Source organism: Panthera uncia (genome assembly GCF_023721935.1).
Source record: "Panthera uncia isolate 11264 chromosome B3 unlocalized genomic scaffold, Puncia_PCG_1.0 HiC_scaffold_1, whole genome shotgun sequence".
NCBI lineage: Eukaryota > Metazoa > Chordata > Mammalia > Carnivora > Felidae > Panthera > Panthera uncia.
The window spans coordinates 27,156,017-27,226,481 of NW_026057582.1; the positions used below are offsets into that span (position 1 = coordinate 27,156,017).

The window sequence follows — 70,465 nt, forward strand, 5'->3', positions numbered from 1 at the left end:
CTGAGTGATCTTGGGGAGATCAGGGAGGGGGACAACTCGGCAAGCAGAACCCTGGGGCAGAGAGAGGGAAAGGGGCACCCCTGTACCTGTTCTAACCCAAAGGAGCCATCTGTTGTTTTCCCTCTAGAAAACAAGCTGGTTGGTCTTTAAAAAATTTTGTTTCTCATGTTCATTTATTTACTTTGAGAGACAGAGTGAAAGAGTGCAAGCACAAACGAGGGGCAGAGAGAGAGAGGGAGAGAGAGAGAATCCCGAGCAGGCTCTGTGCTGTCAGCGCAGAGCTGGACTCCGGGCTCGATCTCGCGACTGTGAGATCATGACCTGAACCGAAATCAAGAGTTGGATGTTCAACCGACTGAGCCTGAGCCACCCCTGTGCCCCATAATTTTTGTTTGTTAATAAACTTAATTTTTTTTGCAATAATTTTAGATTTATAGAAAAATGGTGACGATAGCACAGAGAGTTCCCATAAACCCGTCACCAGGTTCCCCGATGATTCACATCTGCCATTTGTACATGTACCTTTGCTACAGCTGATGACCCAGGTGCCATGCCCCCAGGTCCCCAGGACAGCCGGGGAGGAGAGGGCCCTACAGCTCTGGTGGGAGCAGAAGGAAGACTCCAAGGCTCCTGGTGATCTGGGGGTTCAGGAGACAGAGGAAGCTGGATGGACCAGGCCCCAGAGGTCCGTCTGACCTCCTGCCACCAGCCAGACTCCTCATCTATCCCTGCCAGGCTCTTCCTGGCACATGCAGCCCTCTGTGGGTAGCCTGTTGGGCCTGGGAAGCCTGGAAAAAAGTCTTTCTTCCAGGTGCTGGGTTGCAGGATCCTTGGGGAAAAGTCCCTCCCAGGATCGCAGTCGGCACTGAGCAGGATTTCCCTTCGTTCAGCCCCTGGCTGTCCAAGACCTTCCTTTCCTGGTCCTTGCTTTCTCTCCGCAGTGTCCCCACCTCTCCCTTCACTGATTGCCTGTGGGTTTGTCTACGGGTCCCTCTGCAGAAAGCAGCATGCCTCTTCCCAAGGCAAACCCCTGGGGCGGTTGTCATCTCCCAAATCTCTGAGCATCCCAGTTGTCCCCCGGATCTAACCGAGTGGGGGCGGGGGGCAGCTGCCAAGGTTGGCCCCTGGGCTTAAGAAGACTATGTGGGTGTGCCCCCTCTCCCCCGCTTCCCCTGTGCTCGTGTGGCACCTGTGCCAGTTTCCTTGCTGCTTCCTCACAACACTATGACATTGGAGGGACAGACGTTATCAGTCCCAGGAGAGAGGCACAGAGGTCAACACCTTGACTCAAGTCCCACAGATATGCTTTCATGGCCCCCTATCTCATGCCTCCAAGGCCTTAGAACCTTGGCAGTTCTGTGTTTGACTTTTATTACTGTGATTCCTTGAATTCTATCTCTCTTTCCCTCCAAATAAGACTGCTCTGGCCGCCACCATATCCCTACTGCCTTGCCCCACTGCCTGGTACTCAGGAGATTCTCAATAAATGTTTTTAAATGATTGAATAAATGGATGAGTTAGAGGGAGAACATTCATCCGTGCGTTCAACGATAGATTGTCAGGCCCTTTGATGGTTCCTGGGGTTAAAAGATGAACAGGTTATAATCCCCACCCTTGAAGAAATCAGTCTTGTGAGGAAGATAGACTTGAAAACAAAACATTACACGAAATTACACACGATACCGTAATGGAGGGATGTCTAGGCGTGTTCAAGTGCTAGGAAAGAACTCTCCTATAAACTCTCCCTGGAGGATCAGAAAGGCTCTGGGGAGGAGGGGGCTTGTAGGGTAAGTGGCAGTGCCTCTCCTGGAATGGTGGGGGCAGGCAGGGTGGAGGAAGGGCATTCCTAGGCCAAGGGGCCACAGTGAGCCCTACAGGGACCTTTCTCAGAAAGGGCCCAGGGGAGCCTGTGCAGGAAGGACTTGAAGCCAGGCTCTTGGATCTTTCCCTTCACCACATCGCAGTTGGAGATTTCCCACATGTGCCCTCAAGGATCGGGGTCCGGGAGGATTATACCCACTCCCAAGACAGGGTGCGGGGACTACTGGCTCCCTGTCATTCTCCTTTGACGACGACCTGCCAGGAAAATCTCTTCTGGGAGGGAGTTCCACATCTGAGGCAATTTGAAACAGTCTTATGAGATTTCTGGAGCCGAAAGCTCAAAGAGAAGCTATCCGGCCGGCTCCCTCCTCTCTCGCAGCTTGCAATTCCAGCCAGCACATCGTGGAGCCACCGGGTCGCAGCTGTCTGCAGGCAATTTCATGCAGTCCCTTCCCACGTTTACTTCCTGTCTCTTTAACAGGATTTAGCTCAGGTTTGTTTGACTTTTACTTCCAGAGACCGCTGCCTTTCCCACATGTTGCCATTGTGTTTGGGTTGTAGGCAAGATCTTAAGAGTGCACACATGTACACAAAAGGAGGGAGTCGGTACTCTGGTGGGGGTGGGGGGCAAGGCGGGATTGGGATATTTCAGGGGTGTCTGCAGTGGAGGAGGGTCCCAAATCACGGTGACAAGTGCCACTGAAAGGTGGCGTCCGCTCAGTGGAGAAAGGCAGGCCACGGTGCCAGTGCGGCTGGAGTACTTTCAAAAGAGGAATCTGGTAATTTTGATTTAAAAATGCCTTCATGGATTTACTTTTTATGCTACCCATACGTACACCATCCTCACCCATGGAGGATTCCTGGATCCCTCCTCCCCTGACGTTTTTACATCAATTTTATTCTTACTTGTGTCTTTACAGAAAATGGCACAGAAATCACAGGTTTGGAATAGCTAGAAGTTATTACAGTTCCGTATTTCGAACACCTCAATATCAAGTTTCTTTCTTCCCACTCTATGTACAGTATTTACACAGCAGGGGCTACAGTCTAACACTTCAAACCAACTGGGGACAAAGACAAGAAGAAGAAGAGGGGGGGAGTTCCATGAACGGGTAAGGAAGAAATCAACTGTTGATACGGAATTAAAACCCCAACTCACTGTCTCAGACCTTCCTCTTGCAAGGTATTCCCTGCCAGGGTGGGTGGCATGGCAGAGGGAAATGTCAGGGGGGTGAGGGAGACCTGCGTCTGGCCCGGGGGCAGCTGCAGGGAGGCCACCCGTACGGACAGTTCCTCTCATCCGCATACAGGAAGAAGCACCCTGTCACCTATTCCTACACGGTCACTATGTCCCTCCTATTCTAGCGGGCAGACAACACGCATACACTGGGCATGGTTTGAGTTGAACACCGGCTCCTGCTTTGCTCTCCTTTGAGCCCTTTCTCTCTCTCACCCTTCTGGTGACCACTCCTTGATGCCTATAATAGCCCCAGGCCCTCTCCAAGCTTGGCCTCCTGAGGATGGTCTGGATCAAGTGGAGTCGAGATCTGTGGCTTCTTATGGGTTCATTTTACAGCTGGATTGGGGTGCTCCAAGGCAGGACACATGCGAACCGATAAATTGCAAGAAGCTCTAGAAGGGTGTCTTGCATGGCAAGTCAGGGTCACAGGCATCACGCCAGGGGGGTCAGGATGCTTCAGAATGCAGGCCCCAGGGCTCCGGGTAAGAGTTCGGCCTCCCCAACAGTGCCATGACCACAGCATTTGTGACGTGTACCCCCTGGCTGCAGGGCCCAGGCCCAGGACTCTACAGATATTGTACATGGCCCCGTGCGGTGCTGGGACCCATGCTGGGGGGAACGGTGGGGCGGGCTGGGTGTGGAGAGGGCCGTCAGGTTCCTAAGGGTGACCATGGAGGGCATGAGACAGAGGGTGGCCGAGGGGCTCAGGCTGAGACCTTCCAAGTTTAACCTGGACCGTGGGCAGAGGTTGTAGCTGGGCCTGCAGGGCAGCACATCCACACCGCAGAGGCCCAGGCCCAGGCCCTCAGGAAGGAATAGGCTGGCGAGCGCAGTTTTACTGAAGACTGGGGGGCTCAGGACGTTGGTGCCAGAGTGCGGGTCCTCAATCCCCGTCACCGCTGTGGCAGGCAACGAGTCTGCAGCAGTGGGCTTTGGGCCCGGCCAGAGCAGAATCTATAGCGGGTGTAGAGCTGGGAAGGGGAGGCTCTTGCAAGCGAGAGAACAGAGAGTAAGGGGTGGATTTGGACAGGGAGAGTCGCCAAGGGATTGAGTGAAAGCGGCTTGAAGGGGTGGTTTGGGACAGCAAGAAGGCTTCTGAGGCAGGGCTGTTGGGGTGAAGGGGAGGATGCTGGAGAGGTCAAGACCAGATAGGGGGTGTCTCCGCGTGGCCCAAAGCCTCGGCCAGAACTGAGTTGTGCCTGAAGTCACCCCGGGGGTCATGGAGGGCCTGTGGGGCCGGGGGAGGGGGGCAGAGGCCAGGCCCGGGCCCTGCCTCAGAGAACACCTCCTGACACCACAGGCCCCGAAGAGAGCAGAGTCCTGGGGCTCCGGTAGCTGCGTGCCCTTGACCTAAGCCATGTCCTCAAGCTGTGGTGGACTCAGCTTCTCCGCTGGCCTGTCTTCTTCCATGGCGTCCTCCTCCTCTGGCTCCTCGGTATTCCGGGCCAGGCTGTCGGGCCCAGACACAGTCCCCAGCACTTTGGTGCTGTGCTCCTGAGCTCTGGCTCGGAGCGCCGCAATGCTGTTCTCCCTCAGTTCCTCCTGGGACATGGCCGCTGGAGGGTCGGGGCCCCGCTCCTCCGGCTCCATCTTGTCGAGTTTGGGCAGGGCCTGGCGCTCCACCTCGGGCTTCCTCCCCGACTCCGCTGCGGCCTCCAGCGACTTTTTGTGCATCCCTAAAAAGAATTGTTGGTATTCGGGTTTAGAAAAGCGCCTGGGAAAGCCATCTTGAACTGAAAACGGCAAAGATAGAGAGAGGCCAGAATTAAGGACGAGCAGAAAGCCTTACTTCACACACCACAGTCACGCGAGTCCCAGGGGCCGGGGCTGGGGCAGCAGGAGGGAGGCCAGGGGATGGGGCTACAGACCAGCAGCCGGGCACCAGGCCTGCAGAGGGCTTCTTCAAGTCAGGTTCCCTGGCACCTGAGCACTGGGCAGCCTATTCTGTCCCTTCCTAAGCATAGCACTTGCCCCCCCCCCATCTCTCCCTCCCAGGATTCCAGATCTTAGAACCCCACGATAGGCTGGTGCTGCTTACCAGACATAGGCCTTGAGGGCAGGTGGGGGAAGATGGCAGGAGAGATTTAAGGGGGAAGAAGTCCTTTGGGAAAAACCAGAATGGTGGCCACAGGGACCTAGGGGTCCCCTGAACCCTCTAGAGGGGCGGTTTCACTCACCACAAGCCCACCTTTGGCCAAGGGGGAAGGAAGGTACAGACCCTGGGGCGACAGCCACACCCTTATCAGAAGACAAAAGAACCCAAGTTCCGGGGCCTGGCAGGGATGAGAGTCCTAGCCACCCAACAGGGGGGCACAAGGGATAGACACCGAGCCCTGGGCCCAACCTGCCCTCTGAGCCTCCTAAGGATGACGAGGAGGCCTGTTTTGGAGTGCCTGTGTCCTGCTAGGCTGTTGTGGCCAGGTCTCCCTGCTCCTAGGTTCTGTCCCCTCCTCCAGGGAGCCCGCTCTCCTCACCACAGGGGCAGGGCCCCAAGGAGGGTGCGGGCTCTTACCCAGCAGCCACGGGGCACAGGAGTCCATGATGCCATCCTTGGCAGACTTGAGGATAGACTCTGGCAGGGGGATGGAGTGCCGCACCATGGCCCCATAGAGCCCGTACTCCGCCATGACACTGCTCCGGCCCCAGCACTTCTCCCGTTTCCTCCACTTGGCTCTGCGGTTCTGGAACCAGACCTGCAAGTGAGGATGAACAGGTCAGGGGCGTGTTCTGAGAGAGGCCAGTCCCTTACCTCAGTGTGCCCACTGGGAAGGTCCCCACCCCTTTGCTGGCAGCTGCATCCCCTTGTGACGGCTGGTCTCTCCAGCAGGGTGTCCTTACTTAAGCTCACCCGCCCCATGGTGCCCCTGGGGTTCCTCCAGGCTCCGAGTGCCCAGAATGAGGACACCCAGTCCTGTAAGAATACGATGGGTGAATTTGTTTTTAATGTTTTTTTTATTTTTGAGAGCGGAATAGAGAGTGCGAGCGGGGGAGGGGCAGAGAGCGATGGGGAGAGAGGATCCGAAGTAGTCTCTGCAATGACAGCAGAGAGCCCTAGGGGGGGCTAGAACTCCTGAGAACCAGGTGATCACGTCCTGAACTGAGGTCAGACACTCAACCCAATGAGCCACTCGGGTGCCCCTCTTTTTCTTTAAAAAAATTCTTTAACGTTTATTCATTTTTGAGAGACAGAGAGAGACACATTGTGAGTCGGGGAGGGGCAGAGAGAGAGGGAGACACAGAATTGGAAGCAGGCTCCAGGCTCTGAGCTGTCAGCACAGAGCCTGACCTGGGGCTCGAACTCACGAACTGTGAGATCATGACCTGAGCCGAAGTCGGGACGCTCAACGGACTGAGCCGCTCAGGCGCCCCCTTTTCTTTTTTAAATCGAAGCAGTTCTAAGGTGATGGAATAGAGGCCTCATGACAGGGTCTTGCAGGTGGACAGTCCCCAGCATGGTCCTCAGTTCGCCTCTGAGAAGCCCCACCTGGATAGCTCTCTTGCAAGTGTGCATGCCTCCAGCATATAAACAGAATCTCTTTGTGACTTGCAGAGGGACAAATGCCTTCCAAGGGCTGGACTAACCGCACCTCTTGTTCAGGGCTCCCTCTCCACCACAACTCCAGGGGCCAGAGCTGTCTGGGAAGCGAGCGAGGGTGGACCCAGGCAGCAAAGGGCATTGCACCTAGGGATCAGGAAGCCGGGGGACACACTCCCAGGAGGCCTGAGTCAGCCCCCTTTCTCTGCCCTGTCCTGGCTAAGCCCTCCTCTGCCCTGTATCCTCCATTCACCCTCTCCCCCACAGTTTTGGATCTAACCCTGAATGACATTTAGGGAAGCTGGGCATCCATCCCTCAGGTTAGAAGACAAAATTCTCCTGGTGTGCAGAGAAAGTGGGGTGCAGACCTAGGAAGGTGCAGTGGGGGGCACCCTAGAGATTGTTTCTCTGGCCCCAAAGCTGACTGGTACAGGGCATGGGGTACCCTCGGGGTGTCCATAGCACTCCAAGCCGGTGCTTGGGGGAAGGGAGATTCCTTGGTCTCCCAAAGCAGCTTTTCTGAGATTTCCGGCAGCTGCCAGGAGTCAGCGCTAGGGACAGCTGCACTGTCCCTCAAGCAGGTGAGAGGCCCTGGAGAAACCAGTGGGCGCTGTTAGGATCCCAGGCCCGGCCAACGGCCCCCTCTTGGCCCCCTCACAGCCCCTCCGGGCCCTCACCCCCGGGATGGCGAGACGGCCGAGACGCCCCGGGAAGTGGGGGGCTGAGGGGGGAGGACAGAGGCGGGTTCCGGGAAAATCTATTAGTTTCCTCTGCGATTTCCATTCCCTCGCCTGCGCCGGGTCCCCCGCCCTTCCCTCCGGGCCCCTCCCCCTCCCCCGGAGGCGGAGGTTTCAGCTTTTGATGAAAAATTGCTCCAGCTCTATTCAGGAGGCGGCAAAAGAAGAGTCACCCCCAGGGGCAGCCCTGGGCTGATTGAAAAATAAGTTAATTTCTGTTTGAATCGATGGGCCTCAGGCACTGAAATATCACGGGAAATTAAAGCGGCTGCTCTCTCGGGAGCCGCGGCATTGACCCGCACTAATTAATGCTGGGGAGGCAGCGCCAGCCGCGCCGCGAGCCGCTCCCCCTCCCTGGGGGACCCCAAACACTTCTCATTTAACTAATTAGACGGGGAAAATTGGGTGTTAATTTGTTTAGGATTTTTTCCCCTCTTCCTCCCGGCAGCTCCCACCCCAGCCCCCACCCCGCGCGGGGGCGCGGGAAATGAATGCGGGGCTCGCCGGCAGATGGCTGCCCGGGTCACTCTGCAATCTTCTCCGACTTGATTGCTTGATTAGGTCGTTAGCACATTAAAAAAAAAAATTGCTTGCCGTCTGGCGCTGGCGTGATGAGTGGGACGCGCGGCAGCGCCTGGGTAATTTATCTTTTTATACGGCAAAGAATTTGATTTCAATCTGCAGATATATGGGGCGCCTTTGACACCTGTTTAACATCGCGCCGCTGACAGTTTAACCCTTTGCTGCCTCGGCCGCCGGGAGGCCCCGGGCGGGGGTTCGGATCCGCACGCCCCCGCCGTTCCCGCCGCCGCCGCTATGTGGCGCAGTGAGAGCCCCGACGGCCCCAGGTAGCCGCGAGTCTACGGCTGCGCGCGGCCGGCCGCCTCCAGCACAGGGCGCCCCGGCAGCCCCGCCTCGCCTCCTGACAACCTCCCCAAAGCCCGGTGGTCACAGACACCCTCTGCGGGGCTGCGGAAAGACCGCACGCTCCACGCACACCTTTAAATAGACCCAAATGTGTGTGACCCTGTTTTGAAACATCTCCATTTGTAAACAACCAGGAACCCATAAAAATGGGAGAGAAGAGGCCCAAGACGCCCTGGGCCTCGCCACCCGCAATTAGAAAACTGTCTCTCGTTCCACCCTGGGTGGAGCCGCCTGCGGCGAGCTGCACTTTTGCCACCACCGGGTTTGGCACCTGCCGTTCCTGCTCGGGCCCTCCTGGAGAGCTGCGGAGCCAATGTGCGGGACCTTTCCCCTGGTCTGGACCCAGGACCGCCAGGAGGGCCCCTGCCAAGGAAAGGGTTTATGCAATTTGAAAGCCACTAGATGGCTGCGCTTCGTGTGCTACAGAGCGGAGATCAGCAATGCAAGCCCAGGCTACCTCGCCCATCGTCCTGGCCTGGCTCTAAGCTGTTTAGATCCCTCCCCAGCGCCACCTGTCTGTCCTGCAGGCGCTCTGCCCGACTATCTGCCAACCCCAGTGCCTGCGATTTGTGAGACCTCTGTCTTGTCCTGTCTTCCTTCCCAATAGCCCTCGGTGGCCCTCTATAAGTACCCACTTGTCTCAAGCTGCCTTGTTCCATGGAGGATAAATCTAAAAGGACTAATTCACATAAAAATGTAAGTGACTTCTGGTTTCATCCACCTCTCAGAGAAGGCAGAAGGATGAAGCCGTTGGCGATGGAGCGAGGCACCGAGTCTGACCACAGAGAGTTGGGAAAGGCTTTCTTTATGAATCTAAGTCAGACATTTACTTCCTGGTCAGGAGCTAACCTTCTTGCTTGAATATAGTGCATTATAAAACAACAAGACCACCACCTCTTAACTGGAACCCATGCAGCCAGACTCCACCATGTTTTGGATTTTAGAAAGAAAATGTGATGTAAATACCACCATTACATGGCATTCTACTGCAGCAGCACACCCATAATCAAACTCACTAGTTTGGATTTCTGCAGCAAAGCATATATATATTCATACTAAAAGGGATAAATAGGGGCCCCTGAGTGGCTCAGTCGGTTAAGAGTCTGACTTCAGCTCAGGTCATGATCTCATGGTTCGTGAGTTCGAGCCCCGCATTGGGCTTTGCGCTGACAGCTCAGAGCCTGGAGCCTGCCTGCCTGCCTGCCTGCCTTGGATTCTGTGTCTCCTCTCTCTGCCCCTCCCCTGCTCAGGCTCTGTCTCTCTCTCTCAAAAATAAATAAAACATTTAAAAAAATAAAAAAAAACAGATAAATAAAAACATAGGGAATAATAAAGAGCATAAAGTTGGGTCTGGTTTTTGCCATTAGTGAGTTTTGGATGACACACGTAGGAAAGAACCCTGTTTTCAGCATGGTTTGGCATTATGGATTCTGGAGAAGGGATTGTGGAGTATGCAAAGGCAGAAACACCCCACCCGCCCCAGTGTGGATGCCTGGGAAGATGCAGCGCTCTGACTTCCTCTGGATTCCATGAGCACTGGTGCTTGGGGTGGGGGGCGGGGGGCAGGGAGCTGGCGGGGGGCAAGGCTCTCACATGGAAACAGCATTTTTATAGGAACACTAAAGAAGGGGGTACAGACTTGGGATTCAGATTATCTCTGGGGCCTATAAACAGAACCGTTTTCCTGGGTCTCCTAATTTGGGCAAATGAATAACCGGTCTGCAGATCAGACTTTGCCCACAGACATCCCCAGGGGAGTTGGTGCCAGCTGGTCGTTCAAACCAGGAGTCATCCGGACCCTCGGTTATGGGCTCCTGGAATGCCTGGCTCTCTGCAAAGACCAGATGCTGCTCCAATTTATGGAGGAAACCTGGACAGCCAAAACAATTTCTTTTTAGGACAGTTGGCAGGGACGCAGTGGCGGTGGTGCCTCGGAGGGAAGTGGACAAGGAATGAGCACTAACCCTAACCACTCTTCATATTTGCCTTTCTCTTCCCTTCCTGGAAGCAACCAGCATGTGTACAGAACTTTGAAGTGTACGAGAAGCACTGAAGGCAGACAGTCCTGAACTGGAATTCTCAGCTGTGACCACGACTGCTGTGTGACTTGGGGCAAGTTCCTTGCCTTCTCTCAGTCTCCATCTCTTCAAATATAAAATAATACCTATTTTTCAGGGTTGTTTGAGGATTAATGACAGAAGTGAAAGTTTCTAACATCCATGCTCATCACACAGAAGGGAGGTGTTCAGGAAGTGCTACTTGTTATTTCAGTGGAGGCACAGAATAGCAGCAGGAGTCTGCCCAGAGGGAACGTTAATCAACAGCATTACCTGCCCCTCTGGCCTCCTCTGCATGCCCTTTAGCAAGGCTGGACTGACAATAATAACTCCAGGAGAGGGGCAGAGAGACAGATCCAACCTTCAAACCATGCTATTTTAATACAGACAGCCTCTGGTTTCCCCTTAGGCATCCAGAGGGCCCAACGGATTTCCCTGCCGCTCTCAGCACATGTGTAAGGTATTGCAGGCCCTTGAGGCTCAAATGCAAGAGAACACCCATGCAGGTGCCCAACGCTCCCTGCAAATTGGCCGTGATCAGAAGCTAGGAAGCCTAGGTTGGAGATCCTTGCTCTGCCTCCAACGGTCTTGGTGATCTTGGGTGCATTTCTTAGCCTTTCGAGCTTTGAGTGTCTCATCTGTCCTGTAATACCACCCTCTTGAAGGTTTGTTATAAACATGAAATGTAACAGTGCATGGGAAATGCCTGGCACGTAATAATAATTAAAGAACCCTGGCCTGATGCTGGATGAATTCTGTGGATAAATGCGCAGCAAGACGAGGTTCTGCTTTCCAGAAAATGCTCAGTGGAAAACTTTTTACCTAAAGCCAGGTCCTTCCTGGCCCCGCTCCCACCTCTGAGGTTCCCTCTAAGCATTTAGATCTTTTTCCCTACTTGGTTTCTTGGTTCTGGCAAGCGCCGAATACTCCTTCAGTCGCTCGCTCCTTCAGTTTCCTGGCTGCCCACTTTCCAGAAGAGACTGCCCCTCTCATGCGACGGTCAGGTCTGGAACTCTTCAGCAGAACCTGTGTAAAGGTCACGGTCCTCACCTGCCTGACACTGCAGGGCTCTGAGTGCCTGAGCAGGGACCCAAAGTGACACCCATAGTCGCCGGATTTGGCACTCCAGGCAAGAACTTCCGGCTTGGGAAAGGATCTGGGTTTCCTGGTGCATTTCCCCTCAGAGGTGGTGCCCCAGCAGCGCTCAGAACGCCCAGTAGGATGCCTCTGGCTGTCAACAGCTAGTCTGGCAGGTGCCTCCACAACTGGCAGAGAGGGTCCCAAGAGTGTGTGCCTCCATTGATAGACTGGACCTGGGGAGGGGTACTTGCCAAACAGGTGCTCTTCTGCCATAGGGCGTACTCGGAGCAGACCAGGCAAGGCTGTCAGCCATTTCTCTCGCTGTGCGTGTGGCCAGCGTGAGCAGCTGTGGTTGTGCCCATGGCTTCTTTCCTGTCCTGGAAGCTCCCATCTTTGCATTCCCACCGGACAACATGCCCAGGGCTCCTTCCCTCAAAGGTCTCCCAGGAGACCCTCTGTGGTTTTCCCAGGACTGTCCCCCCTAAAGGAGACATCTTGTACAATGGACCCTCTTTGCACATTCTGGGCACTTGCCTCCCCAGGCCCCGCCCTCCAACCTTGTCTTCCTACCGTCAGGCCTGGCTCTGTCGGCCATGTGGCAGTTCCCATCACATTCACCCAGCTTCTTTCCTCTCTCCTCCGGCTGGAAGCTGATTAATTTGGGCTCGTTGCTGCAGTGATTTAATGACTTAACACTCCACATGCGCTCAGCATTCCTGACACCATATTTCAGCGTCTCCCTTCCTGTCCCAGCTTCAAGCTCAGAGAAGCTGGGCCTTGCTGCAGCCTCTGACGTCCAGTAGGGGGCGGCTTTGCCCACATTTCCCAGTAGCCCAGGCAGCATCCTTCCGTGCACACCTGACAGGTCATCTTGTCCCGCATCCCGTCCTGTCACCCCAAACTCTACTTCCCTCCACTCATATGAACCCACTTGAAACGCAGAAACTCCTTTCCTGAGCCTCTGTCCCAGCGTTTTTACTTTGGCTGCCCACAATCACCTGGAGAGCTTTAAAAAACATACAGATGCCCAGGTTTGGGCTTGGGAGTTGGGCTTGGGAGCCCAGCATGGGTGTCTTCCAAAGCTGCCCTGGGATGCTAATAAATGTTCCAGGCTGAGACACCCTGCAGCCTTCTGTCAAGGTACATCTTCTATCTTCTGGAGTAAAATTCCTTAAAACTTTGTTCCCTAGCCTTGGGCAGGGATCCCTTTAAAAGAGGCAGAATGGGGGACACCTGGGTGCTTCAGTCGGTTAAGCATCCGACTCTAGATTTCAGCTCAAGTCATGATCTCACGGTTCGTGAGTTCCAGCCCCTCATCAGGCTCTGCACTTTCAGTGCTTGGGATTCTTTCTCTCCTTCTCTCTCTGCCCTCCCCCGGCTGCTCTCTCTGTCTCTCAAAATAAATAAAACTAAAAAAAAAAAAAAAAAAAAAAAGTCAGAATGGAACAGCACTAGTCAGAGAATCCAAACCATGAATTTATATACAAGAATGTGCCCATTCAAAAAAAATTTTTTTATGAGTGTGTTTTTGAGGGTTTTTTTCTTTAAGAATAATGTCTGGTACTCAAACAAATTTTGGTTATTTTTTTGAGAGAGACAGTGTGAGTGGGGAGGGAGTAGAGAGAGAGGGAGAGAGAAAATCCCCAGCAGGCTCCACACTGCCTGCGCAGAGCCCAGCGCGGAGCTTAAACTCATGAAACCGCAAGATCATGACCTGAGCTGAAATCAAGAGTCAGACCGTTAACTGACTGAGCCACCCAGGTGCCCAATATTGGTTATTTCTATAAAGGTTTTTTTTATAAAAAAATTTTTTTTAACGTTTATTTATTTTTGAGACAGAGAGAGACAGAGCATGAACGGGGGAGGGTCAGAGAGAGAGGGAGACACAGAATCTGAAACAGGCTCCAGGCTCTTAGCAGTCAGCACAGAGCCTGACGCGGGGCTCAAACTCACCGACCGCGAGATCATGACCTGAGCCGAAGTCGGACGCTTAACCGACTGAGCCACCCAGGCGCCCCTCTATAAAGGTTTGATATAGGTCCCCACCTGACCTCAAACCATCTCTGTTCCCCCAGCTTCAAGTCAAAGCACAGGCTTCAAGCTCAAGAGGAGGTGGTGAACTTCCGGGCTTTAGACGCAGACCCGGGTTCGAACCCTGTGCCCCCCCCACTTGCTAGCTGTGTGGCCTTGGGCAAGTTGCTGTGCTTCCGTTTCCTCAGTTGTCACCAGGATTTAATGAGATCAGCGCTGAAATGGAGTGAGCACTGGGCATTTGCCCGGGCATCACGCGGAATTCATTATGCACGGCGCATAGCATCTGCACAACAGGCAGGTGTCACCATCATCCCCATTTTACAGGAACCAGAGGCTCTGCAAGGTGAAGTGACTTGTCCGGTCACTCAGCTGGGAATGGTGAAGCCAGGATGTGTTTGGCTCCGAAACAGTGCCCCTAATCACCCTACCTACTCCCTTGCCCTGTGCACGTCATGTATTCAGAACACCTGCACATGGAGACTGCTCTGTAAATGACAGCTGTGACTGTCACTGACACATGCTAAGGCTTTCTCCCCCAGCGCCACCTGGGGCAAGGACATTTAACAGCTCACAAACACCTCCTGGAGGCAGCATTTAGCCAAAGAACCCTGTGGTGCTCAAAGACTGAGAGATTCTTGTCTCCATTCTCCCATTTCTACAGTCCTCACAGTCCCAAGGGCAATCAATTTACTCCACACCCTAGCTCCTCCTTGCTGGTTCCTGCAGCTTCAGATGCCACGGATAGATGCCCCCCCCCCCACCGCCCCCAGGCAACTTAGAGAAGGGGGGGGCATCTGTGGCAACCGCAGTAACAGCTGAGGAAGAGCCTTCCCCCAAATCCCTCACACACTCCCACCCACCATCACTACCGTCACCGCCACGGCCAGACAGATTTTAGGACGACCCACCGCAAGAGACAGTTGTTCCTTCCTACTGGTCAGTGGTGCAAAAGTGAGGCCTGACAACAGGGGAATTTTTCAGCCGTCCACCCCAGCCACTCGTAATAGCCAACTTTGTGCTAAGGATGGGCCAGGTATGGGTTACCACTGCACATTGATTGGATTGGGCCTTGGCTTACACACACGCGCACGCGCACATGCACACACACGCGCACACATACGATTCAGAATCAACACCCAGGCTTACCCCACTGGACCCAGTTGGGTGGGGGATGACGGATCCAGGCCACCATGGATAATGTACCAAACAGATAATCTGCTTATGAGTAATTGAGCTCATTGTTAGTGCCAACGTCTAAAGCTACTGGCTGAAATTCCATATCACTTTCCAGGGGAGAAGAAGACTCTTCTGGAAAAGTAGCTCATGTCTCATTTCCAATTCTCGGGTTGTCCAATGAGAGAACACAAAACAACCCACAACTTATCTGGTTCCTTCTCCCCCCAGCACACATCCCACCTGGAGACCCAGGGTTCTTGACTGGGAGGGGTTTCAGGAAGTCAGGACACCCCCTACCAACAACTTTTCCCAGCCTTAGCAGTGAACTGTTCTGGACCATTCCACTGACGGGAGCAGCTTTCATTTAAGGATGTGATCCAGTTGAGGCAAATCCAAATCTGGAAATGTTTCTCCTCCTACCACACTCACTTCTTCTGCCTCATGGAGGCCCTGCCTAGAAAACCATCCGACTTCATCTCCTCCCAGAGAAACAATTAAGCAGCCACACCCCTGCCCAGCTAGTGATGTTCTGGCCTTGGGAAGGTCTTCCTGCTGATGAAGGGAAGCCCTGCACCCACCACAGCTGAGAACACTCCTGTCTAGACCCATGGCCGGTTATGCCGCAAAACTCTCTAGGAGAGGCGTACCTGGCTGGCTCAGTCAGTGGGACATGTGATTCTTGATCCCAGGGCTGTAAGTTCAAGCCCCATATTGGGTGTGGAGGTTACTTAAAAATAAAATCTTAAAAAAACAAAACAATGAGCCACACTTACAGGCACAAGTCCCCAGCCACATCCCAGGGCAGGGCCAGCTGTTCACGTGTGAGAGGAAGAAGAAGCTTCTGGTGAATGGGTGGATGGACGTGGTGGGGAGTAGACAGAAAGGGAGGGGGCAACCTTTTCTTCATGGGTCAGGGGAGTGGAAGAAAGGGAAACAGAATGGGGTCAGGGCTAGAAGCCACTCTCCCCCTCTCCCCACCCCTGGCCTTGGAGCAGACATTTAGCTGTCCTAAGAGATATTGACCACAACAAAGACCCCACTGAGAGCCCATGACCCACCCAGCACTCCTTTTCCCACCACAGGCCCCTTCACGGTCTGCCTGACATACGCCTCAGGAAGCCTAGGGTCTGGAACAGCAGGCCAGGCTACGTCATCTAAGTCTCTTGTCCCCAACAGTGCCCACGTCACATGGTGGGTGTTCAGCAAATACCTGTCAGCTTAAATGAACTGTTATTCATAAGGACCCATAGCAGGGGGGTGGGAGATGGGGTCACAGGTGTCCGGGAGCCTGGGGCAGTCAATGCCTCCGAGGGTGGGGAAAGAGAGAGAGAGGGACTTGGGGCTCTGTTACCTGTATCCTGTCTTCTGGCAGCTCCGTTTTCATGGCCAGCATCTCCCGGGCATAGACATCTGGGTAGTGGGCTTCATTGAATGCCTTCTCCAGCTCCTCTAGCTGGTAGGAAGTAAAGATTGTCCTAAGGGGAGTAAAATCACACACTCAGGATCCAGCAACTGAAAGACACTGTTCCAGAGAGGATAGAATGGACCTCCTCTATGCCACCTGGACAGACCCCAAATACAGGCTGGCTCAGCACAATCCGACATAAACTCCTTCACACACACACTCACGCTCACATATATTTACACACACTCATAGCTTAACACTCTAGACTCGTCTTCATTCAACACTGAAGATCCACCTTGCCCTTCTTGGGAGGACATTATTTCATAATGTCAGTGACATTTCATAGTGGGAGTCTTTCTAGAAGCGATTTGGGGGAAAGGGTGTTCAGAAATTTTAGAAAACTGTAGAAAGCCCTTCTTCTTCCTTCTAAGCACAGAGTGAGGGACTCACCAGATAACTTAAAGCCTCTGGTCCTCTGGGACCTGCTTCCCAGTTTCCTCTCACAGACAGCAAGTAGTATAATAGTCGATCCTTTTTTATTTAGTCGTTGACCTTTTAATGACACCCAAGTTCAAAGACCCACCAGAAAGTCAAATGCAACTGCAACCCCAGTGTTTGTACAGCTGGGAACTGAATCTCCCACCTCCTCATGCACCCCAACACCTCGCCCTCCTTACCAGCCCTTCCCCTGCCAGCATCCAAATTTACTAGCTCCTTAGAGCTGCCTGCAGACCCCCTCCACTTCGGGGCGGTCCATTCTGGTCACTCTCACTCTGAGAGAGCCTACCTACACAGCCCCCACTCCCCACAGAGCAGATTCCATTGACCTGTTTGGGTCCTAATCTGTTTTAAAAATCTGGTACAAGCTACAGCCTTTCTTTCGCCCTGGGCCAATGTGCAAATGAATACGGTCCAACACAAAATTTTACCTCCAATATCAGGGGCTTCATGGAGCCCATCTTTTTTCCATGAACTATACACATCCACTTATAGGCACAAATTCTTCTCTTTTCAGACCTTATAGTCCAGATTCCACAAACCCATTTGTAAAAATGGTACATTCCACGCTTGAGCCTCTGGGATCTGACCCTGGGACCAGCACGGGGTGGGGGTGGGGGGCGGTTGGTTAGAATCCTTCACTGACGGCCCTCACTTTCACCCTTACCCAACACAAGGGAAAAGTATAGGTGTAAGCCCCAGTGGGTCCTTGTGCTGGTGTGTCGGCTTTAATATCTTGGGGGATGATGCAAGGGATGTGTGAGGAAGAAAGATTCTGCCCTTTATAGAAAATGACTGGCTTGATTCTAAATCGTTTCTCCTATTCTCCTGGGAGGGGGGAATGGAATGTTTATGTATACAGAAAGTGAATTCTTCAGAATTTTGAAGATCTGCTGGTTTCTATTTTGCTCTTGTCACTTACTAAAGGGCCCCTGGAAGAGATCGTCCAAATAAACAATCAAAATATGCAAGCCGTTTTCAAAACTAGGGAAACAAAGTCACACAGGTATTGTGGTTTGGCCAAAGCCAAAGAAGAGACGTTTAGAGATTTAGAGATTTAGAACCATTCAAGTGCCAGCCTCTGCATGGGAGAGCTCTCATTGAAAAATAAGACAAAATAAAACCTCAAATCCCCCAAACTTTCCCTTAGTCCTGCCTCAGAGCGAATCCCTGTGTTGACACCCGACGTGCCCTCCAGGGAGCCTCCTGTATCCCCAAAGTGGGATTCAAACCCTGCTCCTGGCTTTGCGCAGAGCCCCAGCCCCTTTTGGTGCCCACTGCATCCTGTCTGCAGAGCTGAGCTTTCCCAGTACAGAGAAGTGCAAAATCTGAGAGACTCCCAAGGCTTCTGCTCCATCCCTCCTCCCTTCTCTAAGCCCAGCACATTTCAGAGAGAAAAAGAGATGCCCATCTCTCATCACCAGACTCTAGGGTCTCTTACCTGAAATCCTCAAGTGAGAGAAGTTCAGGAAAAAATATTTTTTACTAATTAAAAGCTGCACTGGCAATCAGTCGCCGTTCTAATAATATCTCTAATAATCTGCTCCTTTCGTGCACCAGACATGACCTGAAACCCAGGGCAGGTGGTGAGTTATACTGTTGCACTGAGAAGCCTCCAAAGCTCCCAACCATCTCCTCGGAGAGGACAGTGTCAGAGGAGGACAGTCAGGAGCGTTAAGCATAGACTTTGGGCTATGGGTCAGCAAGTTCCAGGTGCCACACAAGGACACGTCCTGGAACAGAAACACTGTTCCGGCATGCAGGGGATGCTTTTACTAGAACTCTCCTTGCTATGTGAACCCTGCTTCTCATTCCATACCAGCACAGAAGCAGTTCAGCCCGGACTCTGAACTGTCTTCCCTCCATGGTCCCCGCGTCTGTCCCTGCTCGGGGAGGCTGACAGGATTGCCCACCCTGGGACCAGCACGAGATGGGTGCATTAAAAAATGTTCTAATGAATATGTGTTGGATGAATGAATGTCCAAAGTGACCCAGGATCAATGCTTCCGTTTAAAACAAAACAAAGCTAAACAAAACAAAACCACCGCTGGGGTTACTGAGAAACCAAGTCAAAGTTCACCCTCATTCCAGCCTGAACCTATTGGGGTCTTAGAGGCCAGGAAAAGCCATTTTACAAGGTGGAAGCCAATAGAGGGGCTTTCAGGGGCTAAGGCAGAGGAAAATGCAAAAAAAGTACCCAGAGAAAGGGTGCCAAGAGGCTGAGAACGAATTGGGGAGAAGAGGATGGGGTGGAATGCAGCAGGGAGAACTCGCAGGGGAGAAATGTCGGGAGAGTCAGCAGGAACCCTCTGGAGATCCCACCTAGACTGGTGCGCCGAGAGAGATTTGGGGAAACACACCGGAGGGTGAGCACCGGGAAGGAGTCTGGAGGCAGCGCTTGCAGCCAGTCGGGCAGATTTCTGGTTCTTGCTTCTCTATTTCCTTAAAAACCTCCCCATAAATTCCTACAAGGACTGGGTAGCTGTGGAGTGGATGTGGACAGGAACGAGAGTCTGGGGTGGGGGCGGAGAGGGTTTACTTTTCAGGAATTACCTTTCAGCACCTATTACATTTCAAAAATGTGCCAGTAATGCCAGTTTGAAGGCATATCTTTTAAAATTCTCCCTTTAGCCTGTGGCCTAATGCAGCCCACTCCACTCCAGCTGGGGCTGGCGGGGTCAGCCAGTCCACACACCTTCCCTCCCCATTTTACAGACGAGGAAACCGAGGCTGGGGGACGGGAAGAGACTCTCTCAGGATCACAAGAGAGCAGAAGCCTAACGAAAGATTCCCATCAGTGCAGGTATCACGCTCAAGATTTGGGGAACGGTGGGAGCAGAAGACTGGGGGGGGGGTGTGTGGCAGAGAGGACAGGGGCCGCGGGAGAGGAATGCGGTCCCGGGGGCCGAGGGCAGAGGGACCGGCGTGCGCGGGAGGTACGCGCGGCTTTCCGAAGGTGCTGGTGCAGGGATCGAATCTGGGGGCCGCCTGCCCCTCTCTGGCTCGGGTTTGGCCTTTCCTTTCTCCCGAAGGAAGAAGCCCGCCCCGTGCCGCCTCCCCGGAGGCCACACACCATCCTCGCCCCGTGTGGCTGGACGCCAGGGTCCCGGGCGAATGTCCCCAAACAACGTTCAGTCTCCCCGCCCCGGCACAGCCTCAGGTTTCAACTCACGAGCCGGCGAACATAGGGTCGGAGCGACCCGACCCCCACAGAGGACACGGCAGGGAGTGGGTGGGCAGAAGAGGTAGCAGAAGGCGCCGCAGGGGCCTTACCTGTGTCTCCGCTTCTTCCGTTTCTTGGTCTGGTTTAAAGCCGATTTGGACATTTTTCGGTCGCTGGAGGAAACATCTTCAGAATCTGAAAAGCGGGCGGAGGCACATGCGGCAGGATGGGGGGAGAGCTCGCCGGCGCCCGGGGACTTGAGGCGCCCGAAGCCCGCGAGGGCCCCACCCCGGGCCGCCTGCGGAAGCGCCGGGGGCCTGCTCTGCCCGCCTCGGAAGCCCTCCGAGAGGGCGACCCCATCCCTAAGACCCGGCTGGCTGTACCCGCGCCGGCGCCCCAATCCTCAGATTTTGAACAGATTTCGTTGCAAGAGAGGCAAAGGCCCCAACGCGCCTGGGGCAGGGACGGCGGTGGAGCGAGGCAGCCTCAGGGAGTCGCGGGGCCCGCGGGCGGTGATCCCGGCGCTGCGCCCTGCCCCGCGCCTGCAGCCCCGGCGCCCCGGGCCTTAAAGTTGGCCCCGAGGAGCGGAGCCGAGGCGCCGGGAGCTGGGCGCCGGGAAGGGCTGGGGTCTCCCCGGGCACAGCCCCTTTTTTCCGTGCCTGCAGAATGCGCCCCCGCTCGAGACTGGAGAGACTGCGACGCGCCACTTTTCGTTGCCCCTCCAAATAAAAATAAATAAATAAATAAATAAAAAGATAAACGAAAAATCGGGGGAACTGCCGAGAGAGAGCACGAGCCGGAGCCCGAGCGGGTGGGGACGCAAGGCCGGGAAAGCAGTCCAGGGAGGGCGCGGTGGGGTCATCCCGGGGGCCCCCCGAGCCGGCAGGCGCCGGCATCGGATATATTGTGGCGTTTGGGAGCAACTGAACGGCGGCCGCTTCGGCCGCAGCAGAGGCCAGGTTGTCCGAGCGCGTGGGGTGAAAAATAAACCCCAGGTGACCAACGTGGGCGTTGTGGAACGGAGAAAAAAGAGGAAGGAACAACAACTTTGGATACCAGGGCTGGGGCCGAAGCGGGCACCCGCTTCCCCGGGCCTCCAGCACACGGAACAGAGCGAGGGTCCTCCGGGAGGCCGGGGCCGCAGTGGAGCAGCGGAGCTGGGGGCCCGCAGCCCGCCCCACGGGCTCCGACACGCCAAGCCCGGTTTCCGGTGGGGCCCCAACCTGGCGCCGGGGCAGAGCGGGGCCCGACGAGGGGACGAGAGAACAGCGCGGAGGCCGGAAACGCCGGGGTCGAAACCAGGCGGCCAGCGGGAGCATCCTCCGGGCCCCTGCCCCGGGCGCGCCAGCCCCAGGCCGGAGCTGCGACCCCTCGGCCAGGCGCGAACTTTTGCGCCCGGGGGAGGCCTTGCGGTGCCAGCGAAAGCCGACGGTGCGGAGCTTCGGCTCTTGCCCCCAGTCAGGCAGCCTGGCAGCCTCGCCCTCACCTACCCGAGCTGGCCGTCTGGCTGGTGTCCAGCGGCCCCGACGCTCTGCCCAGCGGCTGCAAGTGGACGCTCTGCGGGTCGGACAGCACTTCCAGGAAGGTGGGCTGCGCGTAGAAGCCGGGGAGCCCCCCGGGCCCCAGCAGCCCCATGCCGCCCACTCCTGCGGGACTGAGCACGGAGCGCGCCGCCAGCAAGTGCCCGGGGGCCAGGCCGTCGAGGGCAGCCCGCGGGTGGGAGCTGGGGGGCTCCTTGTTCAAGCCCAGGATCTCCTGAATGCCGAACCCCGTGCACCTGGCCGGGGCGACCCCCGAGGAACTCTTGGCCACAGTCTCGGATTTGGGCTTGCTCAGCGCTTCCCCCGCTTTCCCCGTCATCTCCCGGTTCTTTGGAGGGGCTGAGGCCGCAGGTCTTTCGCTCCCCCCACCCCCCCGCCGGGCTCCCCGCTTCGCGAAGTTGGTCCCAGGTGCCCCCTCCGGTGTCTAATGCTCTGGAGCCCCAAGGAGATTCCCCTTTTATCCAACCAGGCGGCAGCCCAAGTGGGGTCAGAGCTGAGCAGCCAATCACCGGGGCCAGGAGCATTAGGAATTCCAAAAAGCTGGCAGCTCCCGCCGCAGGCAGTACCGAGGGGCCAGGGCGCTGGGGGCCGGGCACCGGGTGGACTCGGCAGGACGCCCATGGGCAGGGACCCCAGGGGCTGAAACGAGTCAACAAGGTTCAGGGCTGTTCCAGGAGGCTGGGTGGCTTGGGATTCTGGGCAGAGCCTGGCTGGGCCAGGTCCCTGGGGTGGGGTGGGAGGATGGGCTGAGGGCCGGCGCTAGAGGCTGGGAGTCCTCCTCCCTCCTTTGTGTCCAGTGCAGGTTGACAGGGTGAGAGAAGCCCAAATATGGGATCCTTGTGTAAAAGGCAGAACAAGGAAGAGGGGTAAGTGGGCTGGGCAGGGTGTGTGGTGGCATGGGAGAAAAGAGGGGGCCAGGGTATGAAGAGGGAGATGTGTGGGTGGGAAGGGCTCCACATTTGCCTTGCGGCACAGGATAAAGTGCCTGGTTCAGAAGAGCTACTCAGTAAACATTGGCCCAATGAATAAATGGATGCTAAAGGGGTCCGGAGTAAGAGTCTCTGGTGGGAAAGAACAGTGGTGATTTCATTTGGAGAACAACCATGGCCATCTGAACATCTTCCTAGAGTAAGCATGAAGTGTGCCCAGCTTCCATGGAAGGACTTCATTTATTCTTCCATCCATTCATTCAACTAATACAGACTGAGCACCTTACCAGCTCTGAGCTAGGAGCCAGGGGTTCTGCAGTAATTCAGACAGACAACACAAGGGATTGGCTATCCCTTAGAGTTCACTGAGCACACAGAACGAAGAGGATGGGATTGTTGGTGGGGAGGAGAGGGGTGGCAAGAAGGCCTTAGAGGCCATTAAAAGGTGAGCTTGTGTCTCCAGTTGAGTGGGATCCCTTGACTAACGCCTGTGTTGGAAGTTGCAGAATTGCCACCAACTGGGCCAGTTGAAAAGTGGTGAGAGGCAGGAGCCTTATCTGGGGAAAAGCCTGAATTGCAAAAGTGGGCAGTGGAGCCACTGGTTTCCTGCTTGAGGGCTCTGCAGGGAACATGATCCCCTTGGGCCCAAATGTGAAGTGAAGGTGATTCTACACACACACACACACACACACACACACACACACACACCTGCCATGGACCTCTGAGCCCCTGCATTACACCAGCTCAGCTAATTCTTCTGTGACATTCTTGGGGCCAGGGGCTGTCTTGTCTACGTTGGCATCCCCCTCTACTGTGCCTAATATACACTAGGTTTTAAATCTTTCTTTCCTTTCTTTTTCTTTCTTTCTTTTTCATTTCTTTTTCTTCCTTCCTTTCTTTTCTTTCTTTCCTTCCTTCCTTTCTTTCTCTTTCTTTCTTTCTTTCTTTCCTTCTTTCTTTTTTAAGAGAAGTAAGCCTTTATTTCCTTGCTTTACAAATAAAGTTGGTTGAATTGATTGTTTAAAAAAATTTTTTTTAACGTTTATTTATTTTTGAGACAGAGAGAGACAGAGCATGAACAGGGGAGGGTCAGAGAGAGGGAGACAGAGAATCTGAAACAGGCTCCAGGCTCTGAACTGTCAGCACAGTGCCCGACGCGGGGCTCGAACTCACGGACTGTGAGATTGTGACCTGAGCCAAAGTCGGCCGCTTAACCGACTGAGCCACCCAGGCGCCCCTGAATTGATTGTTTTAAATATTTCTTGCATCAAATTCACCCTATGAGGCAAGATAAAGACAGGGTTAGTTTCCTTAGGCCAAGACTGGAAGGCCAGGCTGGGGGAGAGATGCCATTCAGGATTTCTTGGCCAGTCAGCTGCAACCCCCCCAAATAAATCGAAACCTCCTAACCCAGCCTACTGCCAGGGTGTCTAAATGCCCTTTGTGGTTGGCATGAGACCAAACTGAGAGGTAAGAGGAGACCCCATAGGGTATGGAAACTGAGGTCTTGCTATCAGGGCTGTTATGAGATGGGTCTCCGCTCACTGTGGCCTGGTCCACACAACAGCTGGAATTAGACTGGGGTATTTCTCAGTGAGGGAAGTGTCTGGAAGAAGTATACTCTTCACTCCAAGGCCTGCCTCCTCATCCCATAATAATGTCATTCCTACTGTGCGTCTATCTTGCTCATTCCCTTTAGGCAACATAATCTGATCTCACAAGAACCCTTTTAGTGTCTTGGATCCACAACTGAAAGTTGACATAGCTATTCTTGTTTTTTGTGTGTTTTTTTTTCTTATTTTTTCTTTTCTTTTCCTTTCCTTTTCTTTCTTTTTTCTTTTCTTTCCTTTTCCTTTTCTTTCTCTTTTCTTTTCTTCTTCTTCTTCTTCTTCTTCTTCTTCTTCTTCTTCTTCTTCTTCTAGTTGATACACGTGGCATAGATATTCTCACTTGCAAGGTGCAGATTCAAAGATATGCAATCTTGAGGTAGCCTACACCTTGTATTCTATGGATTTGGGTTCCATGTGGCGTCAGTCACATAGATAACAATATGAGTGGTGACCCCTGGAGTTGTGCAAAGCAGTGGCTTTCCCTTCCCATTTTATGAATATGGAAACTTAGGTTCCCAGAGAGGTTAGGTAACTTGTCCCAAGTGACCGAGCTAGTAAGCGGCAAAGACCAGACTCCACCTCAAGGGAGTCTGGTGTCAAAAGCTGTTCTCTTTTAACTTCATTCCTCTCTTGGCCTCCTCTCCATGTCAGCCTACCCTGGAAGGATGAATGGGGATGTTATGTTAATGGCATCTGTCATGTCGCTAACTTATCACAGGACATCCACGATAAGCCAGATGTCACCCGATGGGCAAAGATGTGAGTGATGGAAGCTCAGCTCTTGCCAGGAGATGGGGATGAAAAATCTCTTGACCAAACCCTGTATCTGAAGCTGCTAGTTCCCGCCTTCAGGGAGATAGTTACCACCTTGACCTAGAAGTTGGGGATGGGGGCAACCCCATGCCCTCTGAGAGGCACCCTTCCAGAGGCTACAGGTGGAGGGAGGGCCCAGTGTCAGCCTGAAGCCAGTCCCACCCTCAGATGTGAACTTCTGACAGATTCCTGGTGGGGGTGGGCAGGTGTCCGAATTTGGGGGTTGGAGGTGGGGGGAGTGAAGTGTACCCTTCTGGAGACATCTAGCTAGGTCACACCACATCCAAATCCTGGGTCTTCTGCCTCGCAGTTCTGTGGCTTTGAGCCAACCATTAAATTCTCTCTTAGCTTTGATTGCTTTGCCTACAAAACAGCCTGGTACTGGGACTTGTGAGCACCCCCTGGTCCCCTGAATTAGCACTGTGGCCGAGGGCATGGACTCTAGAGCCAGACTGCCTGGGTTCAGATTCATTGCCCTATCACTTACTTGGTGACCTTGGGAAAGTTACCCAACTTCTTTCTGCCTTCTGTGCCTCAGTTTCTTCATCCATAAAATGGGGATAATGGTAGTAACTACCCCTTAGGATTGTCAGGAAGATTAGACATGTACAGTGCTGGAAAAGGTGCAAAAAGCTATACTGTGAACGTACAAAATACATTTCTTGTGAGTGTTGGTTTCTATTATCATCCTGCAGGAGCATACTGTACCTGGCAATATGGTAGGGAACAGGACAGATCCAGTCCCAGCTTGCATGGAGTGACTGATGGAGGTAATATTTTGTGTTTGTTTAATTTTTTAAATGTTTAAATGTTTTATTTATTTTTGAGAGAGAGAGAGAGAGAGAGAGAGAGAATGCAAGCAGGGGAGGGGCAGAGAGAGAGGGAGACAGGTTCCAGGCTTCGAGCTGTCAGCACAGAGTCTGATGTGGGGCTTGAACCCACGAACCACGAGATCATGACCTGAGCCGAAGTCAGACACGTAACCCACTGAGCCACCCAGGTGCCCAGGAGGTGATATTTTGAAAACACTTAGCATGGTAACTGACCCTGGGGACTCAATACATCATAGCTCTTAGTATTATTATTAATGGGTGCCAGACCCCTTACCACACTGAATCCACTCAATTTCTCTGACAGGTCAGGGGTTTTGTCCCCCTTGTGACAAATAAGACAATAAGGCTCAAGGAGGGAGATCCGGGAGTAGGCTACTCCTCTCCCTTGCCGTAGTGCTGGTCATTTTCAGCACCAGCTGTAGCCAAGTCATTTTTCTCCCCCGTAAGCCGCCTCCCTGAGTCACTACCCAGCCGTCAGCAACAATTTTTGGAGGGAGGAGGGGGGAAATGCAAGGAAGAGAAAGGATGTGTGTTTGAATCAATAATCCCATTATGAATCTGTCACCCATAAACGTGTTTCACTTTTTTAAATGCTCTTGTGTATTTTGGGCTTACCCCTGGAGAGTAAGCCTTCTCCTTTGTTGTGCTGGCCAGTTCTCCTGAGGGTCTCCTCAGAGAGCCTCAGAGGCCCTCCTCTATCACCGTCCTGTCATCAGACATTGGAGTAGACATTCCACTTTCTTTGTTTAGTCAAGGGGCTGATGCTGGGAGAAAAACAAGAGAGATTCTGATTCACATTTAACTGATGTACAGTGAACATGTATTAATTCCTGGACTTTTTGACATCGTCTCAATGCATCCTCCCAGCTACCCTGAAAGACGTGTATCATAATGCTTTCCAAGTGAGGAAGCAACCTCAGAGAGGCCAGGTGACCTCCCCAGGAACATGCAGCCACCAAGGGCCGAGTGGAATCTAGACCCACTGCTTTCTTGTTCTCTCTCTCTCTTTCTTTAAGCGCTAGGCCCGACATGGGGCTCAAACTCATGACCTCGAGATCAAGAGTCACATGCTCTACCACTGAACCAGCCAGCTGCCCCTCTTGTTTTCCTGAAGATGGAATCAGAGCCTCAAGGAGAGAAAGGGACCTTGGATATAAGGAGGCGAATGGAGTCCCAGTAATGCTTGAGCCACCATCCAGCCTCATTGAGAATGGGGGACAGGGAAGGAAGGGCCACTGAGGGAAAGGCGGTGAATCCCCAGAGCCAGGGCTGCTAAGAACATCTTACTTCACACACCTGGGCCCGTTTCCTTTTCCTAGTTCTCCAGGGAACAATGCCCTTTGGACTTTTCTTGGAGGGTCTCAGGGAGTGGGAAGGAAGGAACACACTTTGGACAATGCTTTCAAGCCAGCCTTGTAGACAGTCCTGTCTCCCGTCAGTCACCTTCTAGGTGCCACCTGTAGCTCCCCTGAGGATCTTATCCCAGCAGAACACCACCCACCAGGATTCAGCTGCCCATAACCCCTGCGCCCTCCCACCCTCAGCATGAAAGCTTCCTTCTTTAGCTCCCAAGGGAAAAGAAAAACATTCCATTCATGTGCCCTTGTCTCTTCCCCAGTGTTCACTATGGGCAGTGTGGAACAAAGGAGGGGGAAAAAAAAGCTTAGAGGACTCGTTCCATTAGCCTGCTGCATGCCCCTTGGCTGTGTCTCAGTTTCCCTTCAGTCTCAGGTGGTAGGAATGACCACATCCCTGATGCCCTGAGAGGGTGTTTGTTCTGATTTATCCCACAGGACTGTTTCATGACAACTTAACCCAGTACCTTCAAAAAGTATTTATAGTGTACCTAACCTGTGCCAGATACTGTAGGTGGGAATACTGTGGGCTGAAACAAAGCAAAGCCCCTGTTTGCATAGAATTCAGGTTCTGGTTGTGGGGGATAGTTAACAGGCAAGTAAAGGATCAAGCAAGATAATTTAAGAAGGCATAAGTATTAAGGAGAAAACAAAGCAGGGTGGGGGGCTGTAGACAGATTACAGAAGAGGTCTCTTTTGGAAGAACAGGGAGGACATTCTAGGGAGTCAACATCTGGGCAGAGACCTGAGTCATGAGAAGCCAGCCATAGGGCGGGGTGGGCTGGGGCAGGTGGCAAGGTTAAGGGGAAAGCTGGTGTTCGCGTCCTGGGGAGGAACCAGGGAGGTAGTTCTGAGGAACAGTGAGGAGGCGAGGGTAACTGGAGGGGACAACTGAAGGCTCAGGTGAGCCTTTGACAGGAACGTAGCGGGTCAGTAGGGGTCAGGCCCTGCAAGGCCTCGTGAGCCAGGGGAAAAACTTTGGATGTCATCCTCAGCGTGAAGGGAAGCTGCTGGCAGTTGTAAAATAAGGAGGCCAGTCAGGAGGTAGCTCTTGGTCTGGGCCAGAGAACCTACTGGTTGGTTGAGGGGCCAAAGCTGGTAGTCGTGATGGAGAGTAGAGGGTAGATGGAGAGGAGAGGGATTAATACAAAAGAAATTGGAAAGCAGCAAAGGCTCTCCCAAGGTAGAGTGCAGTTGTTGAAGTTCAGAGATCTTGGAGCCCAGGTCTCTCTGGCAGCCGTTTCTATGTTCTCCTCATAGAGTCTCAACAGCGCACACAGCAGGCCCCAGGCTTCTCCTGGGAGATTCGTAGGAAACCTGGCCAAAGGGTCCCTGTGGCCTTTCTCTTTCCCTGTGCCCAGAAGTTCAGCCTCCATCTGTTTATCATTTTCAGGGGCAAGGCTCTGATCCAAGCAGATCCCAGTGATCAGTGAAGCAGCCTGCCACAGCCATTGATATAAAGCTGTTGTAAATGGGCGGAAAAGCAGGAGGGTCTGGAGGAGGAGGAGGAGAGGGAGGCAATGGACATATGACCTGATGAGCAGCGTTACCAGAGACCCAGGAGATGGCAGGGAGTGAGGGAACCATGGCAATGCGGCATCCAGTGAAGGATGGGCGAGGGGTGGGGGAGCAGAGACACCACCAAGGGCTGATCCCAGGAAGAATTCCTTACTCTTCGGCCCTCTGAGGCGGGCAGCTTGACCGTCATTGGTTGCATGACCTTGGGCAAGTTCCTTCTCTTATCTGAGCTTCAATTTCGTTGTGCGTAAAGTGAGTGGCCATGAAGATGATGTGAAACAACATCTACAAAGACGTATAACAGACATTCATTATTTTGTGAGCTGTCCCACATCCGAACCTGATTCCTGTTCGGGAGAATTCCCCAACTGGTGAGTCCCCAAGGAAGACAGAGCCCTCGAAGCCACAATGAAAATGGAAATGCCAGACATTTGCTTTCGCAGTTAGAACATGGTCATGTGACCCGAGCTCTACCAAGCAGAAGCACTCCTCCCTTTGTGTTGAGAGCCAGTGACACAAAGGAGAAAGAACCCAAGAGAAGCCCCTATGATAGTAGTGGTTGCTGTAAGATCAAGTTGTAGGGTAACAGGTTGGCAGCAGACTTCCTTGCTCAGGGTCAGTGGTAGGGTCAGTGGAAGTTCCAGCACCTAGGGTCCAGTGGAGGTGACAGTAACTACATTGACCCTAGTCCCAGACCTGGAGAATCTCTGCACTACCCAGTATTTTTCTAGGAAAGGTCTTACTCTTTTTCTTTCTTTCTTTCTTTTTTTTTTTCAAACAAAAAAATCTTACATATTTGGGGCACCTGGCTGGCTCAGTCAGCAGAGCACGTGACTCTTGATCTTGGGGCTAGAAGTTCAAACCCCACGTTCGGTGTGGCGATTACTTAGAAACAAAACCTTGAAGCGGGGCGCCTGGGTGGCTCAGTCAGTTAAGTGTCCGACTTCAGCTCAGGTCATGATCTCGCGGTTCGTGAGTTCAAGCCCCGCGTCAGGCTCTGTGCTGATGGCTCAGAGCCTGGAGCCTGTTTCAGATTCTGTGTCTCCCTCTCTCTCTGACCCTCCCCCATTCATGCTCTGTCTCTCTCTGTCTCAAAAATAAATAAACATTAAAAAAAATTTAAAAAGAAATAAAACCTTGAAGGGATGCCTGGGTGGCTCAGTCAGTTGAGCGTCTGACTCTTGATTTTGACTCAGGTCTTGATCCCGAGGTCGCGGGATCAAGCCCTGTGTTGGGCTTCACGCTGAGCATGGAGCCTGCTTGGGATTCTCTGTCTCCCTATGCCTCTGTCCCTTGCTCATGCTCTCTCTCTCTCTCTGTAAAAAAAAAAGAAAAGTTCTTATATATTTATTACTGAACCAACCTGCTAGTGCAGAAGCAGAGAAACAGAAAAAAAATACATTCCCAATAAAACACATCCAATTGTTCAGGAGTAGCGATGTTTACAGTGTGATATGGTATGAGCCAGGGCCCCCGACACAGCATAAATGTGTATCATCTCATGTGTGACCCCTTATATACCCGGCTTGATTCTTCTGCAGTGTCTCCTCTTGGAGTTTAACCTGATTTCATTACCAGTTTTCATCTGAATCCACCAGGGAACGGGACAATTCTGCTTTTGTTTCTTAGCCAGGAATCGTTTGATCCTGCAAGTCTTGTGAAAACACATAGTGAGGAATAGGCAACCACACACCCCATGATGGTGGAGAAGAGAGAGGAGCAGTAAATTCCTTTTTGAGTCAAACCAGAGAGAGTCGTTTATAACCCAGATCCCTAGCTATTATAAGATGTGAGTCTAGTACCTAACTCTACTCCCCAGTGCCATCCAGCCTGGGAACTCGTTTCCCTTAATAATCTTATTTGGGCCACATTTGAGCTGTGATTAGGAAGGGGTTACAGACAGAAGGGTTTGAAGAGAGGTCTCTTCATAAGTTATGGGTCTGTGGTATGGATGAGACTGCTGGTTGCCCACTCAGTTTCTCTTTTCTCTTTTTTCCTGAGCATCAGCACCCTAATTCTATTCAGAGTGGTGATGTCTGTAGCTAAAAGACTACATTTCCCAGCCTCCTTTGCAGCTAGGAGGGTCCCTTTGGTAAAGTTCTCGCCAACGACATGTGAGCAAAAACCTTAAGATATTTCACAAACATCCTTTTTGCTCTTTCTACCTTTCCTCTAGCTTCCTGTCTAGAACACAGACATGATGGCTAGTGCCTCAAGAGCTGTTTTAGACTATTAGGTGACCTTGAGGATGGAAGCTAAGATTAGGAGAGTGGACTAAAGAACAGGAATCTGGGTGCCCGAAGACCCAGAACCACCATGCCACCGTATCAACCCTGCGCTGCCCTGCTGAGGTTGTTTGTTTGTTTGTTTGTTTGTTTTTTACATAGGGAGAAATAAATTTCCATCTCCTATCTTCCACCAGTGTTTAAACCACTGTTTTCTGGTCTATCACATAAGCAACTCCTCACTGGTAGAATGAAGACGGATTTGAAACCAAATGTTTTGACCTGGGGAAAAGTTGAAGGCCTTGCCATCAGAGCAGAGATCTGCTTTTCCTGAGTTTTGATAGCTGGGGATCTCTTGGATCTGTCTCTCGTCTCCAACCTTATAGACCTTGATGCTCACTAATCTTATTCTTTCTCCTGCCATCTAGACGACCACCTTCAGCATCTTGAGTGGTGGCTTGTGCAGTGATCTAACTTTGATTTGCTGCAGGAAGCCCCTTACTTTTTTGTTTTGGTGCTTTTTCCATACGTCTTCTATGCAGGGAAGCTACAGGCATGGTTCTGTTCCTGCCTCTGGTACTCGCTTGTGTGCTCTAACTCACAGGAAGCTTCCCTGTGCCTCAGTTCCTTTACCTGTAAAATGGGGATGGTGATGCCTATCCTGGCTTTGTTAGAGAGCTCTCAAAGAAAAGTATGCATGAAAGTGTTTAGAAGATGGTAAAGGATCATACAGAAATCTGGTCATCTTTTTTCCAGTGATCTTTTTTCATCAAACGATGGCTCAGAATATATCAACCGTCTCATTAGTAAGCTTTCATTTTTTTCTGCTTTATGCTTGTCCTCACTTGCAACTCAGCTGCCCACCTTTCTCACTCTCCAGTCTTTTAAGACCCACCCTAGATTTATATCTGTTGACTTGGTATTTTACTATATAGAATTCATAGATAGATAGCATTTATTTATTGAGATTTACAACTACCTCTGGCAACCTCCATTAACATTTATTGAGTGCTTACTATGTGCCAGGCATTTTGCTCAGCCCTGTACCTGAATCATCTTATTCGATACTCACAAAAAAACCTATGAGATGGGTGTTACTGTTACCTTCTTTCTAAAGATGAGGAAACTGAGTCACAGTATGGTTATGGTCCAGCAGCTAGCAAATTGTGTAGTCAGTATTTGAACCCAGATTAGGCTTTGTGGCAATAAGACAGTTCGGGTTCTCTAAGGAAGCACGTGCCAAGGCAGGGTTACGAGTGCAAGTGATTTATTTGGGTGGTGGGTAACACCTGTGAAAGGTAAGGGGGAGGAAGCAGGGCTGGACAGGAAGAGCCTTAGACCATGATGCAGATCTCGCAAAGTCTCAGCCAATCTAACAGCGGGCTCTGGAGCAGATTGCCCAGTAAAGGATCCTTGAGTTGGGCAGAAATAGCCAAGCCCCAGTCCCCCCGACCCTGCCAGGCAGACTCCCTCAAACACTGCAGTGGGGGATTATAACTAACAATACTGTGCCATATACTTGAATGTTACAAGAGATTTTAACTGTATTCACCACAAAAAAGAAATGATACTTATGTGATGGGATGGAGGTGGTAGTTAATGCTATGGTGATGATCATTTTGCAACTTATAAATGTGTCAAATCATCATGTTGTATACCTCAAACTCATACAATGTTATATGTCAATTATATCTTAATAAAGCTGGAATGTTGGGGAGGGCACTGTGTGGATCTCTAAGAGGCTGCAGCTGGAGGCTGTCTGCTAACCACACTCTTGCACCTGAATAGGTAGTCTTTCCATCCAAGTTCAACTCCATAGCTTCTGCATACCTGGCATAACAGACAACATCTGCATCTCAGGGAGTTTATCTCTTGCTCAGGGTCCTAGGGTCCAGGCACAGCTAGGCTTGGCTCTGAACTGCAGGTTGGTCCAGTTCTGCTTCATACATCTCACCTCAGACCCGGTGGCTACCGAGCCGTACTCTTCTCCTGGCCAAGGTCATAAGGAGCAGAGACAGCCAGACCACACAAGCCCATTTCAAGTTTTTGCTTGGGTCATATCTGCCGAATTCCATTGGCTGAAGCCAGTCACATGACCAAGGCGGAAGGCAATGGAGCGGGGCAAAAAAATCCCTCCACAAGGGAAGTTTATGCCAAGAGTGGAGAGAGAGGGAAGAATCGTGGAGAAATGCATCCACTGTCTGGCCAGCCATCTGGCACCAAAGACTATATACCTTGCCCATTTTGTCATAAGTGGTTGGTACAGCACCTGATATGAGGTATTATGGTGGAGTGGCCAAAAACACAGTTCTGGAGTCAGATGGCTGGGGTGAGACCTGGCTTCAATACTACGAGCTATGCCATCTCAGGTTGACTTGACCTCTGGGAGCCTCAATTTCCTCTTTTGTAAATAGGGTTAATTAAAGAATCCATGTTACAGGCTTTGAGGGTTAAATGAGACAATGTATGTAAAACACTTGCCATGGTGCCTGGTACATGGTAGGCACTCACAAATGTTCTACTTATTTCTAATCCTGTATGATGATTCTTTAATGTTTGCTAACCAGAACCGTGTATTAGTCTAGGAACCCACCTCCTTGCCCAGGTCCTAAGACAGCTTGCAGCAATGGACCTCCCAACTCCTTCACCTGTGACCATCTCCTCTTAGTGCATTCCCATCAAAACTCAGGTTTAGGATGCCTGTCTGGAAAAATCTCATCCCACCCAACACCTCCTTATGTGTCCCTTTATCATCTCGTGGAGAAGGTCGTCTTCTCCACCCTCCCACCCATACCAATTTCCTCTTGCTTAGAATCACCACTTGGCACAGCCAAGGGTTGAGGTAGGGGGAGGTGTTGAAGGGGATGGGAGGAGAGACCCCTTCCCAGCACACACCAGAGGGAGGAGGGACTGTGGTGGGCACAGTGGGGAGGAGGCCAGCCGAGCACAGAAAGCCAGCCAGGGAAGGTTTAGCCTGCAATCCAATTCCACTTAATATCCCATAATAAAATGCTGTCAACATGAGTTTCCTGTTCAAGTGGATTTGTTAAGAAGGCTGGGGGAGGTCAGAGATGCATTGTGGCTCTCCTGGGGTTGGGGGAGAGACCAGTGGGGTGATGGGGTACCTCAGGCATGAAGGCCCCCTTCTCACCCCTCCCCACTGCAGTCCAAACAGGTTCCCAGGAAGGGGTTTGTCACACTTGTCTGTCTCTGTCAACCCGTGATGACTCACAGAGGGGCCCTTGACCCCGCTGGAAGGAGACTCTATCTCCTTCGATAAGCATCCAGCCACTGAGGCAGAGAGTGTGATTTTAATGTAGGGGATTCAGACCTAGACCAGAAGGTGAGTAGGTGTCCCCAGGTATATCAGAGCCCCTGAAATGTCACCATGAAGGGGGAACCACAAAGCCAATGCTAGGGCAACCTTAAGGGACAGAGAGCTGCTTAGTGAGAAGCCTGATGATCTGGGGTGGCCTCAGTCCTCTTGAATGACAACTCAGGGGGTGACCTCACCTAGTTACTCAAAATTATTTCTGTCTGCCCATCTCTGCCTCCCTAGCGGACTCTCTGCTAAGCTTTCCTTCTTCTGGGGCACAGACCTGACCTCCCCAGGGTCCTGAAAGTGCTTGAGCTGCCTGGGGAGCCTCAAGGGGGAGCTTGACCAGACTTGACAATTGAGTGGTCACCGTGGATCAGGCACAGAGCTGGGGGCTGTCCTGATGTCATCTTGTTGAATCCAGGGAAGAGCAGAGGGGTTAAGGCCAGAGGATGAGAGGCTAGTATTATCCCCATTTTCTTAGGAAGTAAACAGGGGCCCAGGGAGTTTCAGAAATGAAACCAAGACCTCATGTAGCAAGAGACAGCAGTGGGACAGAAGCCCATGCAAGGGGTGTGGGGAGCTGACTACAGGCTCAGTCAGAGCCTTCTGGAGCCCAGCTTGGGCTTGGAGAGGGAAGCTGGGGAGGGCTGCAGAGAGGTGTGAGGCACAAGTTGAGGGGGCGAGGTGAGACCATGGGTCCTCTCCCTGGGCCTGCAGGCGGGTGACAAGCTAGGCCTGTGAGACCAGGGGAGGGGGGCGTGGGCAGAGGGCTGAGGAGGGTAGGGCTGGGCTTCCAGCCCTTTTGTGAGCCCTTTTAATTCGTGTAAATGAGGGTTTTTAATTTGTTATTCTGGGTTTTATTTCTATTACCATCTCATTTGCCTCTAAACCCTATTTCGCCCCAGCCTGGACCGAATTCCATTTGATGCATTAGGACTAATTCTCCTCCCAAAGGGTTAGATGTTTTCTCCCCACACAAAAGTCGCTTATTTTGGATAAAGAGACGATTAGATTTATCTTTAATATTTTAATGGCAGCTGGGATTAGTGGGCAAACAGCCCCAACTGGGCTTGTTCACTGCGGATTAGGTTCTGATAAACTCTCAGATGGGGAGCTCCCCCCACCCCACTCTACTTTCTGTTTTCCACAAAGTGATTTTTATTATTTTTTGTTGAAAAAAAATTCCCTTGTCTTTTGGAGCATCATAAATTCCATTTGCTGTTTTCTATTAAATCAAGTTGATTAAATTCGTTGTGACTCTTTGCACATAGATCTTTTTAATTTTAACGTCTCCAGCATAAAATCTTTAATGGTGCAATTTGAAATGGCTGCAATATACAGTACAGGCCTTGATAAAACAGATGGAAATGAGGTTCTTCCAGGGAGGGGGTCCTGTCAGGAGGGGTAGAGTCGGTAGCAGGCACAGACCTCCAGGAGAAGGCGGGGAACGACTGTCTGCGAGGCCCAGAACAGACTAGCTTCCAATCTCTGCTCTGACTAGTAACCTTGGCCAACATTTATGGAATGCTTACTCTGTGGGTAGTAACCTTGGTTGATGTTCGGTGGATTGCTTGCCATGTGCCCGCCACTGTGCATGCATTGTCGATAATCCTTCCGAGGAGGCTGAGAGAGGCCTCATGCTCAAGGTCACACAGCACGCTGGTGGCAGTGGTTGAGGCCAGGTTATCTGTGGCTGGTGGAGCCTCTTCTTACCTCTTGTAGCCTTCATTTCCTTATCAGTGAAATGGGGTGATCAGTGGTGCCCTGGCTCACAGGTGCTTGGAAAGATTAGATGAGGTCCACAAATGGCCTCGGGAATGGGATGGGGCTGGGCTCTCCTGGGAACACAGGGGTGAGGTCAGCCCATTTGGGGCCCAGAGACCCTGCCATCACTGGGAAGAGCTGATTTTTGAGACCTTGGGAACCTTCCTGAACTCCAGGGTCGGTAACAGGCCCCTGGGACCTGGACTCCCCCTCCCATCACCTCTCCAGACCTCAAGCCTCCTGCCTCGGGCTTTTCTCTCTGTCCCTCCAGCTCTAATCCTGACCTCATCAAGTCCTGGGAAGGGTTGATCCACAGAAGCAAATCCCTCATTCGGAGGGACAAAATCAGCTTAATTTGCAGCAACTTGAAGCAGGTCTTTGCCAGGATTTGAATATCAAATTATCCCACAGCCCAGGCTAGCCTGGGAGGCCTCCTGCCGCAATATGGACAGACATGCTCTGGGCTCCTCCAGGAAGATTGTTCTGCAAGTGAGTGAGGCTGGCCTGGGCTGGGTGTGCGTGGAGCGGGGGCACCAGGGGGAGTCAGAGGGTGCTGGAAGGCAAGGGCACGGCAGCTCCCAGGCCTGGGGGATGGGAGGGCAGCGGGAACCTCCTATTCATGGGGCTTACCTGGGGGGGGGGGGTGTCTTGTCAAATATACAGGTTCCCAGGCCCCTCTCCGAACATAAGGAATCAAGGTTTTTACAATTAGGAGAGTTTGAAAAATTCTGGAGCTTCCTGGTTAGCCAATCAGCAAATACTTACCTAGTGTGCACACACTTTGTACCACCTCACGTTTTGAGGTGATCAGCTTCCTCTGGCATCCACTCCATCCGTCCCCAGCCTGTGGCACTGCAGACCACGTTCCTTTTGCCCACTGCTCCGCGATGGCCCCAAATGCCTGAGTGGGCTGCTGCTCGAGGGTTCTTCGGCCTTCCCTTCCAGGTCAGTGTGCCTATTTCCTTCCTTCCCGGCAGACATCCTCAGATGTCAGCCACACGGGACACAGTGCCCAGACACAAGCTGTGGGGGTCAGACCCCTCTTACAGGCATGTTACTCCCCCAGGAATCTGTGAGCTGCTTCGAGAAGGGTGGGGATTCCAAGTCTGGCCTCAAGCCTCCATCAGTGTTGGGTGAGACCTATTGGTCCTTCTTGCACAGAGTGCGCCCCCTTGGGACCTTCGGTGTGAAAGCAGCAGCTGGGACTGCTGGAGATAGCCCCATATGGCCGGTCTGTCCATCCAGTACCATCGACAGAGAGCTGAAGAGTCCTGTCGTCAGAGAGCCCACAGCTGGGGAGAAAACAACACGGTGTGACAAGCTCATAAAGACCCTAAGAGGGAGGAAATACTATTGAACACATCCACTTCACAGATGAGGAAACTGAGGCACAGAGAGAAGAGTAACATGCTCAAGGTCACACAGTTACAAGTGGTGGACCTGGGATTCACACCCAGGCAGTCTGACTGAGCCTGTCCTCTGAACCACTTTGCTGTATGTCCGTCCATCTTTATCTGTAACTCTTTGTTTATGTATATTACTTCTCTGTAAGTGGCTCGCCCTGTTTTTAAAGGCATAATCGTAGAGTGTTTGGGGAGCATCGAAAGGCTCACTAAACCTACATGAGGGCAGCCACAGAAGGCTTTTTGGAGGAGGCATCTTTATTCAATAGTTGCTCAGTTGTTGAGGAACTATGGTGTACCTGGCACTGATGATGCAGAGATGAAAACAGCCATGGTCCCTGTCCTCCAGGAGCTCACAGGCTAGGAGATGAATGCCTGTACGCAGATGTGCTAAGTGCACTGAGAAAGCATAGGGCATTATGGGAGCACTGTGGAGACACCAAGGCTGGGAAGGTCAGAGAAGGCTTCCTGGAGGAGGTGTATGTGAGCTGAGAGTGGAAGAATGAATGGGAATCTCAGAGACATGTCCCCTCCACTAGGCCCAGTCGTTCAGCTGAGGTTAAGGGGGCCCAGAGGCTCTGCTGGGTACTCACTCTACTTTCTCTTGGCCAGACTCTCCTCCATGGAGCCTTCCTGGTGCAACCAGCCTCCATCTCTTCTCTGACTGCCTACCCCAGGCAGGCAGATGCCCTCCTGAGGTCTACATCCCCAACTCCTGTGTGTTCCTGGGAGGCAGGGCCTGAACACCAAACTCCTGAACACCCAGGTATTACGCTTAGCAGGGGCAGGCAGGATCTGTCCCTGTGGCCTTGGGAGAAGGTGTTTGATTTGAGGGCACCTAGAACTCAGAGCAAGAAAGGAGCCCAGAGACCACCTAGAAGGAAGGAGTAAGGCCCAGGGAAGTAATAGGAGCTGCCCAGGCCCACGGCTGAGATAGGGCTCAAGCTCAGGCTCCCAGTGCCTGATCTCCTCTCTGGGGTGGTCTGGCCCCACCTGGGCTCTCCTCTAAAGCTTGCCCCCCGGGCCTGCCTAGCCTGATGGTGGCCAGGGTAGTCTCCCCTGAATAACGACGGTATTGGCTGAGATTAAGGGCAACTAGCTGGCTCTTGGCTTTTCCTTTTTTATATAACAACTAATCTCCTTCTAATCAGCCATTATTAAATTATATTCCGTTTTTAATTCATTCACAGATCACCATTGGGACAGCTGGATGGATAATTGGGGAGAGATAATTTATGTAAATGAGGAATAGCAGAAGGTAGGGGAGAGGGAGGCTGAGGGCCAAAGGGGGCCCCTCCTGTGCCCAGGCTGAGGAGGGGGGCAGTGAGCTGGCCCTGCCTGGAAACGGGTGACTGGGGAACGCTGAGGGGATTGGGGCCTATCATGGGACCTCAGGGCTCCCGACTGGTTAGGTTGTCCCTCAGCATCACTTTGAATGCTTCTGGCAAGTGGGGAGCCCACTGCTTTTTGGGGGGCAGCTCCCAGGCCCATCAGGTCCTCCTCCTTAGAAGTGGATCCTGAGAGGCAGTGAAATAAATGTCCTGGAGCATTCCAGAGTCAGAGCTTTGTTTCATTCCAGCTCCACCACTGTGTAGCTGACTCTTAACCTTAGTTTCCAGTCTGCTTCATGAAGGGATGGAGGTTGAGGCTCAAGAACCTCTGAGCCATGCTGGTGGAGCATGGAAAAGTAGCAGAGGAAGAGCCTGGTTACCTAGTGGCTCCTATCACCAGGGTGAGGACTCTCTGTGAGTCCAATCTACCCCCCCCCTCCTCCCCCCCCACTAACATTTGCCTCAGGCCATGAGGCTTTCTTCTGGAAACACAGACTAAATCCACTTCCTTTGCATATCTGACCTGTCCGTCCTGCCGATAATAATTACAGAGGCCACTGACACCTCAGTGTGTCCCCTAAACACTTGCTATATCGCATCTCGATGGATCAGCAGACCGACCGTAAAGTGGGTGCTCCTGTCTCCACTTTAGCAATAAAAATACTGTGGACCCAAGCTCTCTCCTGACGATTCCTTCAACAAAACTAAGACAGATGCCTGCTTACAAAGGGACAGGAGGTTCATAAAACCTGGAGCCCAGCTGGAGGCCATTTGGGGAAGGTGCCTTGGGGACTGGGAGACAGGGACAGGGCCGACAGGGGAGGTAAGTCAGGAAGGTTGGGCCTCCGGCCCCCCTGGCTGTCTCTTTGGGGCCCCAGGAATCAGGTGTGGGTAGGCACAGGTGTCTGACGGGGCCTGAGGGGATGAGGTCTGCATGTATATGGGGCTGGCAAGGCCCGTGGGTAGGGCCTTGGACCATTCCCAGAGGGAGGCAGGGGATTATGGAGGGTGGTCCCAGAGGGTCCAGCAGAGTAATGGGATTAGCCTTCAGGCAGTGAGTGAAAGTTATTAGTGTGTGGGGCCTCTGGCTCCCCACCGGAGGCTGCAGCTGTCACCCATCCCCAGGAGAGAGTCACTAGCAGCGCCCCCACCCCCACCTTAAGGCAGGCTGGCACCCTCTGCCCCCAACAGGCTTTCCTGCTGTGATCATCTGTTGGGGAGCACTGGCCTCCTAGCCTTAGCCTCCTGCCTACCCCTGACAGACTAGGCCACCCACACACAGTATACCCTAGTAGTGCTCTGTGCCTCGGTTTCCCCATCTAGATAGGAGGCTACAGACAGTGAGGATGCTCGAGACCCTGAGGGAGAGCCCCTGACGCGTGGAGGATCGGACCCCCTGGGTCGGCTGAGCCTTAGCTGTGCCACCCCGGACGCATCTGCTGGCTTCTCTGTGTCCTAATGTAGAAAACCGGGGCAGGAGCACCGCAGGGTTTTCACAGGGGAGGGCCGGGCCACGGGGCGAGGTGCCTGAGGCCTAACGACTGGACCCGAGCCTCGCGGAGCCCGCGGCGAAGGGCGGGCGGCTCCCGGCTCCCTCTAGCGGTGAAGGCGAGGAAGCCCCCTCCGGGCCGGGCGCCGGCGGGAAGGCCCGGCTGGGGCCGCGGGGCTCCCGGAGGGCGCGCCCCGACCCCGTTCCTCCCAAGCGGCGGGCGGAGGGGCGCCGAGGATCCTAAAGGCGTCCCATCCCCACCAGCGCCTGACTTCCGTCGTGAGAGCGACTTTCCTTCAGCTTGCACGCCGGTCTGTTGAACCGAGAAGGTCTTACCTCTTGTTGACCCGGCCCTCAGCCCAGGCACCCGCGAGCATTGATTGACCCAGGCTGGCAGCGCGGGACCTGGAGGATCCCCAGGTGACAGTGTGCGACGAGGCACGAGGAATCCCCCTTTCTAGCCTCAGTTTCCTCGCGGTGAACAGACAGTGGGGCCAGGCCAGTGGTTCCCCCTTTTCAATTCGAACAACCTTTTAAATGAGGAGGGCACCTGTTGGGATGAGCACTGGGTGTTGTATGGGAACCAATTTGACAATAAATTTCATATTTAAAAAAATAATAATAAAAGGTAAAAAAAAAAAAAAAATCCAGAGTTCCTCGGGGATGTACTTTTCCTTCTTCCGTTTGACTCAGAAACCTACAGGGTGACCCAACGCTGTTAGACACTCAGCAATGCCCTTACATGAAGTGATATTTTATTAATCGCAGCAGTGGTATAGGTTTTTAAATTATTTTTAAGTCAACACTATTTTTCTAGAGCAGCTTTAACCGTACAGAAGATTTGTGAGATTGCAGAGTTTGATACAAAACCCCTTCTTTCCCCCCGTATCAACATCTGGCATGAGTGTATTTGTTAATGAACTAAGATTGATACACTGCTAACTAAAGTTGGTGCTTTTTTCAGTGTCCCTTAGTTTTTACTTAAAGTCCTTTTTTTCTGCCCCGTGATCTCCCACAGAACACCACATGTCATTTAGTAGTTAGGTCTCCTTAGGCTCCTTTTGGCTGTGATGATTTTATGTCATTTTTTAAAATATGAAATTTATTGTCAAATTGGCTTCCATACAACACCCAGTGCTCATCCCAACAGGTGCCCTCCTCAAGGCCCATCACCCACTTTCCCCTCCCTCCCACCCCTCCATCAACCCTCAGTTTGTTCTCAATTTTCTTTTTTTTTTAATTTTATTTATTTATTTTTTTAATTTTTTAACGTTTTATTTATTTTTGAGACAGGGAGAGACAGAGCATGAACAGGGAAGGGTCAGAGAGAGGGAGACACAGAATCTGAAACAGGCTCCAGGCTCTGAGCTGTCAGCACAGAGCCCGACGCGGGGCTCGAACTCACGGACCGTGAGATCATGACCTGAGCCGAAGTTGGCCGCCTAACCGACTGAGCCACCCAGGCGCCCCTGTTCTCAATTTTCAAGAGTCTCTTATGTTTTGGCTCCTTCCCTCTCTCTCTCTCTTTTTTTTTTTCTCCTTCCCCTCCCCCATGGTCTTCTGTTAAGTTTCTCAGGATCCACATAAGAGTGAAAACATATGGTATCTGTCTTTCTCTGTATGACTTACTTCACTTGGCATAACACTCTCCAGTTCCACCCATGTTGCTACAGAAGGCCGTATTTCATTCTTTCTCATTGCCAAGTAGTATTCCATTGTGTATACAAATCACAATTTCTTTATCCATTCATCAGTTGATGGACATTTAGGCTCTTCCCATAATTTGGCTGTTGTTGAGAGTGCTGCTATAAACATTGGGGTACAAGTGCCCCTGTGCATCAGCACTCCTGTATCCCTTGGGTAAATTCCTAGCAGTGCTACTGCTGGGTCATAGGGTAGATGTATTTTTAATTTTTTGAGGAACCTCTACACTGTTTTCCAGAGTGGCTGCGCCAGTTTGCATTCCCACCAACAGTGCAAGAGGGTTCCCGTTTCTCCACATCGTCGCCAGCATCTATAGTCTCCTGATTTGTTCACTTTAGCCACTCTGACTGGCGTGAGGTGGTATCAGGGTGTGGTTTTGATTTGTATTTCTCTGATGAGCGACGTTGAGCGACGTTGAGCATCTTTTCATGTGCCTGTTGGCCATCTGGATGTCTTCTTTAGAGAAGTGTCTATGCATGTTTTCTGCCCATTTCTTCACTGGATTATCTGTTTTTTGGGTGTGGAGTTTGGTGAGTTCTTTATAGATTTTGGATACTAGCCCTTTGTCCGATATGTCATTTGCAAATATCTTTTCCCATTCCGTTGGTTGCCTTTTAGTTTTGTTGGTTGTTTCCTTTGCTGTACAGAAGCTTTTTATCTTCATGAGGTCCCAATAGTTCATTTTTGCTTTTAATTCCCTTGCCTTTGGGGATGTGTCAAGTAAGAAATTGCTGCGGCTGAGGTCAGAGAGGTTTTTTCCTGCTTTCTCCTCTAGGGTTCTGATGGTTTTCTGTCTCACATTCAGGTCCCGTATCCATTTTGAGTTCATTTTTGTGAATGGTATAAGAAAGTGGCGTAGTTTCATTCTTCTGCATGTTGCTGTCCAGTTCTCCCAGCACCATTTGTTAAAGAGACTGTCTTTTTTCCATTGGATATTCTTTCCTGCTTTGTCAAAGATTAGTTGGCCATACTTTTGTGGGTCCAGTTCTGGAGTCTCTCTTCTATTCCATTGGTCTATGTGTCTGTTTTTGTGCCAATACCATGCTGTCTTGATGATTACAGCTTTGTAGTAGAGGCTAAAGTCGGATTGTGATGCCTCCCACTTTGGTCGTCTTCTTCAATATTACTTTGGCTATTCGGGGTCTTTTGTGGTTCCATACATATTTTAGGATTGCTTGTTCTAGCTTCGAGAAGAATGCTGGTGCAATTTTGGTTGGGATTGCATTGAATGTGTAGATTGCTTTCGGTAGTATTGACATTTTAACAATATTTATTCTTCCAATCCATGAGCACGGAATGTTTTTCCATTTCTTTGTATCTTCTTCAATTTCCTTCATAAGCTTTCTATAGTTTTCAGCATATAGATCTTTTACATCTTTGGTTAGGTTTATTCCTAGGTATTTTATGATTCTTGGTGCAATTGTGAAATGGGATCAGTTTATTTGTCTTTCTGTTGCTTCATTATTAGTGTATGAGAAGGCAACTGATTATATAACTTTATAAAAATGTGTTTTTTTAGAGATAGAGGGTGGGGGAGGGGCAGAGAGAGGAGAGAGAGAAGCCCAAGCTTCTCCTCAGGGGCTTGGGGCTCCTCCTCAGGAACCATGAGATCATGACTTGAGTGGAAATCAAGAGTCGGAGGCTTAACTGACTGAGCCACCCAGGTGCCCCTATAGCTATTTTTAAACTTCTGGAAGGGTATCTGAAAGAATGGTTATGGGTTGATTGTGGGAAAGGGAATCAGATGACTTGAGAACAAGAGTGTGAGACAAGCCTACATTCTACTGTGCACCCTTTTGTATTAATTTGGTTTTATTATTATTTTTTTAATGTTTGTTCATTCACCTTTGAGAGAGGGAGAACACGTGCTCGAGCAGGGGAGGGGAGGGGCAGAGAGAGAGAGGTGGCCAGGGGATCCGAAGCAGGCTCTGCACTGAGAGCAGAGAGCTCGAGGTGGGGCTCAGTCTCACCAACCAGAGACCATGACCTGAGCCGAAGTTGGACGCTTAGCCAACTGAGCCACCCAAGTGCCCCTGTATTAATTTTGGTTTTAAAAACTGTGTATGTGGGCACCTGGCTGGCTCAGTTGATGGAGCATGCAGTTCTTGGTCTTGGGGTTGTGAAGGCAAATCCCACGTTGGGTTTGGAGATTACTTAAAATCTTTAAGAAGTGAAAAATAAATAAAAACTGTGTGTATGCATTATCTATCTTGGTAAACACCAACATTAAACATAACGGTACAGACGGGTATAGTATATTCACTGAGACTCTCACTGGGCTCTGTACTGTCGGTGAGGGTGTCCCTCGAGTTGGGTGCTCCTGTGGCTCCATTGGCTGGAGCTGGTCTGTAAAATGCCTTTCCACCCACGGACTGGGGCTCCTCTGGCTGTTCCAGGCCAGCGTGTGTCGGGTGTATGTCAAGTGCTTTGGGGTGGAGTATTCTGGCGGGGGTGGGGAGGGGAGTCCAAGTACAGATACCTAGACTTATTTAAGGAAGAAAGCACCACAAGGACGCGGGGGCCTTGTGGTATCTGGGACAGGATGGATCCGGAAAGATAGGACTGCAGCTCTCTTTGCTGCCTCCTGCCCCTGCAGTCTGGCTGCCTAAGCTCCTCCTCCCCATGGCTGCACCTCGGCTCCCAGGCCTACATCCCACCCCATTCAAGCCCAGGTGGAAGAGTCTCAAGTCCAAAATTTCCAGAGGGATAAATCTGTCTGGGCTTAACGCAAGCTCAGGCATCCCTGTACGTGGCAGTATGAAATAGGGAGAAACATATTACATTCCCCAGGTATTTCGCCAGCCTTGCACCAGGTTAGGTGCTTTGGGGCACAAGAGAGAAGCAAGCCTTTCTCCTGGGAGGCGGACTACAGAATGGTGTGATTTCATGGGTTTTAGGAAGGCCCCACTCCTCCAGATCTTTCCCTCTCCTTCTGGAAGCCTCTCCTTCAAGCAGCCTCATTTGGTTAAATAATGGATCCAATCCCTGTGGAATCCAGCTCCCTAAGAGAGGTGAGCGTTTAGGCAAGTCTTCCAAAGGTTCCCCAGATTCCTACTAGAAAGGCCCTTTTGAGATCCTGCTCTTGCTTACCGGGCAGTGAGCATTTACTGTGGTTCCTCTAGCTTACTCAGGAAATATTCTCTATTTCCTCAACTTTTCATGCCCTTTGCATGCCTCTGGGCCTTCACATTTGCTGGTCCCTCTGTCTGGAATACATTGCCTCTTTCAAAGCTCAACTCAAGCTTCCCTTTCCATGAGAGGCCTCACCTGCCCAGGCCTGGGTGGAGGTACCATCCACCTGACCACCCCCTTATTTCCTTCTCCACCTCTGGGCACAGACCTGATCGCTTGAGGTGGCTAGGATTCAGAAGGACAGGCACCCACATCTGGCTTTGCCACTCCCACCAGCATACAGGAGATACTTAATAAATCCCAGCTCCCTTCTGTTCCTCACATCTCCAGAGCGTGCATTACTGATTTGTAAGTGTTTAGCCAACCATCTCCCCCTTTACACTACAAGCTTTAATTAGTAGGCACAATAAATGTTTGCTAAATGACTGAGTGATTTAACCAGGGAGGGGGAAGATGTTTGCAAGTTCAGAGGCAAGGCTGAGGACCCCTGCTGCCCCAAGAAGCAGGGAGTGTCCTGTGCCAGGGTCAAGATGGGAGGTGCAGCTGAGAAGTCTGGTGGGTTGATTTCAAGGGATGATTGGAGTGGAATAAGGGGGCACAATTGGATGGGTGTGGACCATCAGTGGAGGCACACATCTACCCAGTGGCCCCCCGCCTCATCTTGCTCTGTGCCAAGCAGAGTGGGCATCCCGTTCGGCCTCTAGGACCATGGTCAGGGGCATGAGCTCGGGTGCCCAGGGGCTGCCAGGAGATGCCCTCTTCTCTAGGCTCTGCAGCCCCAAGACCCAAGTACCTCATTTGCTGTCTTCTAATTGGTCACTAGAGACCTGTGGTTAGCACCTGGTGAGCACCTCATATGGCACCCAGGGCTCTTCGTTTGCACCCTCAAAGATGCTGGGACATGAGGAGGGTGGAGAGCAGATTGTAGCCAGGACACCCCAGCTTCCACTCACATTCTTCGGGAGTGTCCTGCAGAATCTGGGGACCTATCACATAGTTTGAATGCTTCTCTGATGAGGCACCCACCTACCTCCTTTAGTCACTAGTAAAATCCATTGAACACTTACCACATGGCAGGTGCTTCACAGGCATGATCTCATTTAATCCTCACAAAGATCCAATAAGGTGCCTTTAAAAATCATTCTCATTATTTTCAGAGATGGAAACCGTGAATCAAAGAAGTGAAGTCACTTCCTGGGGTCGCAAAACTCATGAGTGGCAGGGCCAGATTGAGGAAACCAGTCTTCCTGCCCGCACAGGCGTGAATTTCCAGCCATGACCTGGCCTCCGCTCTGTCCCAGCTCTGGGCGCAGCTCCTGCCCCAGCTCTAACAAGTGCCGGGAACTGGTACCTCCGTCTTGAAGCCCTCCCCTTGGCCACGGCCTTCCTCTGCCTGGCCACAGTTTCCACTGCCTTACTTCAGCTGTCCCACCTGCCTCCAAGCTATGTACTTCCCTCTCACGAGGCACAGTCCACCCAGTCGCCCAGAGGTCCCGGGGGTCCCCAGGGTGTGGGGACCATGGTGGGCAGAGGGCCCCAGTGCCTCTGGGACAGGAGGGCTGCTGAGAGCGGTGGGGAGGCGGGCACAGTGCACAGCGCTGATCCTAACCAAGTTTGCCAGCCCAGCTTTTCTCATGGCTCCCACACAATGGTCTGCTTTGTGCCCACCTGCCGATAATGCTTAATTAGGCGAGGAGTTGATTAATTTGAGGTAATTGACAGCTAATTAGAGGCCCACAGGCTCATTAACTTGACATCTTGTCTTCGCGAATTGGCTGAGTAGGGTCAGGTGACGGAAGCCGTTGCTTTCTCCCTCCCCAGCCCTGTGGGCAAAGGTGATCACCTGGGGGAAGGCTGGGCAGAGCCAGCAGGTGGGGCAGTCCCAAGGCCAAGAATAGAGGAAACCGAGGCAGCAAAGGAGGAGGTGTGTGCCCTGACCCTAGGAAGGAGGGAGTGAGAAGCAATGGAGGGCTCATGGCATGGGGGCAAAGGCACTGAAGGGAGGAGGGTGGCTATTAATGGGGAGGGGCACACCTGGTGTCCGTGCAGAAAGAAGGGGCAAGGGCAGGGAGGTGTGTGGGGGAGCCTATTGGCAATAAGCATAGGCTTTGAAGTGAGATAGACCTGGTGTTGCCTCCCAGCTCCACTACCAACCGGCTAGGTGACCGTGAACGAATGAGTGAACCTCTAAGCCTCAGGCTTCTCCTCTGTAAAATGGGAATAAGAATGGTTCCTACACCTCATGAGACTATTGTGAAGAGTACTCGAGACATGGAAGTGAAGGACTGAGACCAGTATCTAGGAGCCTGCCGAATGCTCAAAGAAATACATAAATGTTAATCGCTCTTGGTAGGAGGCAGGAGTGACAAGAAGAGAAGGCGGGAGGGTGGGATAGATTGCAGGGAGACAATGGAAGCCCTCTCCGAAGAGAAGCCACTGTTACTCTGCAGGAAGCCTGCGTGCCTGCTAACAGCATTGCTGAGGGTGTGGGGAAAAGATCTCATTGTTACATCCACTTTAGGGGGACGCTTCAGCAATATATATTAAATTGCATATATTAAACATTGTAGATTAAAGTAAAAATGCATGCAACCTTTGACCCAGCAATTCCCTCCCTAGTAACATACTCTACGGATATATTTGTACGTGCACAGTGAGTTGCATACGAGGATGTTTGTTCATCACAACTGTAGTTTGTAATAGAAAAAGACCAGAAACAACCCAGAATGTCTGTCATAGGGACTGGCTAAATAAATTATGGTATATCCATACAGTGGGATGGTATGCAGCTGTGAAATCTGTGTGAACAATATGAACGAGACGCAAGATAAATGAAGTGGGAGAAAAAGCAAGATGTAGGACGGCGTGTGGCTCCCACAAGCTGGTAACTGGTGACCTGAGAGTTGGGGAATGGGGAGATGTGTTTTTCACAACGTGCTTGTTTTTTTTTTTTTTTTTTAATTTTTTTTCAACGTTTTTTATTTATTTTTTTTGGGACAGAGAGAGACAGAGCATGAACGGGGGAGGGTCAGAGAGAGAGGGAGACACAGAATCGGAAACAGGCTCCAGGCTCCGAGCCATCAGCCCAGAGCCTGACGCGGGGCTCGAACTCACGGACCGCGAGATTGTGACCTGGCTGAAGTCGGACGCTTAACCGACTGTGCCACCCAGGCGCCCCAACAACGTGCTTGTTTTAAATACGGTTTATATTTACTGTCTTTTCAAAAAGCACTGTAAAACTAAAAAGCAATAGAGATTTTTTTTTTCCCCAAATGAATTCTAACTTGAAATCTGAACTCCTAGGCAGAGTGGCTCTGGTTGAACTTGGGGTAGGGGTCCAATCCTACTCAGTTCCTTCCTCCTCTCCTCCAAAGGTTTCAAAAGGGTTTGAAGATCATCTAGAATCAGCATTGTCCAACAGGCTTTCTTTCTTTCTTTCTTTAAATTTTTTAAATGTTTATTTGTTTTTGAGAGAGAGAGACAGAGCGTGAGCAGTGGAGGGGCAGAGAGAAAAAGAGGGAGACATAGAAGCAGGCTCCAGGCTCTGAGCTATCAGCACAGAGCCTGACAAAGGACCCAAACTCACAAACTGTGAGTTGTGACTTCTGAGCTGAAGTCAGATGCTTAACCGACTGAGCCACCCAGGCGTCCCACAACAGACTTTCTACGATGGTGAAAACGTATGTAGGTCTGCAATGTCCAGTATGGTGGCCGGTAGCTACATGTGGCTCCTGAGCACAGAAATGTGATCATGAAATGAATTTTACATTTTCTTTACATGCAGCTAATGGCTACGTATTTGGGTAGCACAGAAATCTCTTCAAGGGACTACACAACCCAGCTATCCTAGCCTCCGTCTAAGGAATGACAAACCCAAGACATATCTGCAGTGTATACACAACTTCTTTGCTAGGAGCGGGTGGTGCTGGAACCTTAGAATGCTCCTGGGAAACTTGGTTGTAGAGAAAACTGGAGGTCTTTTCTAGCAGAACCAGAACTGCATTGGACAGAAGCAAGTCAGAGACAGCAGTAGCTCACCTAGATTGCCAGTTCTTTTAGGATGGATCGCCTAAATGACCCTGGAGTCAAAAAGCACATCTGTGGCTTTGAGATCAGTAGTAGTCAGTGCCAGCTGGGAAGAATTTAATAATGCCTTGGTGACCCAAGGCCATGGATTCAGGCATCTGATTGCCAACTATGCACTGGGCACCTATGAAGTGTCAGGCTCTGGAGCAACAGGGAAGTGTAGCCCAGGTCCTGGCATTCAGGCAGCCCACAATCTCAGGACTGAATTCATAGGGGAGGGCAGATACAGACTGATCCTCCCTCACAAGAGAGCCCAGGCATCAGAGTTTCTAGTACCCTTGGAGTTTGGCTCACAGCTCTCCCCCTTCCAAGGTCTTAGCATGAAAGCACAGGACGGGGCCCCCCAGCCCTTATGCTCAGTTGCTGGTGAAGCATGGAAAGTAGCTGCCAAAGGAATACGTTGAACATTCTCTATCCTTCCCTCTGACTCCATAGCTTGGAAGCCAGGATGGGTCTGAGATCCCCTGGTTTCTTTTTTTTTTTTTAATTTTTTTTTAATGTTTATTTTTGAGACAGAGAGAGACAGAGGATGAACGGGGGAGGGTCACAGAGAGAGGGAGACACAGAATCTGAAACGGGCTCCAGGCTCTGAGCTGTCAGCACAGAGCCCGACGCGGGGCTCGACCCCACGGACCGTGAGATCATGACCTGAGCCGAAGTCGGACGCTTAACCGACCGAGCCACCCAGGCGCCCCTGAGGTCCCCTAGTTTCTGCTGTATTATTGTCCCAGTCAGCTCCATGGGGGTTGTGATAGCTTTCCTTAAAGTTTCCCTTTAGAGGCTCACAGGACTCTAAATTCACTTGTTTTACTCGAGGCAATTTACACACAGTAAAGCATACAACTCTTAGATGCAAAGCCTGATGAATGTTTATCACACACTCACATACATATAGTCCTGTGTAACCACTACTCCAATCAAGATAGAGAATATTTCCTACACCCCAGAAGGCTCCTCGTGCCCCTTCCCAGCCAATACCCCAAGGTAACCACTGTTCTGACCACTACCACCCCAGATGAGTGTTGTCCATTCTCGAATCATACACGTATGCACTTCTGTGCCTGCCTTAATTCTCTCCTCATTCTTGTTTGCGAGGTTCATCCATGTTACAGCGTGAAGTACAGTAGTTTGTGTTTTATTGCTGATTGGCATTCCATTGTATAAATATAAGAAAGTTTATTCATTTTCTTTTTTTCTTTTTTTATTTATTTTTATTATTTTTTTTATTTTTTAATATATGGAATTTACTGTCAAATTGGTTTCCACACAACACCCAGTGCTCATCCCAAAAGGTGCCCTCCTCAATACCCATCACCCACCCTGCCCTCCCTCCCACCCCTCATCAACCCTCAGTTTGTTCTCAGTTTTTAAGAGTCTCTTATGCTTTGGCTCTCTCCCACTCTAACCTCTTTTTTTTTTTTTTCCTTCCCCTCCCCCATGGGTTTCTGTTAAGTTTCTCAGGATCCACATAAGAGTGAAACCATATGGTATCTGTCTTTCTCTGTATGGCTTATTTCACTTAGCATCACACTCTCCAATTCCATCCACGTTGCTACAAAGGGCCATATTTTGTTCTTTCTCATTGCCACGTAGTATTCCATTGTGTATATAAACCACAATTTCTTTATCCATTCATCAGTTGATGGACATTTAGGCTCTTTCCATAATTTGGCTATTGTTGAGAGGGCTGCTATAAACATTGGGGTACAAGTGCCCCTATGCATCAGTCCTCCTGTATCCCTTGGGTAAATTCCTAGCAGTGCTATTGCTGGGTCATAGGGTAGGTCTATTTTTAATTTTCTGAGGAACCTCCACACTGCTTTCCAGAGCGGCTGCACCAGTTTGCATTCCCACCAACAGTGCAAGAGGGTTCCTGTTTCTCCACATCCTCTCCAGCATCTCTAGTCTCCTGATTTCTTCATTTTGGCCACTCTGACTGGCGTGAGGTGGTATCTGAGTGTGGTTTTGATTTGTAGTTTATTCATTTTCTTGATGGACATTTGGGGTTTTGCCACTTTTTGACTCACATGAATAAAGTGGCTATCAACATTCTTGCACATGTTTTTTGGTGGACGCCAGCACTCATTTCTGTTGGGTATATACCCAGAGGTGGAATGAACAAAGACTGTGTATTCCTCAAGGTCACATAGACCTGGTGACTCCACATTCCGGGCAGTGAGGCTTTAAGGTAGGGATGGGGAGTCAGCTTTGAGAGGCCTCTTGGGGAACTATATGCCCCCACTGGCTGTAGATGGGGGACAATAGCTATTAGAAAAGAGTCAGGGAGAGAGCCAAAGAAGCACGACATGGTTCTCAAATCAAGGCCACATGACAATGACATCAAAAGTGCGCTACATGAATGGAGGCTGGTAGGACAGATGAGCACAGGAAAACAGAAGCCTCTGTTTGGGTGGGTGGGGCATGTATACGGAAGAAGCAAGAACAACTAAAGTTCTCATTAGATTCTGATTTACTTATTTTAATTCACCCCATGGAAAATAAAGTTAAGTTCCCCTCTCTCTTTCTGCATTTATTTACATGACCAACAGAGTAAAGAAAAGTGTTTTTGGTGACCCAGATATCATGTTTACTTCCCAGAGATGATAAAGCTCAGTACGTGCCCCTTGAACATTTCTAGCCCTGCAGAAGTCCCCTTCGAGTTCAGTTCATCCCCTGCAAGGTAACCACTATTCTGACTTCTGTCGTCATAAACTAGTTGTGCCTGTTTCCAAAGTTTACTCACATGGAATCTGACAGTTTATGTCAACATTTACTGAGCATTTATTATGTGTCAAACACACTGCTAAACAATCAAAGTTTCTCATTTGCTCTTTCCAACAACCCCCTTAACTTGAGAGAAAACCAAGTTCAACAAGGTCAAGAATACTGTCTGAGGCCAGGAAACTATTAAGTAGCAGAGCTTGGATCCAAACTAGAGTGATCAACTGTCCCATTAGCGGGACTGTTGCTTCCCCTGGGGACCCCAGAGTCCTAAGCAAACTGGATGGTGAGCCACCCTATTCAGACATGGATTGGACTCAAAAGCTGGGTTCCTTTGGTTTCTTTTGGCTTCAGATTTCACGCAAAGGTGCATATGTTGTTAGCACAATTTCATGGGGAAAGTTCTGTCTCAAAAAAATCTCTGTGATATCAGCTTTTTACTTGGGTTTCGTTCTTTCTTGCTTGCTTGCTTGCTTGCTTTCTCTCACTGTCTCTCTTTCTTTCTTGGTTTTGTTTCATTTTAAAGAAAGATTTCATTGAAAGTAGATCTGGGTAGGGCAAGAACAAAATTGTTCTTATTAAAAGGGAAAAAAGGGAATTCTAGCATATCAGTCTATCAAACAAGGATTTATTAAGCATCTGTGCATTGAAAAAGAATTTTAAGATAGTCCCTGACTTCAAGAAGTTTATAATTTACTTGGAGAGTTAAGAGTATGGTGTAAAGAATAAAATTAGAGGGTAATAAACAGGAATAATGATCACGCACATCTGAGTGTACATCATGCCCTGGGGGGCCTTACATATTCTATCTCATTTAATCCTCGCAATATAGCTCTGAGATATGTACTGCTGTCATACCCAGTTTTGATGAGGAAATCAGGGCTTGGTGAGGTCAAGTGATTTGCTTAAACAATACACTGAGCTGTTCACTTACTATTTGTACACTTACTATTTGTAAATGAGTTATACCTCCAGGCAATGTTTACTGAATGGGAAACCACTGAAGATGGGAAAAAAATTTCTTTACCCATCTAGTCTTTTTTTTTTTAGTTTATTTACTCATAATCTCCACACCCAATGTGGGGCTCAAACTCACAACCCGAAAATCCAGAGTCACATGCTCTGCCGACTAAGCCAGCCAGGCGCCCCTCCTCTCCTCTTGAATAAACTATTCCCAATAATTTGGAGCAACATTTTAAAAACATGTGTGTTGGCTTGTTCCATTTTAGTAATTCAGGTCAAAATGCCATTTTTAGCCTCAATGACTTGGGTGCAGATAGGCACAGCTTATGGCAGGCCACTGGGCCACGGGCCACGGGGCCATGGCAGCCTGCTTGGCCCCATAGCCCGGCTCCAGTCTTCTTGCTGCAGTCAGTCCTGCCAGGCATGTACAAGGCTACCTGTCCCCTGGGTCCTCAAGGCCAGCTTCACCACCTCCCCCATCACACCCCAAACCTTATCCCTTCAGTCCCCAGCCTGCCCCGTCACCCATCTCTGCTTTCCAGGTTTGCGGGCCTCCACCCAGAGGCACCTTCATCATTCGTTCCTGACATGTCGACTTTCATTTTCCTAGGACGAACCTCATCTGACAATCTCCTGCCCATATTTCTAAGCTCTCTGGGTCTCGCTGGGCTATTTCTCTGTCCTCTCTGGGGTTTGGAACACCAATCATCTGCAGGTTTCATTAGCATGCTGTTTACCCCTGTCTTTCAGATCATTAATGAAGATGCGTAGTGAGGCACCAATCCTCGCGGCCCCCACCACGTGCCCCCTCCCATGCCCCGTGCTGCTGGAATCATTATCCTTCCTGGCGTGACAGGGTCAGAACCAAACCAATTTGCATCAATCTTTGGTGATGTTGTGAGGTGTCGCTTGCCCTGCAATCCTCACGTTGTAACAACTGCTTCGGCTGTCTGTTCTGGCATGTTCCCCTCTCCTTTGGAGGGCTGACCAGACCTGGCCACCCCTCCTCTTCAGGCTGAAAGCCCCTCACGGTCAGGCAGGATTCGGGGCTGTGTGTGGCTGATATTTTCCCTTTGTTCTGCTATCCTGAACTGGGCAGAAAGGAGCACCTCTCTGGGAAACAGGATGGACAAGGGCACATACCGGTGACCTGGAGGGGGAGGCAGGTGTCTCAGGCACAGAGTTTTTCTTACTCATCATGACATCTGTTTCTGTTGAAGGAAAATGAGGACCAAGGCTCCCAAAGGCCCTGCAAGGCCTAGTCGGATGCCTGGGCCTGTGTATTCCAGGTGCCTGGGTCTGGGGTGGATGAGCCATTTCTTGAGGACAAAGTTCGCTCTTCTGCATGATTTTCCTGTCACCTGGCTCGATGCTTTCATCCCTTCTTTATCAGTGTTCCATGGCTCTGCTTCCCGTCTCGCAGGGAAACGGACCAGACACACACTTGTTCCCAATAAAGGTGACAACCGCCCCCTGCACACCCCCTGTGTCCCTCAGACCCCAACCTGCACAGAAGACATTTCATTTTCTTTCCTGAGGGTGCAGCGCCTCTCTGCCTGGTGGTGTGGGATGAAAATAGAGGAGTCTCGTTCCAGAGCGCCCTGTCCCATGCCTACTCCTGGCTCCTAGGTCCTCTTTTTCTTCCTTCTCTCCCAGTCGGGAAGAGGAAAATGAGCAGGAAGAAAGCAGTGAAGGAAACTCTCACAAGCACAAGGTCTGAGATAATGTTTGGCATGCCCCAGAGCTGGGGAAATTTCAGCCTTAAGAGTCCACAGCAAAATTCGGTGAGGTAAATTTTTCTGTGTAGGGGTGAGCTGAGGAAAAAGCGCTATTTTGCAACACTGAACATGTACTGAGAGAACATTTCTCTGTTCCTGAGCAAAGGCTCTGTGGCGTGTGAGGCAGGCTGGGCCCCGGGACTAAGTGTGTTTAGGGTACAAGTCATTTCATTTATATTATGTGTGATGGAGTAGGGTCTGGGGCAGGGCTGGATGCTCAGTAGGTGCTCAGTAAATACTTCGAGGTTTACAGATTGACAGACATTTTCATACACAGGAACAAAGTTCATTACTATAAACAAATGTCATTGGTGAGCTCTGTGTGTCCGCACGTACATGTGCATGTTAAATAGGCTGGGTGGATAGGCAGGACCTTTGAAGCCCTCTATCCTCAGCTCCAGAGGCTTCCCCTCCCATATTATAAACACAACACATGCTTCTGTAAAGAGTCTGGAAATGTAGGAAAAAAATATTACCCACAATCCTCTAATCAGGCAGCAAGTACTGTTAACACCTAGGTCTATTTCCTTTCAATTTCCCCTCCCCCCATATTGGACATCATTTTGCATTTATAATTTTACATGTTGCTGTTTTCACTTACCCTTATGACAAACCATTTCTTCCATGGAATTAGAGCCTTTTTGCAAACGTACTAACTGGCTGCATAAAAGTTCGCTATGTGAATGTACCATAATTTAACCGATAGCTCGAGGTATGAAGGACCTTTGGGCCAGCTGGTTTGAGGCAAGTGGCACTGTGAGAAAAGCAAGGGATGAGGGTCAGCCAGTAAGAAGGTAGAGGCAGTGTGACAGCAGAGACAGATGGAGGGGAGCAGGAGGCCAAGGAAGAAGTTCTGGGGAGCTTGCTTTCCCATGAACCACCCCATTCCTCAGAGACCATTCATGGTTCTGACCCCTGCACATCCCTCGTGGCCCTGCCTAGGGCTTTGATGGTGGCCGTAGCCAATGCTTCTCATTTCCACTCAGCCTAAAGTCACTGACTTTTCCAACCTGACTCTTCTCAACTGCTCCTTTGTGTGAAGCCGCTGGCTCAGGCCGCTTGGCTCCTGGGGCTTGGCTGTATCCGGGAAGGGCCTGGGATGTGACCTTCAGCCCTGCTTGACCCCGAGGCCCCAGGCTGCAGAGTCAGGTCAGGCTGATTGCTCTCCATGGGCTCCCAAAGAGGCAAAGCTGAGAGGAGGCTGCTAGGGGGGAGCCCAGGCCCAAGTGAAACCTGCTCAGTCCTGGGAAGGGAGTATCTGAAAGAAGGATGGAGGGATTGGGGTAGGGGTGGGGTGAGGAGAGGGGGAAGAACAAGACAGAGAAGAGCATTCCTGTGTAGTAACTGGAATAGTACGAATGCCCAGCAACTGTTAGGACCATCAAGACTAGTGAAGCACAATGAGCTGAGGCTAATGCCGACCTCAGTGTCAGCTCAGAAATCTGCCACTGACTGTCACACAGAACACCTTTTCCTTCCCTTGTTCGTTAGCAATAAATAGTCTTCAATGCCACCGTCTACAGAGTCAACAGTGGTATTTGCTGCGTGTCCGTGCCAGCACCGGCTGCCCCAGCGGGTGGAAGGATGGGGGCAAGAGTATTCAGTGAACTGTCAGCCCTCCTGAAGAGTGAGAGAAAGGGGTTCTCTGCTTAGCCTATTTCAACGATTCAACATAACCAAAAGTTACTGTATGTTCCCTGTAAGACATGCCAATTTTTACCAAATGTGAGTATAATAAAATAATTAAATAATACACTGAATCCAGTTTTAAAGATCTATCCATCAAGCTCTTATATAACGGGGAAGATAGGACCGAGTACTGTTCTAAACACTTCCAAGTACTAATTTCATCTCTACAGTGACCCTAGGAGTCAGGTGCTATTGTTGGACCCACTCTATAAGTGGGTAAACTAAGGCACAGAGAGATTAGGCAATTTACTCATGGCCACATGGCTAGCAGATGGCAAAAATAGGATTTGGACCCAGGCAGTCGGACATCAGGGTGTATGCCCTTATGCATAATGCTTGCCTGCCTCTTTAAAGTAGAAAAGGCCCCAAGGACAGCTGTGGCACAGAGAGAAGTGACTTGTATGACTACACCCCGCCTCTCTCTCAAGATCCAAGCTCTTACCTTAGACTAACAAAGTTATGAACACTGAGTATCATGGTGCAATTCATACTTCCAACAAATTCTTATTAAGCGCTTATTATGTGCCAGCTACTATCCTAAGCTCTGTTTATAACCAAAGAAGCTGTAAGAGACTGAACAAATTTGGATCAGATTCTTTGACATCTCCTAAAAGTTACTTAAAAAGTCAAATCTTATTGTTACCTCTGTGTGTCGCAGACAGGGAAGGTGGAAAAACAACAAAGTAACTCTGATTACTTGAGCTTTCTGGCTCCTTGGATTCTAGATAATGGTTTTCTGGTATTGGAGGTCACTTTCAGAAGCATCGAGTATAGATCAAAACAGAAAACAGAGAGCAGGAGAAGATGAAAATATGTGTGAGTCAAACTCGGCTCAGAGCTCGAGTTTAATTGAGATTCCAAACTGCCACTCTCCCCTGCATTCCTTTGTCCCTGGCTATGACCAAGTTCATGGCTGTATCACCCCTCGTAATCCCCATAATGGGCTGTAGTCCTGGGGGAGCAATTTCTGTTTATTAAGTAGCCAACTTCTGAGCCATATGGAGTGTGGCCAGTTGTGGCTTCTTGCCCTGGCAGTTGATGAGCCACTTTTCTGTTTTGAAAAACAGGGATCTTTCAGGAGAGAGAACGGGGATAGAAAGCAGGGGCTATGGGAGAGCCAAAGACCCAGAAGCGATGGGTGCTGGAAGCGAGGGCCCCTTCCAGGTCATGAGCTCTTTGAGAGCAGAATGCACATGGAGGTGCCTGGCCAGCCTTGAGATCATGCACTACAGGTGTATAGGCCTTCAATGCAGGGCCAGGGATGGTGCCAGTTATAGCTGTCCACGATGCCACCAGTGGGGACATGTGGGAGTGGGGATGAGGAGACCAAAAGGGAACAATAGGCAAGAGGTGGCGAATGAACAGGGCGAGGCAAGTAGCAGAGGGTGGGTCTCTCCAGAGGTTCTGGAATTCTCAGCACTTGCAGACAGCCGCCCAGGCAATGGGACCAGGCTGCACCCAGAGCAGTTCTCTCAAACCAACGGCCTCTTCGCTCTCTGCCCATAGCCCCAGCGTCTGCCTTTTGGAGTCAGGGAGACATTGCAGCAGCTGCTTAGCTGTTTAGACACCCTGTCCCCTCAGTGTGTCCCCCCTCCCCCTGGCATCTGTCCTCTGGTTAGAGTTGTGTGAAGCGGAAGACAATTTGGGGCTTATTAGTGTCCCAGGGAGACATGTAACTTGTGTTGCTGGGACCCAAACAGCAAGAGTCTTAGCGGCAAACTCCAGCCGAGAAAAGACTGAGGAATTGTCTCACCTAATTACAGGGAATGGCCCTCTTTGTGTTTGTGATTCGGTACGGTTGTCCGATCGCTTTTGATCGCTTTTCTCCATTTGCTGGCTCAGGCCATGCTGGAATTGTGCTAATTAGAAGAGAAATGGACAGAGTGATCCTGTCAGCCCTGGTTACTGGTGGGGACAAAGCGGAATATTATTCTGAGGCAGTGTTTTGTGAGGGCCCTTCTTCCAGCTCTCATTAGGAGGAAGGGGCCCACAGGAGGGGAAGGTTCCGAATGCCTGGCCTGGCTAATGGAGCATTGGGGTGTTCGTGTGCTAATTAACAGGCTCTGCCAGCACTTGAGCCAACCATGAGCCTCCCGGCTGCACCTGGTGCCACCTGAAGCCCCCAAATGACCCTGCTCATGAAGAAAAAGTGTTGGGCAAAGAGTGGGAAGGCTGGTGGCCTCTTTGGGCACAGCCGGGGACACATCTCCAAAGTGCCAAAAAGCCTACACAGGTAGGAAAAGTCAGTTTCAGGTCAGTCAGAACTTACAAACTCGGAGAGGCCACTCTTTGGGGTGGGGGCTACAAGGCTCTCTGGTGAAATGAAGCCCACGCAGGGGCCTTATAGCTGGCAGAGGATGAAGAGAAACTGGAGGACATAACCAAATGCTCGTAGGTAGATTTTGTGTAGAAGTTGAAAGCTGGTAAGAAATCATGTCCTGTGACCACTGGGACCACCCATTCACCTCAGTCCACCAGCCCATTTCCTCCCTTCCTGTTCTGCCTGTTTCTTTTCTGTGATGCCTGAATCCTGGAGGAAACAGAGGGCCCAGAGCATCGCACTGGGAAGGTAATTTCTCGGTTTCATCGCAAAGCTCCTGTGAAAGTCCAAACACCCTCATAAGTGTAGAGGCAATGGAATGACTCACCAGCTCTGTTTTCGTGGCCCGGAAGCCAGAGGAGCTCCAATAAGCTACAGCTGGAGGGCCACAAACAAGCAGCAGTTACCAAGTGTCCATTTAAAAAATATGACAAATGGGTAACAAAAAGATAAAGAAAAATTAATAATGGCAACTTGATATTAATACAGTTAATAGCCTGTGAACTTTTAGTGCTCTAATGATGGAAGGAAGGCCAAGCAAGTCAGCAGAGGCCAAGAATCTGAGCCTGAAGTGAGCAAGAAGCAGTAAGACGGTTGATGAGCAAAGACTTGAATAAGAATTTGGAAACGGGCCTCCACGCACCGATGCTATTCTTCTCAAGACAGTGCTGCTCAGTCAACAACAGGTGCTTCTACAGGGAAGGCATTCAGAATGGCAAAGGGAAAGGCAAAACCAACCTGTGGGCAAATGATACATAATTGTTTACTGGGAAAATACTCTCTAAAGATTTAATTTTTTTTCATTTTTTAAAAATGTTTATTTATTTTTGAGAGAGAAAGACAGGGCACGAGTAGGGGAGGGGCAGGGAGAGAGAGGGACAGAGAGAATCCGAAGCAGGCTCCAGGCTCTGAGTTGTCAGCACAGAGCCTGACGCAGGGCTTGAACTCATGAACCGTGAGATCATGACCTGAGCCGAAGTTGGACACTTAACCGACTGAGCCACTTCAGGCACCCCACTTTCTATAAAGATTTAGGACAGAACAGTCTGAATGCTGTCTCCGTTGTCAGTCAGCCAGCCAGCCAGCCGTGCTTTTCCAGATCAAAGAAACCTACTGCCCACCCAGTTGTTTTCTTGGAAATCAATGATGAGCCAATGATGCCACGCAATTTACTTCTCTCAAACAGAATGTTTCTCTAAAAGGGCATGATGCTCTGCTCTATGGCAGATAAACTATCAATGGGGGACAGCACTTGTACAAATACTTGCTCTTCTCTAGTTCTTGAGCGGAGTTGAAAAGGAAGTCACGCTAAGAGTTTTAGGAGGTGGCAGAGAAATATTTGTTTTCAGCCCATCATGTATAATTGGAAGTCCACAGGCAGGTATTGACCCCTCCGGTTCAAAGAAGACACAGAAGAATAACTAGATATGCACTCAGATCACTTAAATATAAGGCTAGGTTGGGAAGAGATGTAAGGATGTTATACATAAATGTTGTAGGATTGCAGGGGGAAGGGGAAGGATTATTTCCAGCTGGTTCATCAGGTGTTAATAGGAAGGGTAGGTTTGATATGTGCAAAAGGGATTCGAGACTTTCTAGGAACTCAAATGGCATGAGCAAAGGCACTCAAGTGAGGAAGTGGGAATTGTTCAGATTAACTGGAACCGAGACTTCATATATTGGAGAAGAGGGTTGATTAGGATTACATGCAGAGAGTTTTAAATGCCAGGATAAGAGACCCAGACTTTATTATTTGACATGAGGAGGTATTAAAGGTTTTTAAGGAGTACTTTAAGGAGTTGAGAGGCACCTGGCTGGCTCAGTTGGAGAAGCGTGTGACTCTTGATCTTTGGGTCGTGAGTTTGGGCCCCATGTTGGGTGCCAAGATTACTTAAACAAAACTTAAAAAAAAATACTTTAAGGAGTTGAGTAGTAATGAGCTTGGATGGCTGGCAGAATAGACTGGAAGCCGGGAGACCAAGTAGTAGATGGTCATAAAGCCCCACACCACCCACTGTGATATTAGAGAGGAAACCAGCAGGTTATTTATCATTACAGTTGTACTTTCTTTTTTTTTTTTAATTTTTTTTTTGTTTGTTTATTTATTTTTGAGACAGAGAGAGACAGAGCATGAACGGGGGAGGGTCAGAGAGAGAGGGAGACACAGAATCTGAAACAGGCTCCAGGCTCTGAGCTGTCAGCACAGAGCCCGACACGGGGCTTGAACTCACGGACCGCGAGATCATGACCTGAGCCGAAGTCGGACGCTTAACTGACTGAGCCACCCAGGCGCCCCCCCCTTTTTTTTTTTTATTTTTTTTTTTAACGCAGTTGTACTTTCTGATGAAGCGTATGCTTTAAATATGCAACGTGGCCCTTTGAGGAAAAACTCACTCTCCTATAAAAGGGACGTATTTATTATGACAACACAGAAACCATCATATACAAAGCACAGTCGTCTAACACCCTGAAGCGCGCGCGCGTGCGCGCGCACACACACACACACACACACACACACACACAACTATACATCAATTTATAATATCAATATAAAAATACATCATTAACATTTCTAAGGACGACAAATACAAAACCAATAAATATCGCAATTCTAAAACATCTACTTACATTAAGTGCTGGTGAATAAGATGACAGTAAAAGAAAGGCCAAAGCAGACCAGAAAACCAACTACAAAGCCTCGGGTTACAGACCTGAGTTGGTTTTGGGGAGGTATCCTCATATTCTCCATATATTTTTCAATTTCCCCAAGCACTTAAAAGTGCCTGATGTCATCAACTCTCAAAAACAGAGCAAAGGAAGAATGTGACGTTATGGCACTGTTTTTTGTCTTCCCCTCCCCTCCCCTCCCACTCTCTATTTCTCCCTCTCCCACTTCAACCGTATTTAGAGGAAAAAGGAATGCCAATAATAAGCTTAACTTAAAATCTATGCCTCTCCAGACTGAATTTCTATATCGCATCCAGGCAGAATGTCTTTTCTCATACTTACCCTTTGTGACTTGTGTTCAGTTTGTCTCCCTTATCAATACATAAAATTGCATGGATGGCAAAAATGAGAGAAAAAAATCCAACACTAATTCTAGCATGGGAAACAAGGCACAAATGCCACAAATAGTTAACGGACCAGCTATTAAACTGAACAGTGCTGTACCCTAGCACAGACACTCAGGACCAACAGTTCACCCACAACTTTCCTTGTATCCAAACACCATCAGACAACTGCCACATGGATGTTCTCTGCATGAAGTTTGGGAAACCTCATGTACTTCACAGAACATTAGAGGCTGGGGGCTGCCTTATAAGACAAAATATGGAGAACGTGTGTAATCAATTTTACGCATGGGTTAGGTTTTCAGGTTTTAACACAGGGACAGATGACTGGCAAAGAGCTCTGTAAGAGTTGTATTTAAGTCAGGAAATTCTCCCTTTCCTTTCATGTGTGTGTGTGTGTGTGTTTCTGTTACATTGGTGAAATATCCGATACGTGCCACGAGAGGGGACAAGGGGACAAAACACTGCCACCATTCCACAGCACATTCCTTTCACGTCAATTAGAGTTTCTAGTTTTTCATCAAATGGGAACTCCTGCAAACAACCTTCTTCTCCTACCTTTTAGGCCATACTGAATCTTGTTTGAAATTGTAACAGATTAGCTAGAACTCAAAGGTCCTTTCTTTCATCTTTAACTCAGTCTTTGAGGTCTAGAATCCAATACAACCTTGTATGAGCCTTTCACTAGCTAATCCCAGTAGGGACTTGATACACAGGGATCCCCTTTTCCTAGAATCAGAACGGATGGTGGGGAATGAAAGGCACTGGGGGATGGGGTTATAGTAGGAGGTACAGAACTTTTAAAGCAGGTGTGCATTTCAAAAAGATTCTGGCTTCTCCAGCTAGGGATTCTTGGAACCCAGTATATACTGGAGAGTTCACAGGTCAGGTTGCCTGGTCTGTTTCAGAATCTGATTGGTATCTTGGTCTTCTCACCATAAATACTTCCTAAGATATCAAGTACAAGTCAAAAGAACCCATCCAAACAACGTGTTCACAACTGACTTTGCCATCACCAAATCAAATCAATTGTAAGATCCTGGGGCTCCTGACCGACTTCTTCAAACAAGAGAGCAGCACTTTGACCTTTAAGGATGATACGCCCCCTGGTGTTCCCCACATCCAAGGCTGAGCCGGTCAAAGTCTGGAAGCTGATTGAATAACTGCACTTGATCCTTCTGTAGAGAATCTGTAAAGCAGATTCCTCTCTTGCCGCCGAATGTCCTCCAAGACGCAGAATGTCAGGAACAGGGGGAGAGGGTCAGTCCTGGAGGTGTACCCTCCGGCCTCTCGCCAGGAAGCAGAGAGTTGCACATCGTCACAGCTGCACTGGGAGGGGAGCCTGGTTCCGGTCCCCGGGACATCCTGTCCACAAGCAGCTGCTACTTCTTGGGCTTCTCCAGAATGTTGAGAAATTTCCCCCTTGTCATCTCTCTGGCTGGAATCACAACAAATGGAAGATCAATGAAAACCCAAAATCTGGAAAGGAGATCTCAGGAAAATGTAATTTAAAAATGCAGGTTGATTTAAATTGTATACAAAGGTGTGACCATAACAGACTCAGTCACCACTAACCTCCAAAAAGAGGTTAAGATGAACAACTACTAATTACTAAAACTGTACAAAGCTCTTCTGAAGCTGACAATTGCTAGAAGACACAGGCCAACCAGGGAAGACTTTATCATCTACCTTTAAAAAAAAATCCCTAGGGAGGGGCGCCTGGGTGGCTCAGTAGGTTAAACCTTGGACTCGTTTTCAGCTTAGGTCACTATCTCAGTTTGTGGGATCAAGCCCTGCATTGGACTCTGTGCTGACAGTGCAGAGCCTGCTTGGGATTCTCTCTCTCTCTCTCTCTCTCTCTCTCTCTCTCTCTCTCTCTCTCTCCCCCCGCTCTCAACCCAGCTTGTGTGCACTCTCCCCCTCCCAAATAAATAAATAAATTTTTAAAAAGTCTCCAGGGAATTCCTCCAAACCTACCTCTCTCTCAAGAATGTAACCTAATAGGGGCGCCTGGGTGGCTCAGTCAGTTGGGCGTCTGACTGTGGCTCAGGTCATGATCTCACAGCTTGTGAGTTCGAGCCCCGCATTGGGTTCTGTGCTGACACCTTGGAGACGGGAGCCTGCTTCAGATTCTGTGTCTCCCTCTCTCTCTCTGCCCCTCCCCGCTCACACTCTGTGTGTCTTTCACTCTCCAAAAATAAATAAAAACATTAAAAAAAAAAAAAAAAAGAATGTAACCTAATACTCATGTTCACTATGTCAGGGGGTTTGCTCTTGGAGACTACAATCCAACCAAGATTAGAGTCTTCTTTGGATTGTTGGTCTCTGGACATTTATAATCTCAAATCAAAATGAGAGATCATTTACCCCATCTCCCAGCAGTGGTAGTCCCTGGATGCTGTAGTATAACGGAGTTTATATTCCCTCAGTGCAGTTCATCTGTGGATGGTGTAATAAAGTCGGGTTTATAGAGCTTTGGTCTTCTCTCTCTTGGCATTGTCAGTCCTTAGATATTTAATATAGCCAGGCAAGGTTTATGTGTCTTTCTCTGACTTTCAGCACCATCAATCTTTGAATGCTGTAGTTACAAGAGGGTTTATACAGCTACTTTCCTACATATGAGGCTTCGAAATGAAAGTAAAACATTTCTCAATTACAAGGGCCACTCCAGAAGCCCGCTGTTTTAGCTCCGTCAAGCAAATCCTCAAAAAGCGTATGTATTATAATACCCCCTTCATCCTCATCCCCACAAAATTGTCTTTTGGGATCTCTTAAATAGATTTAGCAGTGCTTAAAGTGTCCAATGGATGGGGCGCCTGGGTGGCGCAGTCGGTTAAGCGTCCGACTTCAGCCAGGTCACGATCTCGCGGTCCGTGAGTTCGAGCCCCGCGTCGGGCTCTGGGCTGATGGCTCAGAGCCTGGAGCCTGTTTCCGATTCTGTGTCTCCCTCTCTCTCTGCCCCTCCCCCGTTCATGCTCTGTCTCTCTCTGTCCCAAAAATAAATAAAAAACATTGAAAAAAAAAAATTTTAAAGTGTCCAATGGTTGGTCGTGGAGGCCAGAAGTCTTCTGCAACCATGCAGTGGGCACACAGCAGGCTGTGCCTGTGGCCTCCTAAGAATATGTCCCCATCCCGGCCAATCAGTGAGGTGGCTGGAGAGGCACCTGCAGAATGAGAAGTACCTTCACCCTAGCCTCTTTGCTGCTTTATTTAAGCCCAGAGATGGTGCTAGATGAATGGGCTCTACTCCCCCTCCCTACTAATATTTAGTAGTTCCTGGTTTATTTGTACAACAGAGAAATAAAACAATACAAACTCTGTAGCCATAGGAAAGCTTCTGGTAACTGCAGTCCATATATTCCTCATCTCTCACAAATTCTGGAGCTCCCACGAAGGGAAAGGAAATCCCATTACCTAGGAATGGAAGCCCCAGTGCTTCCATTCCCCATGTGCCCATTCTTCCATTCCCCATGTGCCCATAAATCCTGGCTCAAATCAAACTTCCTTGGTGGATTTATACCAAACCCTATACCTACAAAGTAAGACCTGCAAGTATTTGTTTATATGCTTGTCTTCTTGCACTAAAGGTTAAGAATTGGGGGCGGAGACTCTGTTCCACTATTCTTATTTATTTTTATTTATTTTATTTTTAGAGAGCGAGAATGCACGAGCGGGAGAAAGGGGCAAAGGGAGAGAATTTTAAGCAGGCTCCACGCTCAGCTCAGAGCCCAATGCGGGGCTGGATTCCATGACCATGGAATGATGACCTGAGCTGAAATCAAGAGCCGGACGGACACTCAACCGAATGAGCCACCCAGGCGCCCCTCGTTATTCTTTCTATTACCAGCAGCTAGTACAGAGCTAGACCTAGTATCTGCTAAATAAATGTTGGCTGGGTGAACGATAATATATAAAAGAACTATTCCAAGTAGGAACACAATAATGTTAGTTTCCTTCCTTTCTAGAGGCAAACAGTAAGACTTGTTAATCGCCCTCAGTGCTTCATTCTCTCCACTGTGGGATTTTTTTTTCTTCTAAATTTACCTTACTTATTTGGCAAGAAAAATAATTTCCTTTGATGGAAGTAATGCCAGATTAGTGGAGAGATGAAGGTGGGGGGCAAGGACTAACTACCCTAGAGAAGTCCTAACAAGTACTTTCTTGCCCAGGGGAGGCAGCATGGACTTCTTTCAGATAACACGAGACCTGAACTCAGTTTAAGTTCCAGCTCTAGCGCTTAGCAGCTGGGTGACACCTTGGGCTGGGCCAGACCTCTGAGCCTCAGTTTCTATATCTGTAAAACGAGCAGCATACTAATGCCACCTGCCCTGCTTTTCTCTTGGGTATTCAGCAGGGAACGTGCTTGGTATTAATGGCACCATTAACACTCCACCTTTTCGGAGTGAATGAATGAGTGAACTGTGATAAGGGAGGCTATCAATGTTAAAAATCCCATGGGGCGCCTGGGTGGCTCAGTTGGTTAGGCGACAGACTTTGGCTCAGGTCATGATCTCGCAGTTTGTGAGTTCAAGCCCCGTGTCCAGCTCTGTGCTGACAACTCAGAGCCTGGAGCCTGCTTTGGATTCTGTGTTTCATTCTCTCTCTGCCTCTCCCCCACTTGTGCTCTGTCTCTGTCAAAAATAACAAATAAATGTAAAAAAAAAAAAAAATCCCATTTCTTGGAATCTTTTCCCTCAGCCTGATCCTATAGGAACTGACTTATACTTTTGGCCAGAGTGGGTCTCATCATTTATTTCTATTGGATGGATTTTCTGCCTACTCTCCAGTGCTTATTAAGGAGTTTTACATAGAATCAAATGATCCTGCAACATGGCTAGAAGCAGGTACTCTGGGAACCAAACATGGGTATTACAAAACTCTGCTGGGTAGAGCAGAGCCTTGCTCTAAAAATCCTGGGCCAGGAGCACTGTACTGATCTTGCCAATTATTTCTACCTGCTGCCCTTCACACCCCCTGATTCTTTTCTGTTTTTTTTTTTCTCAAAATGGGAGAATGACCAATATTTTAAGATGTAAAATTTAAAAAGACCCAATCTATTTGAGGGATCAAAAGGATTTAAAAGGCAAAATAAACAGATTCCAAAGTCTCTCAGTGGCAAGCTCTCCTTGAATTTAACCAATCCTTTTTAACAACCCTCTCCCCACTCAATCATTCCTCCCCCTTCAACCTAATCTAAGTACACAGAGCTGCAGAAACCACCGTAAAAGTAGAAGTAATTCAAAGACTTCATCTTCTACATGGGAGGGGAGAAAGTTTTCCTACTCGCCAGTCCCATATAGGAGATATACGAATTCGTGACATAGCTGCTCCCTAAAAGAGGGCTGTGCCCTATAAATCACATCCTAAGCACCAACCCCTCTTTGCACACAGAGAAATTGCTGTGGGTTAGGGGCAGCTTCAGAGCATGAGCCCTCCTGTTCACTTGTTTTCAGAGACGTTAACATCTCTGATTAATTCACATACCCTTTATTTTATGCATTTCTTTATCCTTGCCTTCCTGCTTTGCTGCAGTGTGAAGATTCTTACCGACCTGCTATAGTAATCACCGCCCGCTAGCCGCACCCCCCTAAACCTAGTGAAATTGTTTAGTGATGCCAACCGCGCTTTTAATTTGCAAGACATCAGACACAGAGGTAATTTATACCAACATCTGTTCATTTTTGACTTCTGAAACAAACTCGCACATGCTGCTACAAAATCCCATTAGGAGTAGGAAGACAGCCTTCTGCTACTATTCTGTATTCCTCTTACACACACACACACACACACACACACACACACACACACGCTCGCATGCGTACACACACACCCCTTCCAGCAGGGTTTTATATGTAAATGTATTTCACTAAAAAACTTCCACTAGAGATTTCAAATCTCTTTAGGGAAAAACCTTTAGAGATGTCTCTGGCTTCCTTACAGAAGAGAGGAAGACATTTCTACTTCCCTGCCTCGTTCCATCCCTTCTTCTCCCATTAGTTACAGATTGATACGATTCTTGCATTAATGGCCATGGTAAGAGTATGGGCTTCCCAGCTTGACGCTTCTAGTTCCTCTCTTCCCCTGGTTCTCCTTTCTCACATTGTGTTACAAGACAATCCTACATATAATAAGATTGCTAGAGTTTTACCTAGAGTTAGTAACATTTCTTAACTATTTTTTAAATTCTGGATTAATTCTCTAGGATGATGAGGTTCAACAGGAAGGCAACCCTGCTACCACATTCCAAAAATTATGCCAAGAGGGATGCACTGATCATCAGCTACCACACTGTATGCTGTGCAGAAGAGGAGCAGGACCTCCATGTCAAGTCATGATTGACACGCCCTTCTATTGCAGTGCACAGACCATGAACGGAGAAAGTCACAATATAGACTGTCACCATAGGGTGAATGTGTGAACTGCTGCGGAGAATGTGGGAGAGGAGACCACTTGTACACATTTAAGGACAGCAAATGGATAAACTACAAGCGACCTCCAGGTTTATGCAGTTTCTATTACCCCCTTCATAGCCTCCCTAGGGCTGTCAGGTTCATGGCAGCTGTAAATACCTGGGTATACTTAGAGAGGTCAGGGCTGAAGGGAGGACTGCATCCTGCCTGCTCTGAAGGTAGCGTGTGGCTTAATACAATCTCTTCTTTAGCTTCTCCAATTCCTCCATCTACAGTTAGCCTTGCCTCTGGCTCCCCTTCCACAACGACTATCCCCAAACTGCCTTCTCTGCAGTAAATTTTCTTGGTGGCTGGTTGAAAAAGATTCAGTGGTACAGATTGATTTCTCACCAGCGAGGGGGATGAGGGATTACCAGAGGCACCCTGGTTAACGAGATTGGGTGCAGAATCTCTCATGAGACCAACCCTCTCTGCCAGGGCTTTGCACCTTTCGCCCATGACATATGGGTTTCATTACAGAAAGATTTTCCAGATTATAACTTTGAGGCAATTGCCTGATAAAATTCTGCTCGGCTTTAATGTAGAGAACAATGTAAAGATTAAGTAACTTTTTAATGAAATGGGAGAAACTCATAATGTTTGGTTTTCAATTCCAATGCAAACTACTTTAAATATTTCTGTGCCTCAACATAATTAAAAACATTGTGAGGCGGAGGAAAGGTACAACAGGCTGTTTTCAGGAGACTCTAATATGACTGGCAGGGAACAAAGGAAATGGCATACCACCGTGGAAAGGGCAGGGCTTTTAGCACCGGACAGGCTTGGAATCGAGCCCCAGCTCCTACAATGACCACTGCAGGCAAGTCACTGAGGACATCTTTCCAAGCTTCGGTTTCCTCTTTTTTTTTTTTTTTAATAAAATTCACTCTTTTTCTTTTATTTTTTTTTTAAAGTGAGCTCTATACCAAACACGGGGCTTCAAGTCACGACCCTGAGGATCAAGAGTCGCATGCTCTACCAACTGAGCCAGCCAGGGCCCCCTTGGGTTCCTCATTTGTTCCAGGTGAAATTAATAAACATTAATGCCTATGTGATTAATAGGCATTTAGGCATTTAGTAAATGCTAGCTACTGTATAACTATCTTTTTCTTTCTTTCATTTCAAACAAGAGTTTACTTAGGCAAAGAGACACTTGATGGGACAACTATCTAGGATTCATTTCTTTTTAGAGCAATTTATCTCTACTTAAAGACAAACTGTCCTACGTGCAACAGCTACGTACAAAAAAGTGATACGACTGTCCTTGGTTTTACGGTAACAAATGAAAAACATTAAAATTCTCCAAATGAACAAGGTATGCAAGGATTTTGTTGTTGTTGTTGTTGTTAAAGTGAGAGCAAAAGAATTTACTGAAATACAAGCTAATAGGAGCTGAATGAGCATGCCACTAATGGGGAAAGGGAATATTTTCACTGAACCAGTATTTCACCCCATTCCATATCCATTCAGTGTTGATCAAAATACAGTAATGGCCATTCAGTTTTTTTAAAAAAGGCCATATGCTTGTGTATGTACACCAGTTGCTTTATGTACAATGAAGGAAGGAGGAAGGGGAAAATGAAAGAACAGAGAAATCATACTGCAGTGGTCAGGATGTGGTTGAACCAAACTGCAGTCTGCTGTTGGAATGTATCTTCAAACTCTACTTCCAACTGTGCATGTGTGTCTCTTTTGTGAATTGGTTGCCCATCAAACTGGTATCTGAACTGCCTCACTGATAAACCCTGTTGTGCACAATGGCCCTCATTAGTTTATTCAGTGGCATACGCCTCTTAAATTGCACCACAGAACAATCCCGCCCTGCCACCTTCAAGTTAATATGACTACCGTTCTTAGTCTAGACTCCTTCCTTCCTTGGGTTTTTCACTGGCCAAGGTGAGTGCTGGAGCTCCTCAGCTGCCATTTCACAAGAGGTCCCAGGTCTGCACAGAATCAGTGTTCAGGCAGTATAATGACAGGCAAAGGGGGTCAAACTTTACTTTTTAAAAGATCTCAAATGCAAAACAAAAGGACGCATGAATGTTTTGCTTCTGTGTAACGCACATAATTTGGAGAATCAAATCTGCCGGAGTAATGCTGGGTATTAGAGGCAGCTACCTTCCCAAACTACACCAGGGGCTTCTTCCAGCAAAGAGGAACACATAAAATCCTAGTTTAGTTTCAATCAGTGTGCTAAAAAGCTATTTATTTAGTTAGCTTCCTAGAAAGATGTTTCATAGAAATGATGCCATTTGTTAGAATTATGGTTTTGACTCTTTTAAAAATTACTTTTTTCGTCCTTGAAACCTCGAATGCATTCTAATAACTATGACAAGAGGGATCTCCTAGTCATCACTGTGTGCTGTGCAGGAGAGAGAAGCAAGAAGTCGGGGGAGGATGAATAGTTAAGTCAGTCACATGAAGTGACCACCATGTGCTGGATATTAGGGAAGATTCAAATAAGTCAGAAGGGGCCTTGCGATGGAGCTAGTTGTTCAGAGGTTATCTCGATACATTAGAAGGGAATAAAAGGAAACCAATGGCATTTCGAATTCTGATTTCTCTCTCCCAGGAACGTGGAAAGTTTTTCTGTTGCTCTGGCATACAGCCGGTGCAGAGCAGACCAGTACCGGGGCGGTCTGCCAGATGGAGATTCTTCACCATGCTCCAGTTCGGACGCCCGCACAAAACGTACCAGTAAGTGATCGATAATTCAAGTCAAAGGCTAAACACTTTTTAATGCCTCTAA

General features: G+C 49.8%; 3 protein-coding genes across 3 annotated transcripts in view; all 3 read right to left on the reverse strand.

Moving 5' to 3' along the window:
* Positions 1–4,027: 4,027 nt before the first annotated feature.
* VSX2 (visual system homeobox 2) lies at positions 4,028–21,533 on the reverse strand. The gene is made up of 5 exons (XM_049612496.1): positions 21,164–21,533; positions 19,784–19,868; positions 15,959–16,082; positions 5,574–5,754; positions 4,028–4,737 (listed from the first exon to the last, which is right to left on the reverse strand). Exons 1-5 carry the CDS (start codon positions 21,531–21,533, stop codon positions 4,412–4,414), a joined length of 1,086 nt encoding a protein of 361 aa, XP_049468453.1. The 3' UTR covers positions 4,028–4,411.
* An 8,252-nt stretch (positions 21,534–29,785) lies between these two features.
* LOC125908984 (60S ribosomal protein L39-like) lies at positions 29,786–30,086 on the reverse strand. The gene has a single exon (XM_049611930.1). It carries the CDS (start codon positions 29,939–29,941, stop codon positions 29,786–29,788), a length of 156 nt encoding a protein of 51 aa, XP_049467887.1. The 5' UTR covers positions 29,942–30,086.
* Positions 30,087–60,597: 30,511 nt separating this feature from the next.
* The window catches only part of LIN52 (lin-52 DREAM MuvB core complex component), a 109,905-nt gene continuing 100,037 nt past the window's right edge, over positions 60,598–70,465 (reverse strand). The window contains exon 6 of the mRNA XM_049611426.1: positions 60,598–62,705. Within this exon, the coding sequence (XP_049467383.1) occupies positions 62,650–62,705 (56 nt within the window). The 3' untranslated portion in view covers positions 60,598–62,649. The remainder of the gene's footprint in view (positions 62,706–70,465) is intronic.

What these genes read in the sequence shown, in the direction of transcription:
- VSX2 (XM_049612496.1), bottom strand. Translation starts at nt 21,533, where the DNA reads ATGACGGGGAAAGCGGGGGAAGCGCTGAGCAAGCCCAAATCCGAGACT. An exon ending in CAGCCAGACGGCCAGCTCGG is followed by an intron (nt 19,869 to 21,163) that starts GTAGGTGAGGGC and finishes CCCGCTTTTCAG; the next exon opens with ATTCTGAAGATGTTTCCTCC. An exon ending in CTGTGCCCCGTGGCTGCTGG is followed by an intron (nt 4,738 to 5,573) that starts GTAAGAGCCCGC and finishes AATTCTTTTTAG; the next exon opens with GGATGCACAAAAAGTCGCTG.
- LOC125908984 (XM_049611930.1), bottom strand. Translation starts at nt 29,941, where the DNA reads ATGTGTTTTCACAAGACTTGCAGGATCAAACGATTCCTGGCTAAGAAA.